The sequence below is a fragment of the Oenanthe melanoleuca genome, chromosome 20 (genome assembly GCF_029582105.1).
Source record: "Oenanthe melanoleuca isolate GR-GAL-2019-014 chromosome 20, OMel1.0, whole genome shotgun sequence".
NCBI lineage: Eukaryota > Metazoa > Chordata > Aves > Passeriformes > Muscicapidae > Oenanthe > Oenanthe melanoleuca.
Window position 1 is genome coordinate 8,862,970 of NC_079353.1, and position 70,893 is coordinate 8,933,862.

The 70,893-nt window shown below is 49.0% G+C and overlaps 2 protein-coding genes across 2 annotated transcripts; one reads left to right on the forward strand and one right to left on the reverse strand.

Moving 5' to 3' along the window:
* Positions 1-22,036: 22,036 nt before the first annotated feature.
* Positions 22,037-39,248, forward strand: PKIG (cAMP-dependent protein kinase inhibitor gamma). The gene is made up of 4 exons (XM_056507805.1): positions 22,037-22,508; positions 28,033-28,100; positions 36,916-37,091; positions 38,324-39,248. The coding sequence occupies exons 3-4, from the start codon at positions 36,941-36,943 to the stop codon at positions 38,401-38,403; spliced, it is 231 nt and encodes a 76-aa protein (XP_056363780.1). The 5' UTR covers positions 22,037-22,508; positions 28,033-28,100; positions 36,916-36,940; the 3' UTR covers positions 38,404-39,248.
* Positions 39,249-40,833: 1,585 nt separating this feature from the next.
* On the reverse strand, positions 40,834-59,990 carry ADA (adenosine deaminase). The gene is made up of 11 exons (XM_056507783.1): positions 59,890-59,990; positions 53,053-53,114; positions 49,888-50,010; positions 49,629-49,772; positions 48,736-48,851; positions 46,387-46,511; positions 44,701-44,772; positions 44,320-44,421; positions 43,526-43,593; positions 43,003-43,132; positions 40,834-42,621 (listed from the first exon to the last, which is right to left on the reverse strand). The coding sequence occupies exons 1-11, from the start codon at positions 59,923-59,925 to the stop codon at positions 42,520-42,522; spliced, it is 1,080 nt and encodes a 359-aa protein (XP_056363758.1). The 5' UTR covers positions 59,926-59,990; the 3' UTR covers positions 40,834-42,519.
* Positions 59,991-70,893: the final 10,903 nt, after the last annotated feature.

Here is a 70,893-nt window from a genome sequence, read left to right on the forward strand (position 1 = left end):
TCCCAGTTTCCTAGTATCATTTGGAGGAAGTGTTTCTGACTCCAAATGTAGCCAGGGTTCAAAGTGTTTGCAGCTTTATTCTGGGAGAAATCATGACGCCTTTGCGAAGTTTAGCATGCAGAAGCCCAGTGTCAGGCCCAGGGCCCTCGACACGAACCGGGGCCTATTTCTCTGTGCAATGAAGCTCACTTCACCGCGTTTGGAATGTGTCTTTAGAGGAGGCTTTTGACACACTAAGATAATCTGGGTTCGAAAGGGTGGCATGCTTAATCTGGGATAAATCCAGATCCATAGGGAAATTAAGCAAGCAGTACCAGAGTCTCAGGCACAGTGTCCTGGACACAAATAATTGCCTGTTTCTCGGTGAAATTAAGTTCATTTCACTACTTTTGTAATGTCTATTCAGAGGAGGTGTTTGGCCCTTAATGAACAGCCAGGGTTCAAAGTGGTGACATTTTTAGTATGGGAGAAATGCTGTTCAATATGGAAATTTTGCAGGCAGAAGCCCAGTCTCAGGCACAGGGCCCTAGACACAAACAGGTTCTTTTTCCCTTTGAAAAGAAAGACACCCTCCCTGTTTCCTAATATCATTTGGAGGAAGTGTTTCTGACTCCAAATATAGCCAGAGTTCAAAGTGGTTGCAGCTTTAGTCTGGGAGAAATACTGATCTGTTCTGAAATTAAGCAGGTAGAATCCCAATGTCAGGTACAGGGCCCTGGACACAAACTGGGGCCTATTTCTCTGTGAAATGAAGCTCATTTCACCATGTTTGTAATGTCTATTTAGAGGATGCTTTTGGCACAGTAAGAAAAGCCGGGGTTTAAAAGGGGTGGCGATCTTTAGTTTGGGAGAAATCCAGATCGATAGGGAAATCAAGCAAGCAGAACCTCCGCCTCTGGCACAGGGTCCTGCACACAAATAATAGCCTGTTTCGCTGTGAAATGAAGTTCACTTCACTACTTTTATAATGTCTATTTAGAGGAGGTGTTTAGCCCTCAATGAACAGCCGCGGTTCATAGTGGTTACATTATTAGTATGGGAGAAATGCTGTTCAATATGGAAATTTAGCAGGCAGAAGCCCAGTCTCAGGCACAGGGCCCTAGACACAAACAGGGGCTTTTTCCCTTTGAAAAGAAACACACCCTCCCAGTTTCCTAGTATCATTTGGAGGAAGTGTTTCTGACTCCAAATGTAGCCAGGGTTCAATGTTGTGACAATTTTAGTCTGGGAAAAATCTTGATCCATAGGGAAATTCAGCAGGCACAAGCCGAGTCTCAGGCACAGGGCCCTGGAGACAACCATAGGCCTAATTCTTTGTGAAATACCGCTCACTTCTACACTTTTGTGATGTCTATTTAGAGGAGGCTTTTGACACACTACGAAAAGTCAGGATTCTATGGGGTGGCATCTTTCTTGGAGAAATCCAGATGCATAGGGAAATTTAGAAAGGAGAAGCCGATTCTCTGGCACAGGGCCCTGGACACAAATTATTTTGTGTTTGTCTGTGAAATGAAGTTCACTTCACTACTTTTGTAATGTCTGTTTAGAGGAGGTGTTTGGCACTCAATGAACAGCCAGGCTTCAAAGTGGTGACATTTTTAGTCTGGGAGAAATGCTGTTCAGTAAGGAAATTTAGCAGGCAGAAGCCCTGTCTCAGGCTCAGGGCCCTAGACACAAACAGGGGCATTTTTCATTTGAAAAGAAACATACCCTACCAGTTTTCTAATACCTTTCAGATGAAGTGTGTGTGACTTCAAATATAGCCAGGGTTCAAAGTGGTTGCAGCTTTAGTCTGGGAGACTTCGTGATCTGTTCAGAAATTGAGCATGTAGAAGCCCAGTGTCAGGCGCAGGGCCCTGGACAAAATCTGGGGCCTATTTTTCTGTGCAATGAAAGTCACTTCACCACTTTTGTAAAGGCTTTTGGCACACTATGAAAAGCCAGGGTGCAAAGGGGTGGCATGCTTTGGTCTGGGAGAAATCCCGATCCATAGGGAAATTAAGCAAGCAGAGCCTGACTCTCCAGCACACAGCCCTGGGCACAAATAATGTTGTGTTTCTCTATAAAATATAGCTCACTTCAATACTTTTGTAATGTCTGTTTAGAGGAGGTGTTTGGCCCTCAAGGAACAGCCAGGGTTCAAAGTGGTGACATCTTTAGTCTGGTAGAAATGCTATTCAATATGGAAATTTAGCAGGCAGAAACCCAGTCTCAGGCACAGGGCCCTAGACACAAACAGGGGCTTTTTCCCTTTGAAAAGAAACACACCCTCCCAGTTTCCTAATATCATTTGGAGGGAGTGTTTCTGAATGCTGTTCAATAAGGAAATTTAGCAGGCAGAAGCCCTGTCCTGGTTTGCAGGACAGATGTCTGCCAAGAAAGGCAGAAATTTTCCTTTGAAACAGAGACCTGAATTCCACTCCCCCCCAAATATTATAAACGTTTGAATTAAGGACTCTGAGGCAGAGACAAGGGGGTAGGAATAACAGCTCTTTTACTAATATATCTAACTGTACCAGCAGAAACAACAGCAGTTGTTAAAATTACTAACAGAACAGAACAGATAACTCGGTTCCAGTCCTTTCTTTAGCTGTGGGCACGCTCTCTCTCGGCGGGAGTGGAGGCGGGAAGGGGCGGCCGCGGCCGCGCCGGTCTCGGGTGGGAACGGGCTGGAGCGGGCAGCTCCTCGCTCACTGTTGGGTTCTGGTGGTCAGCTGTGTCCGCAGAGACTGGAGGCTGTAGCAGGGCAGATGCAGGGCAGGTGATGGCAGAGGGTCTGGCTCTCCTGCCTTTTTGCTGCGTGGCTCCAAGACTGAGAGGATCCTCCTCCCCGCCCCCGGAAACACAAGTCCCCTCCGGAAGCATGAGAGCCCCTCTCCAAGCCGATCCCACCCACCCCTTTTGTCCAGAGTCATCAAAGATCCGCGGTGTAACCGGCAGCTCCATTGGCATGACAATGGGAAAAATTCTTTAAATTGACACAGCAATAGGAAAAACATGCAACCCCCAACAAGCCCAGTCTCAGGTGCAGGGTCCTAGACATAAACAGGGGCTTTTTCCCTTTGAATAGAAACAGACATTCCTAGGTTCATATTAATTTTTGGAGGAAGTGTTTGTGACACCAAATGTAGCCAGGGTTCTAAGTGGTGGCATCTCCGGTCTCGTAGAAATCCTGATCTATTCAGAAATTTAGCAGGCAGAAGCCGAGTCTCAGGCACAGGGCCCTGGACACAAATAATGGCCTATTTCTCTGTGAAAAGATGATCACTTCACTAGTTTTGTAATGTCCATTAGCAGAAGCCTTTTCGCAGTCAATGAACAGTTAGGGTTGTAAGTGGTGCCATTTTTAGCCTGGCAGAAATCCTGATCCATAGGGAAAATTAGCATGCAGAAGCCCAGTCTCAGACACAGGGCCCTGGACAAAAACAGGGGCCTATTTCTCTCTGAAATACAGCTCACATCGCCCCTTTTGGAATGTCAGTTTAGAGGAGGCTTTTTACACTCAAGGAACACCCAGGGATCAAAGTAGTCGCATCTCTAGTCTGGGCTAAATCCTGGTCCGTTTTGGAAATTTAGCAGGCAGTAGTTGAGTCTTAGGCACAAGGCCCTGGTAATAAACAGGGGCCTATTTATGGGTGAAATATTGATTGCTTCACCACTTTTTTAATGTGTATTTAGAGAAGGCTTTTGGCACTTAATGAACAGATAGGGTTCTAAGTGGTGGCATCTTCAATCTGGGAGAAATGCTGTTCAATATTGAAATTTAGCAGGCAGAAACCCAGACTCATGCCCAGGGCCCTGGACCCAAATAATTGCCTGTTTTTCTGGGAAATGAAGCTCACTTGACTACTTTTGTAATGGCTATTTTAAGGAAGTGTTTGGCACTGGCTAAAGAGCCAGGGTTCAAAGTGGCAGCACCTTTCTTCAGGAGAAATCCTGATCCTTAGGGAAATTTAGCAGACAGAAGCCCACTCTCAGGCCCAGGGCCCCAGACACAATCAGGGGCCTATTTCTTTGTGAAATAAAGCTCACTTCTCCCTTTTTATAATGTCTATTTTGAGGAGGCTTTTGGCACACTATGAACAGCTAGGGTTCAAAGTGGTTGCAGCTTTAGTCTGGGAGAAATCCCAATCCGATCTGATATTCAGCAGGCAGAAGCCCAGTCTCTGGCATATAGCCCTGGACAAAAACTAGAAACCCTTTGCCCTTTGAAAAGAAACCCACCCTCCAAGTTTTCTGATACCTTTTGGAGGATGTGTTTGTGACTCCTAATGCAACCAGGATTCTAAGTGGTGGCATCTTTAGTCTGGGAGAAATCCTGATCCATATGGAAATTCAGCAGGCAGAAGCCACATCTCAGGCACAGGGCCCTGGACACAAATAGGGGCCTATATATATACCTCACCACTTTTGTAATGTGTATTTAGAGGAGATTTTGGCAACCAATTAACAGCTAGGGTTCTAAGTGGTGGCATCTCAAGTCTGGGAGAAATTCTGGTCCATTAGGAAAATTTAACATGTCGAAGCCCAGACTTAGACCCAGGGCCCTGGACAAAAACTGGGGCTTAATTTTCTGTGAAATATAGGCCATTTCTCTGCTTTTATAATGTCTGTTTAGAAGAGGTGTTGGGAATTCAATGAACAGCCTGAATTCTACGTGGTGACAACTTTAGTCTGGGAGAAATCCTGATCCATAAGGAAGTTTAGATGGCAGAAGTCCAGTCTCAGGCACAGAGCCCTGGACAAAAACAGACGCCTTTTTCCCTTCAAAAAGGAATCACACCCGCCCAGTTTCCTAATGCCTTTTGTAGGAAGTGTTTGTGATTCCAAATGTAGACAGGGTTCTAAGTGGTTGCAGCTCAAGTCTGGGAGAAATCCTGATCCATCCGGAAATTTAACAGGCAGAAGCCCAATATCCCTCCCAGGACCCTGGACACAAACAGGGGCCCTTTTCCCTTTGAAAAGAAACACGCATTCCCAGTTTCCTAATACCTTTTGGAGGAAGAGTTGTGACTCTAAATTAAGCCAGGGTTCTAAATGGTGGCATCTTTAGTCTGGGAGAAAGTATTTAGAAGAAAAGTGCACATGCTAGGCGTGTTTTGGCAGTAGCAAAAAGCTACCAGCGGTAGACGACACTTTACCTCCGTTAGAGAGAAATCGCCACAGGATACAAAGTGCGAACAAGGAAGCCGCAGAGCATCGGTGTGCCCTGCTCAGAGTACCGGTTGTCAGTGACTAGAGGCCGGATCAGCCTCAGTTAGCTTTGCTACGACATATCTATTCGTCATGCATCCTTCTGTGGTACATATCCGTGATGCAGAGAACTCATTTCTATGTGGAGTGCAAAGTGAGAACTGCTATGTGGTGCACACGCTTTCTCCTTAGCTTTAGGTACACTGCAGTGCTCTTAACTATGCATGTTTGAAAGAGTGCATAGTACGCTTACAAGAAGCAGGGCATTCTTGTATGGTACAGAGGGTTTAGAAGAAAAGTGCACGTGCCAGGCGTGTTTTGGCAGTAGCATAACCTACCAGCAGTGTGCTGTGAGAGTGGTTGACAACACTTCACCTCGGTTAGAGAGAAATCGCCGCAGAATACAAAGTACAAACAAGCATGTTAATCATCACTGGACTCCAAGCCGAGGACAAGGCTGTCTATTTTTGTGGTGCCTTGGACAGCAGCAGCTATGCTGCGCAGGGTCCATGGCACAGCCCCATGCGTGTGAGGACATGGAGGTGGTGGGATTGCACCATAACCTTGGCTCCTCCCCCTCTGCAGTCCTCACCCACAGCTCAGGCTCCATGGCCAGAGTCTCTGTGCCTGGAGGTACCTGGGCCGCATTGCCCTGACCAGGCTGATCTGTGCTTCTGGGATACTTACTGATGCCCATTTTCTTCCCTCTCTTCTCTCCCTCTCCAGGTTCCCTGGTCCAGGCAGTGCTGACTCAGCCATCTGAGGTGTGAGCCAACGTGGATGACACCGTCAGGTTCACCTGCTCCGGGGGTAGCAGCAGCAGCAATGACTATGCCTGGCTCCAGCAGAAGGTCCCTGGCAGTACCCCTGTCACTGTGATCTATGGTAATAGCAACAGGCCCTTGGGCATCCCTTCGCAGTTCTCTGGATCCAAGTCTGGCTCCACGGGCACATTAACCATCACTGATGTCCAAGCTGAGGACGAGTCTGTCTGTTTCTGTGGTGGCTATGACAGCAGCAGTGGCAGCTATGGTGTGAGGTAACAGTGAGCAACAGACAGTGACAGAGACTCAAAAAACAGGGGAAATATTTTACTCCATTTCCCTCCTGGTCATGGCGTAGCTGTGTTCCCCACAGCCTCTTAGTACTTCTGGCCATGTCCTCTTGTGCTGCCAAAGCTGCTTATGTGCAGCCATTCAGCAGTGGGATGGGCACTGCTCCACAAAAGTGCCTGTGACCATGTCCATATCTGATGGTTTGATTCCCTGAAACCTTGTCCAGGCAGGTCTGTGTACCTGGGACACTGACTGAACTCTTTTCCCCTCTCTCTTCTCCCTCTTCAGGTTCCCTGGTCCAGGCAGCACCACTGAGTCAGCCGTCCTCAATGTCAGCCAATGTGGGAGACACCATCAGGATCACCTGCTCTGAAGGCAATCCCAAAAAATACTTTGCCTGGTATCAGCTGATGACAAGAGACCCTCAGGCATCCCTTCGCAATTCTCCGGATCCACATCCGGCACCACAGCCACATTGACCATCACTGGGGTTCAAGCCGAGGACGAGGCTTTCTATTTCTGTGGTGGCCAGGACAGCAGCAGCTATGCTGATGAAGTGACAGAGAAATTAAAAGCGTAGATTTTCAGTCCTCGTGGCCAAGCAGAGTTGTGGATGTGGGACAGGAGCAGGTTTATGTCTCCTCTGCATGAACATGGCTATGAGTACTATTTTTTGTCCTAGAGAATACGAGGTGATTTTGTGGCTGGGGACCACTGTCCTCATCCCTACAAAACTCATGGTATAGCTGCGTTCCCCACCTCACTGCTTCTTGCTACTGATAACCATGTCCTCCTATATCTGCCAGAGCTGCCTCCCTGCTGAAATGCCTTGGCCTGGGCTCTACTCCTCAGATATGATTTGTGACTGTGGCAGGGTCCATGCTCCTCTGCCTGTGGCGGGGTCCATGCTCCTCTGACTGTGGCATTTCCTGTAACCTTGCTCCCCACACAGGTCTGTTCTCCTGGGGCACTGACTGACCCCCTCTCCTCCCCTCTCTCCTCTCCCTCTCTAGGTTCCCTGGTCCAGGCAGCAACAGTGACTCAGCCATCCTCGGTGTGAGACAACATGGGAGACACGGTCAGGATCACCTGCTCCTGTAGTAGCTATGGCAGCTATGGTTGGTACCAGCAGAAGGTCCCTGGCAGTGCCCCTGTCACTGTGACCTGTGCCAGCAGCAGCACACCTTCGGGCATCCCTTCGCAATTCTCCGGATCCTTGTCCGGCTCCACGGCCACGTTAACCATCACTGGGATCCAAGCCGAGGACGAGGCTGTCTATTTCTGTGGTAGTGAGGACAGCAGCAGTGGCAGTTGGAATGGTAATACAGAGATACGTGGAAATGAGGTACAGAGGAATTAAAAATGGAGATTGTCTGCCCTCTCTCAGGGTGAGCAGGGCTGTGGGCTCGAAGCAGCTTCATGTCCCCCTTCTGGAGGTCATTGGCTGTGAATGGCCTCCTGCTGGCCCCATGCTGTGCACGAGGCGACCCTGGGGCTGTGCAGTGCCTTGCATGGCCCTGTCGTCAGCCCCACAAACTCATTCTGCTGCCAGCCACGTCCTCTTGCTCTGCCAGGACTCTTCATGGGGCCATGGCCTTGGGCTCAGGCCTTGGGCTCTGTCTGAGGCAGTGATCCCTCTGTTCCATCAGGACCTTCTGGCACAGGAGCCCTGTCCTGCAGGTCAGAGAGGGCTGTCCTTGGGCACAGATGGACACCTCTCTTCTCCCCTCTCCCTCTCCACATTCCCTGGTTAGAGAGAAATTGCTGCAGGATACAAAGCGCGAACAAGGAAGCCGCAGAGCACTGGAGTGCCCTGCTCAGCATACCGGTTGTCAGTGACTAGAGGTATGAAGCAGGATCAATGACAGCTTGCTTTGCTACGACATACCTATTTGTCATGCAGACTTCTGAGGTACATAACCGTTATGCAGAAAACTCATTTCTATGTGGAGTGCAAGTGGGAACTACTGTGTGGTGTGCACGCTTTATCCTTAGCTTTAGGTACACTGCAGTGCTCTTCGCTATCCTCCCCACAAAAGGAGCAAATGAAGTGGATGAGACTTGGCTGTGATGATGTAACAGCACAAGGATTTGACTAAAGTTTGCACAGAGGTTTGGGAAAGCAAGTTGCTTTGGTTTTAATTGGCAGTGGTGTTGTAAAATATCTCAGAACTGACCAGCTGGGATTACAGGATATTTTCTGGCTGTAGCAGTTCCAGGTATTGCACATCAGTTTACACACTGTCAGACCCTTCGCTGTCCAAAAAAACTGCCTCCAGCACAGAAAGCCACTAATAATCAGAATGACAGCTTTGCTGCCATCTAAAATTGCCAAAAAATGACAAAGAGTATCCAGTAAACCTGCCACTTATTTTCCACAGCAGTTTTAACACTCAGAATATATGAACACTATGTTAACACTATAATCTCTTGCAATCAGCCTTATTCATGAGGACACACACGTTTCTTTCAGAAAAAGGTCACTCCATAAATCATTGAAACTGTGCTTCTTTCAGATAATAGATGAGCCTTTATTGCTAATGTATTTTTATTACCCTTCTGGTTGCACCAGCTGAATCTCTAAGAAAGCTTTTGCCATAACCCTGCTCCTTCACTGTTTGTTCCAATGAATATATGCAGAATAAAGGCACAATCACATATTTTGTGTTCCCGGTAATCCTGGGCAAATAATTCAAATATATTGCAACATTGTGTATATTAGTAATGCTGTGATGAAACTCGTCTAAATCTTGAACCTGCAAGTGTTTTCTTCTCAGGAAATTTATGAGACAAATAGTTTTGGTGAGTACTGGTGATCCTCCACTGAATTATGCTGGGCAGAGACAAAGGATACAGATAAAAAGCTTTTTCCTTCCTTCCACTGTCCACGTAACAAGAGATTTCCAAGAGTTCATTTTACTTCCCAGCATAAATCCCCTCTGATTCTGCATCACATCACCTAAACTCCTACATGTTTAACAGGAGATAAGAATGAAGTCAGCCTAGGAACTGTCAGCTCTGGGAAAAAGACACGATATGGCAGGGGGTTATCCTGGTATATACAAAAATACCCTGCTCTGATTTGTTAATCAGCTCTGACAGCAGAATGAAATGGTACATCCCTTGTGTATCTATACATTACATCCCATACATGTGACTTGAAATGCCTAGAATAAGCCTCTCGGAATTAGGTAATATTTAAAGGAAATGTGTCAGATTTAGTAATTTGAAAGCAGTTCTCTGCAGTTCCTTTGTGCAATTGAGCTCATAAAAAAAAATGTCACTCAAGCTTGTGCGTTAGTGATATTCTTGTTAGTTTCAAGAGTCTCCTTTCTATGATAACAAAAACGCAGAATTTTTCCTGATGATCCCCTGCGTATTTGAGGGTTCCTACTTTTCATGGGCTGTGTTTTCACAGGTAATAGATCACACAGGCACATTGTAATAGGATAATCCTTTGACCATCCAGAATCTTTTGGTCAGGCTATGGGAACTGCAAATTGGAATGGCTGTGCCAAACTGTCTGTAAAAATTAAAAAAATTATAATCAGATATTGTCTGTGTTTCTACAGTAACATTGGCTTGACTCATATGCAGGTCTAAACATCTTACTGTGCTCTGGCCTGCATAAACTTCCAAATTTAGATGTATTGGTATCACCTTTCTAATACTCCTAATTATTGGATTTCTCTAAAGTGTTTAGATTTAAGATACACTTATATCTGTGCTTTGATTTGAGCACTAGAGCATAAAGAATTGCAGTTTTCTTGGGACAACTCTTTTTCCAGCTGTTTAGTCCAGAATTTGAGTTGAGTTTTGCCTAACCATGCAGATTTAAACCAGTGCTTTGAGAACAGCTGTCAAAGTCCTCATCCATGAGGAGGTAAGTCATGAAATAATGGGCAAAGAACTGCTATGGCTGGCACCACCAGCGGGTTTAATTAGTCTTTAAACAATCAGAGTTGACAACTTCTACAAAATCACGATGTACCAGCAGGGTAGGAAGTTCTGCCAAGTATAAATATTGTTAAATTTTTGAATGACTTTCGCTGGTGTGTGATCTCACTGTGTGCTGTGCTGTGTGTGCAGAGGCTCACTTAGCACTGCTTTCAAGGCCAGCTCTGTGCTGCCATTGTCATTCCCTGGGGACACACAGGTGAGGGGTGCCAGTGGCCTTGCTCATCTCTGCACACAGCCTGGCTTCACACTCAAAACCTCTTGATGTGACACCATGAAAAATCAACCCAGTCCATGCCCTCGAGTTGCCAAATACACAGGCTGATTTCTCTGCAGTCCTTTGCTCATGATTTTATAAATCTCTTCTTCCCTTGACAGCATGCTTTGTATGCCTGCCTCTGCACTTCTTAGGCTCTCTATTTTCCTATCATCTCATGGATACGTGAGTCATCTTATTTGTGATCTGCTGAGCTGAGTGAGACATAGTAGAGTTGTGTGATTCAAGGCCATTAGTAAAGCAGCTAAAACTTGCATAATATATTCTTCTGTGTCTAAATCCCTGAGAGATTGAGTAACTGTTTTCTTTTTCACCCCAAGTGATTATGCAAGTGGATGAGTCACTGCTGTTATGATAGAGGAATTGTAATCTCTCTGTCTTTCCTGTTCTGTTTGGCCAGAAATTTATTTTATAGGACACCTTTGTTCAATCTCCTCTAAGTCTTTATATGTCACCAGAGACCTTTTCACTCTCTTCAGCTCACTTAAGATCATGTGCTCTGGTCTGGAAACTGCATTAAGTTAGGTTATTGTTGAAACAGATGGAGAAAAATGTTCACCTTAATCTAATACCCTGGAATGATATTACTGAGCTATTTAATCTCATTATTTATGGAAGCATTAGTGAAACTGAAATGTATTGAAAGGTATTTAAATACAATTAAATAAAATCTTACATAAAAAAACCCCATAACAATAACACAAATAGAGATAGATTGGAGGGAGTATTTTGCACAAAAGATCTGCAGTGACATCTGTGAATGAACCATGGAAGGCACTAGCAACAGATGGCTGGTAAAAAGGAGGAGGGAGTGAACAGTTTCATGCTAGATGAATGTGGCACCCTGCAAACAGCACAGGGTGCTGACAGAGGGCCTCCAGGGGTGCGGGATCTGACCCAGATGGGGCTGACACTGTTGGCTCAGCCCCAACCCAGTGCTGATGTGAGCTGTTTGTCCCAGGAGGAGCCTTGGAGCCAGAGGCATTGCTGGAGCTGGCACCTTCCCCCATCCCAGCTCAGCAGAGCCGGCACCAACCCCTGCTCCCCTGGCAGAACTGAGCTGGGCTCACCTGTGCTGCTGGACCACCTCAGGCTGTAACAGGGCATTGAGCACCATGTTTTATGTAGCCACTTCAAGAATGGGCACCCACAAAGCAAGCCAATCTTCTACTTCAGAATTGCCAGAGCACACTTATAAATGTTGCAGAGTTTATAGTTTCAAATGGTTTCATGCCTTTTCCTTGCTTGATATATTATCTTTTCATTAAGGCAGGGTTTATTTCCCCTGTCTCTGTGATCCCATCTCTCCCCTGGGAGCCTGCACTGAAATCCAGCTGGCCAGCCTTTGTGCATCAGCAGAACAGCTTCTAGTGAAACAACAGTGGGAGGAAAACTCAGGAATTTCTTGATTTAATCCTGCCTTGAGCAGTGAGGAGTTGTGTGACTTTAGGTGAGCCTCAGGACTATGTGAGTCAATATGTAATGTGACAAAATGAGCATATACCAGAGTCATGGCAGTTCATTAATCTTTAAATGCAGCTTGAAATCCAATGAGTGCCTGACCCATTTTTTCCCTTGCACTAAAAAGAGCAATACAGAATCATACTGGCCATGATAATTTCTCTTAGCTGGAGATTTTTTTTTTCCCCTTCTTTTCCATTGTCCCTCCCACTGCTGCTTTCCAAGATACTCTGAAGCCAGTGAAATAGTTCTTTCTCATAAATCTTTTAAATCATTTAAATCCTCCCAGTGTACCAGCTGACATTTCAGATGTTGCATTTTTGCATTTGTGCCAGGAAGTTTTGAGTGTGTTACAGTTGCTTATGTTGTTATAATTTTTTAAAGAAGGCAAAACAGTTCCTTCCTCTTGTGTCTCCAGCAGAAACTGTTTCTCCTTGAGAAAGGAGTTCACATGATCATATGTATGCGTCAGATAAATCCCTTCCCACGTTTGATATTTGCTAAGTTGAATGATTGTTATTCCAAAACCATAGCTGGGATGGTTGTGAGATTTAACATCTCCAGAGCAGTTTTTTCTTCTATTCACAAGCTTTAAAGAAATAGTCTAAAACCTAAAACTTAGAAAGACTCAGTAGCCAAACACTCTCAGTTGTGTTATCTTCACAAATATTATTCCCTGTTTGTTTGTTTAAAGTTGGCCAAGAGTTCCAGAAATACTTTTAAGATTACCAAAATGGGCATCCAGCTCAGAAAGGAACTCTGTATTTAGAAACTCTGAAATACTACTGGGGGGGTGGCTGTGCTGTTAACTCTTTTCTGGTTGTTCTGAACTTCCGTGGCATTGGGGAATGAGTCATAACATTCTTCTTCTTTATCTGTTTTTCCCATCCTAGATGATTTAGAAGAAGAAGTCTGCTGGGGAAGTCTAATAATACAATGCCATGCTAGTCACATCTCTGGGTTCAACAGGTTTGTTGCCCGAGAGAGGGTAAATCAAGCAGTTTGCAGAAGGCAGTGCAGGGCAGGAGCTGACAAGGCTCAGCATTCACAGCATCTGCGTGCACTGCGGGCAGAAACTGCCACAGCTTTAATCCTGGAAGGGAAGGAAGAGGAAGAACTGAAGGCTGAGTGTTTGTTTATCAGGGCATCTTACAACCAGCTTCCTCCTGCAGAGCACACTTGAGGAAACGGCGCTGCAGATGCATACAGTCAGTTTGAAGTGCACGTTAAGTGTGTCGTGTTCCTGTGAAGCCGAGCACATCCATAGGAAACAAAAGCAGGTCACTGTGCTCAGCGTGACATACACAGGTGCTTCAGTGGCACAAGCAGAGTGATTTCCCCCTGTTATAAATACTAGTTCACTTCTGAATTTGTTGACTCCACAGGACCACTTAAAATTTGTAATTAAAAGGTGTGCTGGTATAACTGTATTTCCTACTTTGTTTTCCCAGGCTTGTGCAGAACCCAATGCCTGGACAGGCCCACAGTACAATTCTCGTGGATATTTTCTTTTCAAAGCTGTTTTATTTCAAACATGTATTTTGTATCATTACTGTCTTCAAAAAATTTGATGCAAAATCCATCAAAGCAATGCCCCTGTGTGTTTCAGTGTATGCCACACTACCAGTGGGTTCTGGCTGAGAAACAGTCCTTGCAAGAGCTGAGTTCTCCATGCAGCCAGTGAAGGTGGACAGACAGGATGAATTGCTCTCTGATACCTGATCTACCACCGTTCCCTTAGTCCTGGCCTCTATTTACTGTCACGGTGCTTTGATGTCTTATTTTTAGATGAGCTTTTGTGGTTTTAAAATTAAAGTCTGATTATAGCTGGGTATTAATTTTAGTGAAAAAAAATAAATGTGGAAAACCTGACACATGCTGGTCAGCAAGAAACATGCTGGGCACTGGGAATCTCAGCTCAATTACCTGTCTCTAGGGTTTCAAATTTACTTAGTGTTTTATGGTTAGGCAGAATCTGATGTGAAGATGTTGCTTAACAGAAGAGTCATTATTTACCATTAATAAAACTGATACCGTGACAAATTCCTTATGGCATAGATGTGCTATCATATCTTGGCAATGGTAGCAGAAGAAATTTTTCTGCCTGGCTTGCAGGCTTGTCTTCATTGTAAAAAGAAAAATAATGAGGCTGCAATTACCCAGCTTGGAACTAAACGAACCCAACTGAAAGTGCTGAATGATTAAAGATGACTCCTATCTGCTTCCCAATTGTGGCTTTTTTGGATACCATCACTGACAGTGCCAGCTCCTGGCCCTCCCTGGGCTGGATCCATGGCCAGCAGGCACAGCTCAGTTGTTTGGACTGTGGTGCTGTCCCAGTTTGAAGCATCGTGGAACAAATAGTGGTAAATATTCCACAAGCCTTGCCAAAAATGACCTGCTTACACGAGGAAGTCAGCATGCAGCAAATTGGGATGAAATTCAGAGCACACAAACCTCTCCATGTTGTTTCTCGGAGTAAAGAAGCCCATCATGTAGTGGTTTACTCTAAAACAGTAATTATTTTGCATGTGGGATCACACACTTCTCCCTCCAACATCCAACATTTTAATATCAAATCTATCAGGTTTCTCTAATTTTGCATCTTAATAGATTTAAGAGTTTGGTTTTTTCTCTTGTACAAATAAAGATGGGAAAAGCAGGTCTGTTATTATACTAATTCTAGTTCTCAGTTTCATACAATATCTTGTTAACCAGTAACACAACAACTACCAGACTTACTTCCCAAGTTGGTTTAGATACTGAAAAGCTGGTGACTTCTTGTCTTCAGGACAGAAATGGTGTGTTTGGTGGAGCTCTTGGAGAGATGGGAATGAACTTCCCTTGCAATGAAGAGGCATAAAAGAATGTTTCCAGGTGCCCAGCTGGCTATGTTCTTGTTCAACTCATCCTTGAAGAGAGCTGATTTAATTATATTATTAATGATAATTTACAGTTCCTGGAGACTTGGATAAATAATAACCAAAAGGCCTCTTAGCCACAATAAAGCGGATTTTCCCTCCTGGCTGCTCAGTTTGAGCTCTTGCTCCTACAGGAAAGCAGGTAGTGGAGCCCACACCTCTTGTCTGATCTGCAAGATCTCGTGCTGGTTGCCATAGAGGTGGAGAGCTGAGGCCCTTTTCTGAAACAATTCTGCACTGCAAATGTCTGTTGGGTACCACGACCCCCCTGTCAGCAGCTCGGTCCCTGGAGCTGGACACATGCAGGTGCCCAGCGTGTTGTAGGGGCTTCTCCCTGGAATCCTGCCTGTGCAGGATGGGCAGCACATCAAAGGGGGTTCAAACAGAGAAATGTATCTGTCCATACAGAAATAACAGCACAACTGTCATACTGATGGCTTGCTGCATACCTGGCAGGTCACATCACTGCCACAACCATTGCGGGAGTGAGGAGACATTGGGCACCACAGCAATTTGGGCAAAGGCTGCTTTGGGTGGTGACTGGCATTTACTTCTCACTCAGAGGGCAAGAAACCAGCCCAAACACAGACTTTTAGGTCAAATACACCTGAAAGTTTTTGGCCCAAGACAGCCTGGATGGTGGCTTTTATTAAAGGGTCTTGTGCAAGACTTTCCTGTGAGATACCCAACTTGGGACTGTGTGGAGCTAAGGTTTTAACATATAGCTCAAGAAAGCTGATGTCTATTTAAATACTATTGATAGATTATTCTTGCAATGGATAATCTGAATAAAGACCCTTGATACTTTATCAGGCCAAGCTTTGTAAACCTTGAAAACAATTGCTTGAGAGACGTTATAAAAAGAAATTATTTAATCTACAAAAGTGAGTGGCAACAAGGGTCTCTTTGAAAACGTTTATCTCTGTCTCCAAAAAGCCATAATCCTGCATAAAAGTGAAAATTTTACACCTGTCCAAGAAAACCCAGCCCAACTATGGGAGAAAGTAAGACTCTGAAACAAATATAGTGAACTAAGAGAGTAAGAACACTTTGAAAACTGTAAATCCTGGAATAACCATTAGGGAATAGCCATGTCATTAACAGCAGTACATAAAATACCTCTCAAAGCAGCAGGAAGTGAGACTGGCCATGATTAGGTGAGGAAGGTCTGTCTGCTGGCACAGACCCATGAGAGCATCGGGCCATCCATCTGTGATGGCCATGGAGGAGCTGCCAGTAGCAGAGCAGACAAGGTTAATGTTCTGGGCTGGGTGAAACTCTGTCTCTGCAGCACTTATGTAGCTGTCTGTCCTTCCACCAGTCACCTGCCAAAAGGAGATGATCATACAAGTACCTCTTTTACTTTCTCTGTCTTGGCTATTTAAAGGAATAAGTTTTCTGACTGTTTCAGTAGGGATGAGCAGGGATCTCAGATTGAGACACTGCTGTATCTGAGAACTGCTGGCTCTGCCTCCTGGCAAATCCTATGCCCCACAGCACCCTGCATTCATCCCAGGAGCCAGCACTCTCCTCTGCCCACAGCTGGTAAGGAAGAACAAGGTTCCCTCAGCCACTGTGTCCACCCTGGGGTGGCAGAGCCCTTCTCTGGGGCACTCAGTATTCAGGACAGCCCTGTTACCACGTCTTACACCTCCCTGTGCCAGCCACTGCACACCTGGGCTGCACCTGAAACCCAGGGCTTGTTGCCAGTGTGGTGCTGGGAGCAGAGGGCTGTGTGCAGGGCCTGGGTGAAATGCTCCCAGGTCACCAGGCAAATCCTGTTTTTATTTCATGTACACTGTTGGCACAAACAGAATATTTTGTCCTCTAACCAGAACACAGAGCTCTTCTCATGGAGCACCCTGACTTCCTGCTGCTCTCAAAGTCACAGTGATGCTGCACCTTCTGACTTCAGGGTCTGTGGCCTTGGCAAGAGCTAGAGTAGATAAATGGGACCATGTCTAAGGGCATGGATACACAGGACACAGAAGCAGCCTTGCTGGGCTCATCCTGGCTGGTGCAGTGGTCAGCTGCTTCACAAGAAGGCATCTGGTTACACAAACTCCTTTAATCAACCAACATGGAAAGCAAGGAAACTTGCTGAATTTTTTCCTAACTATAGGTAGAGTGTATATGGTGAAGCCTGAAGATTGCAGTCCTCTGAGTCACACAGAGGATTAATAACACGAGTTGAATCCCTCACTATTCCAGAGCAGGAGTCTTCTTTGGAGACTTTGTGGAATAAAGTCATATAAAAGCCTATTTAGCTGAGAGCACAAGTTAGAATCAAAATATTTACTTGTCTGCCGCACATGGGCAACAGGAATCCTTGTCTGCTTGCCAACCACCGGAGAACAATCAGCTGCTGGCTGGGTGGCTCTGGCATGTATTAAACACTGACAGAGATGACTGGTTCTTATTTATCAGCAAACCCCTTTGCTCTTCAAAAGGGGTTGGCACAGCTGCCAACCCAGCCTGCTCCTTGATTTCTTCCAGCTACACTCTCTGTCACTATCAGAGAGACAAAGGGAAGAAGTACCTGTTTGTGGACCTCAGGGCATGCCCTGCTTCCCTGCCAGTAACACCTGAGCAGTCAGTCATGATCAGCTTAACCAATACCTCTCTTGCTATACCTTCTCATCCTGACAATAATTTTTAGCTTTTTCTGTAGATCTGACCCTTCCTAGCAAGCAGGATGAACCTATTTAATTAATACTTGTATTTCTTCCCTGCTCTGAACACATCCTGAGCCAACAGAGACGTTATTCACACTGTGTCCCAGACAAGAAAGCTTTTACCACAAGGGATGATTTTCTGATGAAGCATGTGCTGGATGTGTGACCTTTGTGGGTTTACGCTGGAGAAGCTTCTGGAGTCCTTTAGACAAACAAACCCCTTAGCAAGCAGGATTTATGCGTGTTTTGTAGCCTTTGTGCCCAGAACCAGCTGCGGCTCTTGCTCCTATCAGCAGCAGGTAAAGTGCTTCTTACAGAGAGTGTTTGAGGGACTTTGGAAGGGGCTATGGGACCCCTTGGGAAACACGTGGTGTAGGCAGTCTGTCACTGCCCGGGGACTCTGGCTTGCCATGAGATCCGAGCTGGAGATCTGCTTGTATTTATGCAGCTGCAAAGAGGTAATTGTCAAGTGACTTATTTTGCAAGAGCCTTTGGACAGAAGGGATTTTGCCAAAATGAAGGATGAGAGGGTGCATGTCCATGATGGGCTTCCAGCAAAACCTTGGAACTAGGCTTTTGGAACTATTAAACACAAAATTCATTTATTTTCTAAACTGAAGACATTCCCTAGGGAAAAATTAGAAAAAAAAAAAAAAAAAAGTTTCGGCTGAGACTCCCACGTATCTAGTAGGAGCAATCCTTTTTGGAGGTGTTTGCCACAGAGGCAGAGGAGATAAGGTCAGCGGAAAGAAGTGGCCAGGAAGGGGGGAAGGAACGAACTCATGGAGTGAAATTGCCCAGAAGCAAAGCTCAGCCACTCACTTTGCAATGAAAAGCTTTATCATCTCTGCACAGATTAGTGCAACTAAAAATAGCTTCAGCTCAAAGTAAACAGTTTTCTGAGTGTGCTCTGCCCTGCTGGAATGCCAGCCCCACACAGAGCCACCATGGCAGCAGCCACAGATATGTCCCCACGGTCCCAGTGCCCAGAGGGGCTCCCCACATCCCTGCTCAGACCCTCAACCCTGCCCGTTAATAGGGGTGATCCTGGAGGGGGGAGGGGTCACTAATGAGTTTAGCCTCATTACAAGATTTTCTGTGTTTCACTTATTGAACCCTTCTGATGAGCAACTTCTATAAAAACAAAATGGGTCTGAACACTGGGTAATTCATTCAGACATCCCAACACCCACTCTCTCTTCCCGAATCAACAGCAAGCAGTGTCCCTCCCTTGACAGCAAAAAGAGTGGCTTGTCACTAAAGCTGCTTTTACGTGTTGATTTCTCTTCTCGTGAATCTCCAAGTGAAGCTGTTATTTGATGGCTTAAGATATCCACTCCTGCCTTGGGGAACCCAGCACATCAGTGAAATATGTTCTGTAGGGGGCTTATGGATCAAAAAAAGTTTAAGTATTTATTTTATTGGAGGAAGTCTGCAAAAAAAAAACAGGTTGTCCCATTTTTTTCCATGCGTATCTTGTGTCATTCCACATTTCCTTGCAATCTTGATGACATCAAGTGACATGGAGACCTCAGTGCCTGGGAAATGCAGTGGGAAGTTGCTCTTAGTGAGGAGGCTGTGTGCTACATCAGCACTGCTCCAGCCCTGGCAGCACGGGCTGTCTGGGGAAGAGAGGCTTAGGCTGCACAAACATTGGGGTCAGAGGCAGGTCAGACCCTTGTGAAGTGACAGCCTGTCTCCTTGGACTCCAGAGCTCCTCAGTGGCCTTTGTGCTGGTGGTTTTCCTTGCTGGGGCAGGCAGCGTGCAGTCCAGCACGGCAGTGCTGCTTCAGGGCTGTGCTTCTTTACACTGCACCCTTTGGGATACTCTCACCTCATCTGGACATTTGCCCTCTGAGATTGCTTTGGTTATGCCCCTCTGCCAGCTAAAGTTGACAGTCAGCCTGCAGGGCAGTGTCTGTGCTTTCCCATCCCATGTGGCACCAGAGTAGCCAAGGTGGCACCCAGAGCAAGGGCTGTCAGCCAGCACAAGACATCCTTTCCCTGGATCATTGCTCTCTGCATCCCACTCTGTGGCACAGAATTAAAAAATTCACAGTTCACTGCAGACCAACTGCAAGGTCAAAAGCAGCAGAGCCAAACCTCCAGTTGTCCACAGTGGTAATGGCATCACCATCGATTTTGGGCTATGCAGTACAGCACAGTACGAGGCAGATGGAGTCAACAGCCTCACCAAAGACAAACGTGTGAGTAAAGCAGGAGCCACTAAAGGCTGATTGTGGCTGCAGCTGAGTCAGTGAGCTCAAGGTTGTGACACCGTGCGTCACACAGGGCAAGCCACGCCAGGCAGCTCTAACCTCTGCCCATCACCTCCAGATCAATGTCTTATGGTGGAGAGAGCAACAGGAAAAGATAGTGAGCATGAGCATCAGGAGTTATTGGAAAATGTCAGCCTTTCCTTAAGAACAGGAAGACTGAACACATTGAAAGCCATGCATTTTTATCCTAATGCATTAAGATTTCAGGCAAATTTTTTGGCATCTTGGGCCTGCCACCCCTTCTCCCACTTGTGAAAAAAAAATACAGTCTGTAGAAAAACTAAAACTGCATTTTATTATTTTTTTACTTAAAAAGAGTTTTAATGGAAAATGTTTGACTAGTCGGTGTAGGGGATGGTGTTAGATGAAAAAGCCACTGTAAGGACACACAAGTGTGTGCAGAAAAGGATGGACTTTGTGGTAGATGCTTGGGGGGGGCCTGTTTCCAGGACCACACACGCAGGACTGGGAGCTTTGAGCAAGACAAGATGTGTCTTAATCTAGAAGTACATACACTGAGCTCCTGGCTTTCCAAAGGACTTGGCTGCTGCCATTGTTCATTGTTGCCTGTTCTGTAATGGCGTGGACCACATTCTGCCAGGGAAATGCCTGGGTAACTGGTGTAGCACTTGCATCCTTACCAGACTCAGCCTCCAAACCCTGCGGTCCAAGTGAAGCTCTAACCTTCTGGATCCCTTTCAAATGTGTGCTGGAGTAAAGGGAAAACTGCAGCCTTGGCCAGACCAGCACAGGCAGTCTCCTGAGGCTGTGCTGGCCCTTGGCACAGCAGAGCCCTCCTCCCTCCCTGGCATCTCATGAAGACAGGCAGGGCATTGTGGTGAATCCCTTACTGCTACTTTTGGGTAAGAGCAGCAATGTGTGTCTCAAAACGACTGGAGAGAGATGAGTTCTGCCAGGTAATGCATCTCAGGAAATCAAGTGGGCTTCCTGGGGCTGCTTTTGAACTAAAACTGAATTGAGTCAGGAGGCTGTACAAGGTAGGTTTAGGGATGCACTGAGCATGGGTGTGTTTTGCTCTATCAAGGTCCACTGCCCTTCATCTGTGCCTCAGCATTGTCATCAGGGTGTTTCCTGTGCTGCCTGCTGCTGTTGTTGGTGGTTTTATCTCTTCCTCTGATCCTGTGGGTATCTTTCACAGCAACCACTACGTTTTTGGGCACACACAAATTCTGGCTGGAGGTGGTGATGGCAGCAGAGGTGGAGAAGGTCGAAGTGTGCAGGGTGGTGCTGGGGTGGGAGGAGAGGAGGGTGCTCTTCTCCTGGCACTGAGTGGCTCTGGGTCCCATCTGTCATGGGAAAGCTGCAGGAATGCAGAGATGCCACTTCTGTGCCTGTCTGGTGCTCAGCAAGACAGTGGGTTGGGAAAGTGTTCCTGGCTCACACCACTCACTTTGCATGCAACCTGAAACAAAAACTTGCCTAGCTCGAGTGGGGATTGGATCCATTCCTTGGCAAACACCCTTTGTGCTCCCCAGTTGAGTTGCAAGGACCTGAGTGCTCTTACAGCAGGAATGAAGCAAATCTTTCACTCTTTCAGCAAAGCTATTAGCACTAATGAGCCCTGTTGTAGCAGAGATCAGGCAGGAGCAGGCAGCACTATGCACATTCCTGTGTGCTCACACACCTTCCCTCCATGCTGCTGGGGCCAGGCAGTAGCTTAGGCCCAGAGGACTGCAGCCACTTTGAGTGTTTGGTTTCAGCCACCCAGTCTGCAAGGCTGATGGGACACCAGGAGGTGATGCCGGCTAGAAGGACCTTCCTCAGTCCATGTGGTGCTGAGAACATCCAAAATTTCCTCTTCTTCCCTAGTGACCTTGAGCTCACTGAGAGCTCCCAGGGTGTGCTTCACAAAGGCAGGTTTTAAATGGGGAACTGCACCTTCCCTCTTAAATCCAGGTGCTAACACCAGCTGACTCTGCATTTCACCCCCAAATACAGCTGGCACACAGGGGCAGATGTGCTGAAGTACTCCTGGTTTTTACTCCATGGGAGTCAGTGGAGCAAGAAGTGTTCCAAAACAACACACGGGTTTTTCTTGGGAGGTACTTTGACAGCGCTCTACAGCTGGTACGATAGCTCAGGCTGCACGGAGTGTGATGGTGTGTGTGCCAGGCCCGGTGGAGAGGATAAAGGGTGGGATGCGGGTGGGATGCAGGTGGGACGTGCATCCAAGCAATATGCCAGAGAAACCTGGGGAGCAGCAGGCAGGAAGGAGCGCCGGGCAGCAGAAACCCCAGCGCATCGAAGGGAGGATGCTCGGGCACACGCAGCTGCCAGGGGATGGGGTTACAACCCGAAGCTAAACAAAGATCCCTGTGAAAAGGAAACGGATCCCTCCTGCCGACTGTAAGGTAGGAGCCGAGCGGGAGCGGCTTGACATCATCGGGCAGAGCATTGGATTACAGCAGGCAGGGACTGACTCGAGGAGAGAACACGCCCCTTGGCCCCACAAGTGCAACTTCATTTAGCAGCTCCCAGGAGAAGGAAACTGCAAGTCGGAAAGTGGCTGCGAGGCTGCAGGCCGGCTTGGCTGCTGGCCACGGCGGGCAGGGACGGCAGGAGGGGGACTCCAGCCTGGGCTCCTCGCTGGCAGGAGGGTGTTATCCAGCCTGGGCTCCTCTTTGGCGGGACACGGCGCTCGGGAGAGGAGGAGCGGCAGCAGCGGAGCTGTAAGTAGAGCTGCGCTCGCCGCGGTGGGGGCGAGGGGCTGGTGGTGACAGGGACACCTGCAGCCAGGAGCTCCTGTGCTGCCCACGGCCTCGCCACCAGACAGGGCTTTGTTCGGAGACACGGTGAACTTTTACCCACCCGGCTGCCGACAGCGAGGGGTTTGCTGCCGGCAAACCGTGGGCTGGAAAAGCAGAGCTGCATGCCGGTTTGTGTGCTGGTGGGAGAAGCCGCTCGCAGGCTCGGCAGGGAGGTGGCTGTGCTCGCTCGGGATATAATGCGCTTCAGCACCCACCGAGAAGGGGTAGCAGGGACAGCAGACTCAGAGGATAGAAATCACAGAGCACCGTGGATCAGTGACCCCCGTGGGGATTTCCGGCCTCATTTCCAGCATGTGGCCGTTTATTCTGAGCGCTTTGCCGGAGGGAATCCCTTCCAGCACGGGAGTGGGACAGGCACCGGGGACAGGCGCCCGGGACAGGCACCCGGCGGTCCAGTAGTGCGGGGCCGGGCTGGGAATCCATCCCTCGGGATGGCAGAGCCAGGCTGGGAATCCATTCCTCGGGATGGCAGAGCAGGGTTGGGAATCCATCCCTCGGGATGGCAAAGAGAGGCTGGGAATCCATCCCTCGGGATGGCAGAGCTGTACGGCTGCCCGGGACTCCCCTCGGAACTGTGGACACCAGCAGAGCTTTGTGGCAGTGGGAGCAGGCTCGGAGACTTGCTGGCATCCGGCTTCCAATGAAATGTTTGAAAATGCAAACACTTCGGATAAAAAAAAAGAACTGCTGTGTGGTGGTATTCTCAGGAGGCTTTGCAAATTCCTCCACCTCGAAGTTGTGTGTCTTACCTCTCTCTGGATCCCTCTAAGCAGCTGTAGTGAGCTTAGTGGGGAGATTTCACACGCATGTAATGCCTTGGCCCCTAAGGCGAGTTAGGGAAATTTCCTTTTGCTTGGAAGGAATAAATGGTTTTGCAGATCAAGAGCCAAGTATAGCTGTGAACCCAGAGGCAATGCCCTGGGTGCCTGTTCTGGTGACTCAAACCAGGCGGAGGCCAAGTCGGGGTCAATGAGCACGGGGCTGCTGCTGCATGATTTGTGGGGTGGGTACGGCTCCATTGGGTGGCTGAGACTCTGATTGTGACAGTCCCTCGAGCTCTGGGCTGTTTGCTTGGCATGGCTGGCTTAGTTCCTGTGGGGCAGCACTTGACTCTTGGCTGAAAAGAGCCACCCTGCTAATGTGTGGCCACCCAGCTAAGAAATTGCCACCTTTCAGCTCTTGTGAGGGATGGTGTCTATGAAAGAAGGATCTGTGAAGAGATCCTCAATGGCCGAATTTGTTTATAATGCAGATGTAGGCTAAATAGTGATTTATGAACATGGATGTACCAATACAACTTAATGTACCTTGGGCACAGAACACAGCATTGAGTCCTTCAGACAGAGTTCCACAGGGATATGAGCACCCCATGCCATCATTTTGGGGGACACTTTCTACAGAGCAGATGACTCAGATGCCTCAGAGAACTGGATACAATTAGCTACAGTACATAGGCAGCTTGGTCACAAAGAGATGAAGCCCAGGAATGTTCACAGCTGTGCATCTTCCAACCACCTGGTACTTCTGTACCCAGTGGCTGATTCTGAAGGGTGTACAGGCTCATGATGAGCTAGGGTGGGAAGCTTTGCTTTTTTGCTCTCATTTCAAAAAGGAATCAATGTATTTTTGATCCCACTCAGAGGAATACCCACAGGCACACAACCTTGCCACTCAAAATAACTATGGAAGACATTTTCCAAGCTGCTAACATTTCCTGATCTCCCACATTTCAGAGCCAGTTCCTGCAGCACACTGCTGTGCATTAATGCCTCCAGCTTGTCTGGGCACCCAAGCACCAGCATCATTCCTGTTTTACATGGGCCTCACACAAAGCAGATGATTTCCCTGGGCTCACACGTCTGTGGCAGAATGAGGGGCGAATCCACAAAGCCATAAGGAACAGCAGAAGCTTCTACCTGGCTTTTTCGTTTGCCTGTGTCACCCTGTTCTGATCACTCCCATTTTTCACACTCCAATTGTTTCTCCACACCCTTAGGGGTTTCTTTAATGTCATCAAAGCTGTTTATATGGACTGAACCAGAAAATAAATTTTCCATCACAACATCCATTTCAGAGAGGATAAGAGGAGAAGAAGCCCACTGCTTCTGGCTGTCTTTTGCTCACGACTAGGAAAAGAAAAGTCATAAGGGAAGCACAGCCAGCACCAGCCAGGGAGAAGGGAAGGTTCATGTATTCCATGGGCCTTGTCCCAGGCTCCTCATGGTGGCTGTTAGAGAGGTTGGGATCGCTCCAGATCTTGCCTGGAACCTGCAGCACAAGCAGGAAGAGCAGCAGTTGGACAATGAACTGCCCTGGGCCCCGCTTCAAAACTCTCACTCTCTTCAAGCCTAAGGGAGCATGTACTTTGCACCACTCATTTCTGGTTTCCACAGCAAGTTCCCCAGCACTTCCCTTCCCAGGAGAGCCCAGAGAGGCCAGGTGCTCTTTGCACAGCTCCTCCATGCAGGCACATTGCTGCTCACAAGCCCTGCCTGGGGAACTCCCCGGCGGGCTCCGAAATGCCATTTCTGTTGATACTTGCAGTGATGTAATAAGCCAAACATATCCCCACCAGAGCATCACCAACTTTACTGGAGTTACTGGAACCACAAAGGGTAATTAATATGTGGTGCTCATTGCCATGAGATACCCGTGGAACAAAGAGCTCCTAAGGCATTTGAATGGATATCAGGGCAGTTATCTGGGTAACAAAACAATCCTGGCTATGATTAAGAGGATATTGCATTGTAAGCATTGTAACACCTTCTGGCTCAGAGTCATTAGGGACTTATGAAAAGCATTCCATGACAATTAGAGGTTTTCTTGTAGCTCTGAAGCTGAGGATGCCAGCTGCTGCTGGAGACAGGGCACTAAATGAGGCAGTCTGGCTGCTCTGGGAGGACCAGGCTGCTGCCCTGATCAGCCGTGCATGCAGCCTGTTGTTTACCCAGCAGCCAAGAGACACAAGAACAACCTCTCTGCTGCCATCACCTTGCTTGAAACCAGGATTTCCTCTCTGGATCAAAGCAGCACCACAACAGCTGTTGTGTAGAACAGTCTTGAATTCTGCCAAAAAAACATTCTGGGGTGTGTTTATTTGGAACATACTTTCATTTTGAAGCAATGCTGAGAGAGCTAAGGTTGTTTCACTTGTTTGCTCCTTTTGGGTAACAGCTGATCACCATGGAGGGAATCTGAACTTCAAACACATGCAATCGTGCACGTTGAATAGGACAAGAGAAAATGGTCTTAAGTTGCAACCAGGGAAGGTTTAGGTTAAATATTGGGAAAAATTTCTTCACCCAAAAGGGTTGTCAAACACTGAAACAGGCTGCCTAGGGAAGCGGTGGAGTCACTGTCCCTGGAGATGTTAAAAAAGATGTGTGGATGTGGTGCTTGGGGACATGGCTTAGTGATGGACTTGTTGACCTTAAAGATCTTTTTCAATCTAAGTTATTCTATATTTCTATGCTGATGCCCTTGTAATTTATTCCTGATAGGGTATGGATGCTTATCTAGACAATGAACATTTGCAGTAGGGTCCCAAAATAATCCATGGTACCTTGATGTGTTCCAGGACTAAACTACCAAAAAAAGTCACTGCAGCCCATCCTTAGGTAGCACCAATCCACGTGCCACTATTAAAGTTCCAAACAGCCCGGCCTTTGTGCTGAGGGGCCTCTGGAGCTCTGCCCATCACCCTGGGAGCAGCAGGACCAGGTGAGCCAGAAGAAGATGAGCCTTTGTAGATGGAGCAGGAGGGTCAGCTTCAAATCTGCAGAATCCAGATGCCCAAGCAAGGGCTATAGGGACATCTAGGTGGAGCAGGGTTTACCAGCTGCTGAAGAGTTTTTGTCTCCAAAGCTAGCTGTTTTTTGAGAGAGAAAATGGGGGTTTCCCATCATGTCCCATCACAAACAGGGCTACTCAGTGATAACTTCTACTTCAGAGCATCATTGCTCCAGTTTACTTTAAGCCTCTCTTGGCAGAGGCCCACGTGTTTTGAGATATTTTGCAACACTGCTGAAGTGCTGGAGGTTTAACTGTTTGGGCAGAGTAACCCACAAGCCAGGGCAGAAAGGCAAAGGAGGAGAATAAAAACTCGTGAATTTCCAAAGTTGTGTTTCTTCCTTCCTGCTTTTGTTTGTTTGTTTGGTGCCCGAAAAGGGCAATGCGTATTCCCAGAGTTGTGGGAATACTGTTTCTTTTCCGGTCCACTGTTTCCAGTAAGCACTTTGCTATAAATGGGGTTTAGACAAACAAAAGTTTATTGTTAAATTCCTGTGTCTTTGTTTAGCTCCTGTCATGATAATAATTAGCATTTTCCACTTCTGCAAGCCTGTCATCTGCAGAGCTGAAAGTGCTTTAAAATATTTGAAACATCCAACAGTGGGAGGGAGTATTAATAGCTCCATTTAACAGATGGGCAAACTGACACATAAAAGTAGCAAGTGCCCTGTCCTTGAAGCAGGGCCAGAGCCAGCAAGTAGTCAGCTCCAACTACAAAGTTTTGAAAGTGGGTCAAAAAAATAAAGAGAAAGGCTGTAGATCTGTCCCAGTTTGGAAAATGGTGGGAAATATTTTCTGTTGCAGTGATACTCAGCCCAGATGGACCAGACAGATGAATTGCTAGATGAGCTACTGCTTATATGGTTAAATGGCTCATCCCTTGATTTCTGTCCTGCTAACATTTGTCCCTGGGACAAAGGGAAAAACACAGTCCATGATGTTCCAAAATAGTCAGAAAGCTGAAACAGCTGCTAAAATAAGCAAGTCTCCTGTTGGCTGAGCTCTGCAGGTCAGGGAATTGCAAAGCACCCACAGATGTTGAGACCACAGAGGAAATGTCTTTGAGCAGGGCTTGGGGACAGCAGGAGGAGGCTCAGCTGTGCACAGACAGCAGAGCTCCAAGGAGCTGGACACAGACCCAGCAAAGCAACCAGAACCAGATTAAACTTGCCCTTTCACCTCGGAGAGGCTGATATGGGAGTTTCACTTCTTTAAAGGGCAGCAGAGCTGCAAACCAATATTCATTTATAGTCTGGAGACAGCTGCTGGTCCCTGCAGCGCAGGTCAGGACATGAGATGTCTCAGTTCTCCCAGCACCTGAAGGAGGGCAAAGAAAGAAGCAAAACCAAAGAGGACTCCTCTGTGCAGCCCAGCTGGACTTTCCATGTGCTTTAACACAGCAGTCCAAGTCTATTAGCACAAACCCTCCTGAGGAGGACACAACATCCCACAGCCCCTAGGCTGGTGTCTCCACCAAGCCAGGCTCCATCTGAGTCTGCTGGGCAGAGCCCTGCCAGCCCCTGCCACCCCTCTGCTATCCTGGTCATACAGTGGGAACAGCAGCTGAGCTTTATGCTTCCCAAAACAAGCACAGATAATGTTTTCTTATTTTCTTTCTTTTTTTCTTCTTCCCCAGAAGCTGTTGTCCTGCTCTGCATGAAGTGTGTTTGAAGTCATGTCCAGAAGGAAAGTCATCTAAATCAGGTAGGGACTCCCACTATGGCTGATAAAGCTTTTACTCACAGGGAAATATTACAAACAGAAATGGGTTTTTTCCTTCCTGTAGCATTGAGTCACTTGACCTCCCTCTGAATTACTAGATGCTAGAAAGCTTCTAAGAGGAAAAAAGTACTAACAATTCCACCATAATGACTTTTCTGCTGTAGTATCCACACCTCACAGCCATGTCCTTGTACCAAGCCACATTGCAGCTCTGACTGCAAGCAGCCACAGTGCCAGTTGTGCTCTGTGGCCTCTCCCTGCCAGTAGTGGGGATGTGCTGTGCAAATCCTGCTAAAGTCTTTACATGTGTGTAATGTTGTGAGTTCTGTTGTATGTGTAGTGTCAGCCCAGCAAGATCCAGGAACCCCCAAAGCCCAACCTTTCATGGTTCCTGCACAAATGGCAAGTTCTCTCTGTGGCTTTACCTGTGGCTCCTGCACTCAGAGCATCCCCTCTGTCCTTAGATTATGTCACTGCTTTCCCTTGTTCCTGTGCTAGGTGTCCCTTGCTCAGAGCTCCCAGGGTTGTTTTGTGTGGATCTCAGGAGTGGTGCACACCGACATCCCTCCTCTTGCAGGTCTCTCAGAGCAGCTCATCTCTTGCATACAGCAGTTTCCCTCTGCTTGCTGGAGACACCCATGTCCTTCTATGTCCAGGACACTTCAGCAGACCATGAAATAGTTAGCAATTGATTTTATTAGGAGCTTTCCCTTTCCTGAGACTACAGCTAGCAATCACTGAGCATCCCCAGGACAGTGCTACAGCCACGTCTGGACCACCACTTCAGCTCAGGTTTAGATGTCACAGCCCTGGGGACGTAGGCAGAAGGATTTACCCTGCCTGCAGGAAGGATCAGGAGCTGCTGTCACCTGACGCAGCTATAAGGAAATGTTTCATCTGTCACAGAAATCTTCAGCAAAGGAGATGTGCAAGCCTGCAGAGCTTTCTCTGCCCAGACAGGGGTCCCAGCAGGGTGACACAGCCAAAGGGGGTCCTTCAGGTAATCCTTCAGATTCCATCAGGTAACAGAAGCCATGGAGCTTCTGCCAGCCTGTTCTGAACCCCAACACCTCCCTCTGCTGTTGCATGGCAAACACCAATAGCATCTTCCCAGCCACCAAAGACAGATCTCCCCCACCCCCTTTCACAGCAGCACTGCCCCTGCCCCAGGCTGAGGTCCCAGCGGTGGAGCAGACACACAGGGCAGCCCACTCCAGGGAGCAGAGCTAAGCCTGTCTTAGCTAATCAGCTCCATTCTGTACTGACACTCTTAAGAGGTGCCCTGGTTATTTTTAGGCACCACTGGGAGCTGCCAGGGCTCTTGCACCCCAGGAGGCTTCACAGCCTTTCTCTGAGTCCCTCACACTGCTCTGAGTCAGGATGACTCGGTGCTGGATGCAAATTCCTGTGGGATTGTGCAAGCCTCGCTAAGGCAGAGCCAAGGCAGGTGGCTCTCAGCTTCAGGCAACCTGTGCTGAGCAGAGCTTCCCCAGGCAGCAGCAGCCAAACCTGCCCAGTTAGAGCCCCCACAGCTCCTCTCCCAAGCTCAGCTCCCCTCACCAAGCAAGCACTGCTTTCACACAGCAGCAGAGCTCAGCTCCTCAGATGACAAAGAAAAGTTGAAATAAACAGCTCCGTGGTGTTTTATGCATAAAAATAAGGATTCATCCTTGCATGCCTCTGTCCTTGTAGAGGCATCTCACTCAACCCAGAAACAGAGCTACACCACCAAAAGCTTTGCCTTCCTCTTACGTGACAAGGGCAGCTGTGCTAGAAAACAGCCCCAGCTGCATCTCCTCCACACTTTTTTGACTTCTCCTTACCCAGGGAAGCTGCAAGGTATTGGGGAGCTTCCCAATACCTGAGAGAATCCCTGGGCCAGGAATTCAAGTGGGGTTTTAGAAGGTGATGCTCACTCAGAGCTCGGTGCCTCTGTGTGATCAGAAGAGCTGTGGGACTACTGGGGATTCTCCAGCATTTGGGGTGGAATCCAGCTGGGACTTTTCTTCATGAACAGTCTGGAGGGAGGCAGGGAACCCAGGCCTGGAGGGGATCCCCACTGCTCAGGAATTCACCCCATGGCTTGGTGTGATCCTCACAAGCAGGGAGGATCCATGGGATGTGCCTGCCCCAGCAGCTCTGGGACTGTAGCTGAAGGGTCACTGGTCTGTGGTTTGTCTGCTTTGTAACTTCAGGCACTAGCACATCTTCCATACAGTTTTTTGTGTAAAAATACGTTGACACATAAAGGCAAATAAATAAGAAGTTGTGAGAAAATAAAAGTAATGGAGAAGGTACTCTTCAGCCCCAGATTCCTTAGAACTTTGAAAGTGTCCCTGCAGGGGACAGAGGGTCCTGTGGGTGCTCATGGCTGCTCTGAGTGAACATGAAGGATTTGTTTCTCTTCTCTCCTCTCTGCCAAGCAAAAGCCACAGAACTGTGTCCATCCAGTGCCAGCTTACCCTGAGGGGGTGAAAAGGGGCAGTGAGAAAGGTGCCAGCATGCCTTATCCCACTATCACCCATCCCTCAGAGGGACAGATGGGGGCAAGCCAGAGTGCCCAGATTCATTGGCACCTTGAAGCTGAGAGATGGGAAAAACAAGCTCGACCTGGGAACAAAACAAAAATATAACTGCTGTCACGGCAACTGTCTCCAGATGCACAAAGAGACCAATTATTTCCATTAATCAACTTAGCTAGAAGCTGCAGAAGAGGCTTAAGCTGCATCAAGGCTGGGTAGTGAGGGGAGGGTGGAGCAGAGGGGCTCCATCAAACAGTGATTCTTCCAGTGGTGGAGGATTTTTGGAACAGATTCTCAGCACCTGTATCTTGTGGAGACTAACAGAGGGGTGCTGCCTGCTCCAGGCAGGGGGATGCAGGCTGTGAGCACTGCTGGGCACTGGGCTGCCTTCCTGCCAGATGGATGGATGGATGGATGGATGGATGGATGGATGGATGGATTGATGGACAGACAGACAGACAGGCAGCTCTCTCCCACCATCACCCATACATCCTGATGCTAACAGGGGGCCACTAGGGCTGAGCATTGCTCTCCTGCCTCCCTCAAGCTCCCCCTCTCCCCTGGGGATCAGAGCAGAGCATACAAGGACTTGCCCTATCCCCATGGCAATGGTCAGTTGTGATTTTGAAATCTGTCTGGACCATTTCTTACATAATTTGGGAGCCAGGCAGTGGCTGTGAGGATGTGGAGCAGCAGGAGGTACCTTGGGAGAGGGGGGACTCTGCAGTGGGGGGTGTGCTGAAGGCCAGGAGGGAGGGGAAAGGAGTTTGGGGAGCTCAGGAGAGCTAAATACAAAGTTTGTGAAGTCAAAGGAGTTAGTCTAAGCCTAATCTTAAACATGGGGTTTAGCAATTGGTTATCAGTTCTACAGGCATTAAATGATCTTTATACTGCAAAACCAGGCCAAATGAAAAGAAGGGATCTATTTGTGAACACTGAACCTCTGCTGTATCTGCTCTCCTCCTAAAGGAATTAAAATTATCCAGCAAGTCCTAGAGATTGCTAGAAGCTCTGTTCCTGCAAAACCATTGCAGTGCCTGGAGCAGTTGTGATGTCTGTTCTGGCTGAATTTATCATATTTAGTATAAGAGCCTGAGGGTGCAGAGTTATTACAAGGAATCCCACAGCAAAAGCCTTCCATAAATATGGATGTGCTGGACCCAACTTGATGTCTCTTCATCACTGAAATCTGGTGAGGTTTTCTGTGCTGTTCTTGAAGCCATTCAGCAGGGGATGGGCACTCAGTGCTCCTGCCTCTTCTTACCAAACCAGGACACTCAGAGCTCAGCAGCTTGGAGCACACCAGTTCTGGCCAGTAAGAGCTATCACCACCTCATTGTGGAGAGCACAGAGCCAACAGGAAAACAGGGGAGCTCTGTGTCTGCTGCAGACCCTGTCACCAGCCTCACACAGCTTGTTGCAGCCAGACTTGGCTCCCAACAGGAGCATCTTCATCCTCAGCTGTATCTTCAGCTCAGTTTCTGGCCAAGGATCTGAGCTCTAGTGCATGGGGGTCATGAGACATAACAAGGCCTTTACAGCACAATCACAAAATATCCCAATAACGCCATTACAGAGCCCTTCTTCTTTGATGTACAGCCCCTCATGCATGTTCCCAGACAAGACCCAGTGGAAAATTTGCTGGAATTCCAGCTGGACATTGTTAGACGGTTGGTGGAAACCCCCTGACCTCAAGTGCTGGCTTCAGCCCTACGGGATATTTTTTTTCTCCTCGCTGGATGTGACTCTCCCAGCAGGAAACCTCACAGCAAACCCACAGGGAGCACAGAAATCCCGGTGCTTCTGTCTTTGTGCTCTACCAGGCCCCCCTCTTTAGTAAACCACCCTACACTGCAAATATTTTAAAAGCCCAGCATGGCTGTTGAGTATGTTTTGCTGTTGTTATGGATCCAGTCCCAGCAGGAGAGGTCTAATAATAGTCCCTGTACCCTGGAATGAAAGGGCAAGGGGCACTGCACAATGTGGAGAACTCCAAGGCGACTGCACTGCTTCAGGCTTGGTGGTGGGATATGATGCTTGAGCAGAAAAGGCAGTCAGATACCCCCATTCCTAAGTAGAACTTTGGAATTTCACCCCAGAAACATGGCAAGGCTTTGTTTAACTTCAGGGCTTTGCAACTCCAGAAGTTTGGAGAGTGTTAAATCCACTGGTTAAATCACCAAGCAGGAGGGACAGCATGTCCTGGGCTGGGCTGTGGGATGAGAGAACCATCTCCAACCAAAACCTGCAGCTCTTGGTCCCACCTGCCACTGGCACTGGACAGCATGAGGCCAAAGCTGGGCTGCAGCTCCTTGAACAGGATTGCCAGGGCTCCTGAGGCTGGGAACTGCCTTCAGCAGGCACAGGGAGGGCTGAGGCACAGGGCTCAGGGACAGCACAGAGGGCAGGGCAGCACTGTGCTGGCTGCCTGCAGGGACAAAGATGTCCAAGCAGGGCCTTAAGCTGCCTCATGGATCTGTGCACAGAACAAGGTGAGGAGGAGAACACTGAGGAAGGTGAGAGGTTAAGGGGCAGAGCAGGAGGCACAAAGCAGGCAGGGGGGAATAGTTGAGTTCAGCCCAACCTGCTGATAGCCAGCACCAGCACCCAAAAACAGTCCTTCCTAGCCATTAAGAGTTTAACCTAGACAAGGGACAGATGCAATGTTGTGTGAAGGGTTTCCTTGAAACTGGAGTGTGACTGTAGCATCCACCCAATCCCAGGGATCAGCCCTGGACACTGGCTGGGATGGCAGAGCTGGGGCAGAGCCCTGTGCTCAGGGAGCCCTGCCAGGCATGCCCAGGTCACTTCTCTGCCACTCTGAGGTTGTTTGCAGTAACTCTTAGCTGTATTCCTAGGGATCCGTGCTGTGAAGCAGGCAAGGCGGACACTGTAATTAAATGCAGGCTCGTCAGTGGAACCAAATGGGACATGGAGCTGAGCCAAAAAAAAAAAGCTTCAGTTTATTCTACCAAAAAGCAGAGGAAATATTTAACTCTTTAACTTCATAGCACCCACCTTCCAAGTGAGCAAAACACACCCCCAGAATGAGTAGGACTGGTTTAGCTGCAGCCCCAGAGTGGAGCCAGCTGCTCTGTCAGCTGCTGGGTGATTTCCCTGGAAAATGCCAGCAAGCCCAGTTAAAATCCAGCAGCAAAACCACTCAGGAAGCCAAATCCCCACCAGCAAAGCCAAGACTATTACAACTCGGATTTTTTAGTACTCACAAGACACTACAGAAAAATAAGTCCAAACCAAACAGCAGGCTTGGCAGATGCAGGGACAGGAGCATAGGCAGCTCTGGCGACATACCTTTGTCAGTGGCAGTCTGTCTGGGGTTTCTTCACTTGTTGCCAGCTGCCCTGGGACAGGCAGCACCTTGTCCCCATGGCAGAGGGGACACAGCTCCCTCCAAGCAGCAAACTTTAGAAGAATATACAACAGGCAGCAGATCCCAGCTCCCCTGCCCCATCCCTGCGGGCTGGCACGCTGTGCTGGGGGCACAGGGACTGCTCCTGTTACCATCAACAGCAGAGAGGAAAGGGAGGGCAGGAAGGACCCTCTGGGGACAAGCTGAATCACCTCGGTGAAGCACCCTGGAAACCTTCACATTGTACGCGTGTGCTGTGGGATTATTCCTGCAAAGCCTGGGAATAGCAGGAATCATCCTGTAAGTCACAGGAGAATGAAAAACCAAAAGTCGGGAGCCAGCAGGTGATGCACCTCCCTTTGCACCCCCTGTGACTGCCCACAGTGACACACTTTGGTTCCACTGAACTCTCTAGGCAAAAGGGAATGTAGTTCCTTTGCAGTCCCTAAAATATGTTAAAAGCAGTTACTGAGTGAAATCCCACAGAACTGTGAGTTCTGCACCTGGAAGTATGGAAATGCTGTTTGAAAAATCAGGTTTTCCTATCACAATCGAGGCAACTGCTCCCATCACCCTCTCAGCCCAACAACCTCCCAGAGGAGGAGGCTGGAATCTCTCTGCCAGCGGAGAGGGATCTGCCTGCAAGGTTTTTGAGAGCCACCCACTTTGAAAATCCCGGAGGAATTGCTCAAATATGAAAGGTTTGCTGTGAAACCTGCCTGTCTCCAGCTCTTTGCATGGAGAACTGAAGGCAGGAACACCCCCAGGCACAGAAATAAATAAATCACAGGCGCCATCTCCCGGCCACACAGTGGGAACCAGACTTGCACACTTGCTGCCCTCTGTTTTAATCTGGATCCCATCCTTTTCCCCTGTGAGGTGAAACAATTATTTGGCACAGCACTGCCACTGCCACTGGCAGCTACACCAATGGACACCGGGAAAATGCTGCATCTCAGGGCTGGCTCCTACTCAGTTTAGGGAAAGCTGGTGGTCTTGCCCCTGGTACAAGGAGCATGTCAGCTCTGGAAAGGCCTCAGTGGTTGGAGATGGACCTGGTTTGTCTGGCTGGCTTCTAGGGAAGCTTCCCGAGTCCCTGTGACATCAGCTGCTGAAGGTCAGCAGTGTCTGGGCTTCAGTGGCCTGGGAGAACTTGTCTGGAAATGATGGATTTCTGAGGATGCTTGTCCTGTCCTGGGGAAGAGGCACTTTGCACGTTGAGCTCATCCAGAGTAGGTGCCTTATCCTGGGAAGGGCACACCAGGGATGGAAGGAGGGAAGATGAGGAAATACATCTGAGGCATCTCTTCCTGGGGCAAGGGATGCAGCTTTTCCCAGGGCCCATTTAACAGCAGCCAGATGGATACCAAGTCTGTAGAGGAGGCAGGTGTTCACAAGAATTGTTAGGTTTGGGGAAACAAGATCTCCTGCAAGATCTGGGTGGGCCAAGCCCCATATCCCACCAGTGAGCTGGTGCCACTCCCTGAGCTGGCATCTGCACTAGGAGAGGAGTCCCTGGGGCTACAAAACATGCTGGGTTTCTGTGGGTTTTTGGTTACTGCACCCTACTCAGTTCAGGAGCAGAGAGAATCGAACCTCTTTTATGCAGTTACAGCATCTTCACCTGCATATTCTTTCTACTGCCATAATATCAGAGATTGAAGTGAGGAGTGTGACTCCTGTTCAGGCTGGTGCCTGAATCTTCCAGCATATTTCTCTGGCAGGAAAATCAATATCAAGCAGGATTCGTAAAGGAAGCTGAGGAAACTCCTCTGTGGGTCATTAACTTCAAGGCACAAAAGCGAGTTAATGTGCATTAAATGTGCATGAATTTGTTTTCACTGCACACGAGCATTTCTAATCGGGACCTGCTCCAAGCTCTGCCAGCAATCAGCAGGGCTTGAGGCACATTTTATAGTGATGAGAATCACAGATAAGACAGCAATTAATCTCTTGGTTCCATGCAGAAAAACAAAGTGCCAAACAGAGTATACAGGAGCAGGAACTGAGAACTCCAGGTTTCCTGAGCAGGGGCAGTGTGTGCTTGCCAGCTCTGTGCCCAGGAGCCAGGATGCCCACAACACCATCCCCGGGTCCCTGCACTCTGTGTGCTGGGCAAGTGCTGGCAAGGGCAGCCAACAGCCAAAATGAAAACCCAGCAACTTAAGGATTCATCAGCTGAACTCAGAGCTGGCTCACAGCAGAGCTCACATGTGACAAGTGGCTGCTCTGGGCCTTTCTTCGTGCTGAGCACTTGGCATTGGCACAAGTCTGGAGTGAAGGGATCCAAATGTCTCAGAGAAGGGCTGATTTTCACATGGTAAAGTGTTTATCTCACAGCAGCCCAGCCCAGCTTCTCCAGTGACATCCAACAGCCAGCGGAGACCAGTACTGCTCCAAGCCCTGTACCTGTAGAATATTCCCTATTCCCCAACTTCCCAATGGGGATCCACCATTTCCCATTACAAATTCAGTTTGGATCACCACCCCATCCCCCAAGCAGTGAGCCAAATTTGGCTTGTGTTCAAAGCTCCAGTGGCATTTTGAGGAAGAACTAGGGCTTTCTCTGTAATGCTTTTTCTTTAGAGAAAAGCTGCTGCAGGCGACCTTGTGCTTCCAAAGGGGAAGGCTGGAAACTCAGAGGAGAGCCAAATACTGTGTCTGCCTTTGCAGAACACCTGGGATGGATCCTTCCTGCCTACCTACCCTCACCTGGCACAGTGGGTCACCCAGCATGGTGGGTCTCCCTACATTGCCCCATATGAGAGAGGTGGTAGCTGACATTTCAGTGCCTGCTGTCAGAGGAACTGGAGCAGAGTTCCAGGGACTGGAATGTTACCCCACAGAGTAACCTAACCTGGAGCATCCTGGGCCTCACAGCTGTGTTTCTGTGTTTTCTCTGCAGCATTTTGCAAGTGAATAGAGATGCAATGGAGGTAGAGTCCAGCACCTACACCGATTTCATTTCCTGTGACCGGGCTGGCCGGAGGAACGCTGTCCATGACATCCAGCATGAGGCCACCACCATCAGCATGCGCAAGCTGACTGAGGACATGGGGGAGCTGGCTGTGCAGGGAGCAGGTGAGCTGCCACAGACACAGCACAGAGCCCAGCAGCTCCTGGCACAGGCTGGGAGGGCAGGCACAGAATGGCAGCACAAGTGGCCAGTCCACTGCTGGCCAGTGTCCCCAGCAGCATCACGCTGATACTCAGCAGGAGCATCCCATTCCTCACTGCTTCAGTCAGTGCCTTCATGCTCATGGGGGCTCAGAGAATGAGTGGGGAGAGAGTGGGAGACTCTCCAGGTCCAGGGGTGCTTGCAGTGAGCAAGATCCCTGGTTCCTGGCACAGGAACACTGCACGCTCCAGCCTGGTGCTTAAATAAGGCATGCACTGACCAAGAACCTTCTCAGAGCAAGTTACACATCAGTTATACCTTAGGCTTTATAAAAATCATGTATTGGGCAGGCTGTGGTTTATCTTTTCTTTTTTTTTTTTTTTTACGTGGTTGTAAAAAAAAAAATAAACCTTTGAATAGTTTTGCAGTATTTTAAATAACAACAGAAATAATTTTCACACCAGCAACCATCTCCAAATCCTCCCCTTCAGCCCAAATGTGGCAGCAGTATCATCCTGCTCAGTGTCTGCTGGGCAGCTGGCTGCAATGAGCCTGAATCCTCTGTCCAAACCTGCCATTCTCATTTCACTAAAAAGCAACACAACACAGACTATCATTGCAGAAGGGAAACTCAGTTTTTCCCCTTGCTTTCCTAATCCTCAACCTGCAACTATAAGAACACTTTAAAATACATTCATTACGCCAACTGTACTTCTTTCAGCACAACCATACCAGCATGTGTCCATCCATAGTAAGCACAAATTGGAGCTGCTCCACCAGAGAGCAGCCTAGGCAGCTTCCAGGCTGTAAGGAAGACAGTTCTGAGCACATTAAAGTTGTGTGAGTGCACATCCCTACCTTGAGGCTCCCTCCCAGCATTGCTAGACGTGTTGAGAAGTGTACTCCAGCATTGTGAAGGGAGAACTCTTAATCATAGGATCATAGAAAATGGCTTGGTTTGGAAGGGACCTTAAAGACCACCTTCCATGGGCAGAAACACCTTCCACTACACCTCCCAGCCTGGCCTTGAACACTCCTATGGGTGGGGCCAAGTATCTGGTCACAGGAAGGGAGTGGTAGATCTTCAGGTGAAAATCTTTCATCTTTCTGTATTAAATCAGCTATAGTAATCACTGATGGCTTGTGTCCTCAGCAGAGTGTAACTGTGCTTTCTTCCCAATCCTTCCTTCTGCAGAAAGCCAAAGAGATGCCAGTTCTTCTGACAATGATCCTGGAGCAAGACCAAAGGGGCAAGAAAGCAGCCCCTCCCCATAAGAGCAAAAAGGGGGGTGGGATGGGCAGAAGGAGGGCCTTGCTGTGAGCATTAAACAAGAATTTGTTGAATCTGTGGACAAAAGCCAACCTGGAACAGCAAGTTGTCTGTTAATGCCTCTGCTGGAACCATGCTTGTGGGGAGAGACACAAAACACTTGCAAGGACTGGCACCTCCAAAAGACTTCTGCTCCCATCCCTACTGGTTTAGAGCAACACTGCCGTGGTTGTAGTGATATGAACCATTCTCAAGATGCCTTAGCTGAAATTTTCTCTTAGGGGAAAAAACAGTTTCAGTAATAATAGACACGCCAGATTTTCCTGTCCAAGGTACCTTCCTCCTTTGCAGATTTAGACTATTATTTATTGTTTCCATAGATTAGAAATTTAGGTTGTTGGTTTTTCTAAGCCTCACCCTCATCTGCATCCTAGACCTGGCCTCTGGATTGTCCACATGGCCCCTCATCAGGTTGGGCAGTGGGGAAAGGACCCAACCTGTCCAGCTGCCCTCATGTCAACACTACTCACCTGTGCTGCTGCTGCTGCTTAGCATCAGAAAAGGACCAAAGCACAGCTCTGTGGGGATGAGCCCCACCTGGAGACACAGCAGCGCCAGCCACAGGCATCTTTTTTTCGGGTTTTAACACTTCAAGATGTTGTTAAGGGGAGGGGAGAAACATTTTGATGGTTTGACTGTTGACATTCAGGCTTAACTTTGCAAGCTGTTAGCTGAGATGATCTCTGGTAGGATCTCACACTCTTCTCTCTTTAAGGAGACATGTTTTGTGTTAAAGATGGTTTGATAAAACTACATAAGGTGTTGGAATAAATGACACAGCCTTCAAGTACTGAAGGTGTTTTTTTTCTGCCTGGATGTTTCTTCTTCCTTTGTTTTGCCTTTAGCTGTGGGGTGGTTTTGTAGGGAGACAGAGCTGTGCAAGAAGAGTGCCCTGAACTGGGTCTGTGAAACCCCATGGGTTTGCAGCACATGGATGGAGGCAGATGTGGTTGGGCAGAGATTATAAGTAAGTCTGCCCCCACTTTCCCAGGTTTACTGGGAAAGCCCAGGCTCCAGCAGGATTGGTGCCAGGGGGAAGAGGTGTTTTCCCTCTGCAGCACAGCACTACAGGAACATTGCTGGTGTTCCACTGGTCCCAGTGGAGTAGTCTGACTGGGACTGACCACCAGCACAGGGACAGGGCAGAGCTGGCCTAGGAAACTCTCCACTGGGGACACAAGAGCAAGCATTTCCCTAACAGCCTAGGGAAGAGCTGAATGTTACAAGTTTTAGATTTTTCAGCCAAAGGCCATAAATCAGCAGAGAAGTGGCTGCCACACAGAGGGAGAATTGTCTGTGAGAAGCAATGGCCAGGGGGTGAGCACAGAGGTGTCCACAGCTCCAGCCCCCACAGGGAACAAGGATTTGGCAGCAGGCAGTGGCAGTGGCTGCTGCTTTGGCAAAGGGCTCCTGGACTGGCTGGGTGTCATTGCAGAGCCATGCCCAGGCAGCAGCCAAGAGTGGGCTCCCACTTCCTGTGCCTGGGGCAAACCAGCAGGTAGCTCCTGGAGCTGGCTGACTGCACTGCTGTGTCTTTGAGCCCTGTTTCCAGCTCTCCTTAGCACAGAGCAGTGATTTTGGCTCATGCTGACACACACACAGAGCTGAAAGGCAGTGCAGAAGGAACTGAGCACCACACAAAACTTCCAACAGTCAAATGTGGGCTAATCTTAGCTCTCCCTGGTGAGAAAATATCTGTTTCAGAATTATATTTAGGCAGAGGAGCAAGGACCTGTTGGCCAGCTTCTCTCAGATGGGTGAGAGGCATCAGGTTCCCCCTGCAAGTGACAGCCAGCTCAGCCACTGTCACTGCCTGTGCTGCAAGAGGCACTGCTTTAATCCAGCCACATTCTCATCTGCAGGGCTGCTGAACACAGGGATGCTCTGAGCCCTTTTCAGCTGAATGTGACCATGCCAGACCTGTCAAAGTCTAACCAAGCACTAAATGACCTAAAAACCTTTGGGCAAACATTCCCCCGCCCACACTGGTGGTGCAGCCCAGCAGCCCAGACTGCCCGTCTTTGGATCTGAGCATCAACCAACTGTGCAAAACCCAGGAGGACAGGGAAAAAAAAGTGATAAACACCTGGAAAGTGAGAGTAGCCTGTGATGGCATTGCTGCTCTAGCAGTGGTACACACCCCTCAGATTACTGAAGGGAAAAGGACAGGGGAGATTGGAATAGATAAATCTATAAATCCAACTTGGCTGTTTGGCAAGGGAGCACGCTTCCCTCTGGTTGCCAAAGTGCTCCAACCTGGCAACAGGAAAAGGCAGCAATCAAGTTATCAAAGCCCCATCACACCTATCTACCAGGGGTTGAGGACCACAGGCCACAGTCCCTAACAGCCACCCCTGAACAGAAAGGCACAAGGATTTCTCTTTTAATATAAATTTGTTATTTTATTAAACAGGATTATCAATCAACTGTCCAAGAATCCAAACAAATAACCCTTCTTCAGAAACAATTGTTGGAGAAAAATTACCCAAAAAAGGCCTGTTTCTTTCTGCAATCATGTCCCTAAAATTGATACTTTATCTTTTGCTTTATAGAAGTAAGGAAATCACTCTCATCTTCATTTATCTATCTATGTGTATATATGCACCACGTTCTTCACATATGAGCATTTTATTCTGAAGACCAATTTGGAAGCCCAGGAAGAATGGAAATACTCCCAGCACACCATCTCTGCTAGCTGAGAACTGGACCAGTCCATGGTCTGCCCGTGGCAATGGTGACCACGGCCCCTTGTCAAAGGCAACTTTTTGGTACAGTATCTTTGGAGTGAGCATCTTGGCAGAGCCCTGGGATGCTAAAGCACACCACACACTCAGGTAAGAAAACAATGGTCACTTCTCTGGATGCCCAGCTCTATTGCTAATTGAGTAAAAACACTATAATGCCATAAAATCACAAAGGAATTTTTGGTGAGTTTCTCTGTATAAATTCTCCACCAAACTGAAGATCTGACTTCTAGCCAGTGTCGTAATTGAGTGAAAGAAGCAGTCAGATGGGACCTGAGTCAATGTGTGACATTGGGTCCAAGTTCATTTACTTATTCAGCCTTAAGAGGGCCTAATGATTATGTCAGATTAGAAAGAGGGCAGAATTGTTAAACCAGGCAATCAATCACGTTTTTTCCAAGTCCTAAACAAAGGCAAGAGGAAGATCAAACTGCAGTTCACAGGAGTTCTCAAGATGAGTAAAAAAGAGGGAAAAATCACAGAAGGCAGATTTTGGTGGTAAAAAAAGTGGTAAAATTATGTTCCAATTTCCTATGCATGTGTGAGCATGGTCATGGCCAGCAGTGAGCAGAGCTGGGGCCTGAGCCCAAGGTGTGCACTTCTGCAGCAGTGACACTGAGAGGCCTCATACATGGGAGTTCTTGTCCAAGAAAGGATGTGAAAAAAAAATTGTATTTTGTTTTAAATACCCTTCAGACCTTTGAATGGGCAAGGGCACCAGCTTGCAGCTTGTTCTTGTTCCAGTCTTGTTAGTACAAGACTAATCCTGGGTAAATAAAGCTGTGTCCAAACCCTCCCAGCCACAGGGACAAGAATAAAGCCTCTGTGTCTGAAAAGTACTGAAAAGTACCTGCCAGTACTAGCACACCTCTTCCCTGGAAAGGTGAAGATTAAACCAGGCCACAGCCAGAGTTGAAAGTGGTTATTTCAGCACTGCAGGCAAGGGCCAGGCAGGTCAGTGGGACAGGACAGGTAAAACAGGGAAAGAGGGAGGGGGAAAAAAAACGTAGGGGAGGTTTTTCTGTTTGCATTTGCAGTATGGAAACACCAGCAGATGGAGAAGAGAGTCAGAGCAGCAGGCAGATCCAGTCTGCTTGCACAACAGCAGAATAGGAAGCTGGATATCCATTCAGGACAGAATTTGTGGGGTACAAGTAGGTGTATGTGATAGTCTGATTCTGATGAGCACTGTAAGGGTCAACACAGGGCTGCCAGGGCTAGAGACTGACTGGGCACCCCCTGCCAGTGCTCCCACTGGCACAGACCACAGGCACTGGTGAGGAAGGGCCCTGCTCCTCGCTGGCTCCCAGGGACGGGTCACGATGCGTTGGGGACCATCCCATAGGCGTTGTACAGCTGGTTCAGCAGCTCCTGCTTCTCCTTCTCAGGTAAGAAGCTGGACTGGGCTGCATTGATGTTCTGAGGAGGCAGAGGGGGAACACAGGGACATTAAGGCACATCAGACATGAACACACAGTTGTGCACATCCCAGCACCTGGCTCTGAGCAGTAGCAGTGTAACGTTTCCACTCTCAGATTCATTTCCAAGGCCTTATTTTATGCCAACTGCTCTGGTCCATCACTAGCAGCAGTCCCAGGAGACCAGCACAAAGCAAAGGTCTTTAAATACTCTAGGATTTTTGGAATATGTTCTTTGAGCCTGGACCTACTTTCCTGCTTACAAGGTCAGAGCAGAATTTTCTGGTTTACATTAAAAACTCTTCAGCTTATAAAGAAAAAACAGCAGGTTGTTCTGGGTGCACTGAGACACCAGCAGAGCACCCAGCCAAGACTGACTTACAACTCTCTTGAACTCCTCTTCAGTGAATCCCATGTGTTCCTTCACAATGCCATAGTCCTTGTCAATGGTGGAGTTGAAGATGAGGGGGTCATCCGTGTTCAGAGAATAGTTGGCACGATCCTTCTTAAACCTGTAAGGAAATCAGGTTGAACTGGTGAGCAGAACACTGGGTGTGATAGTGTGCAGTTCTCAGGGTGAAATGCAGCAAAAGCAAAGACCTTGGGACTGTCTCTGCAGCTGGCATTGCTGGAGAAAAGCACAAGGCTCAGCTTTTCCCCCCATGCCAGGAGTTGCTGGGGTGCAGCACCTCACACCCCACAGCTCAGAGCACAGCAGGAGGGGCAGGACAGCCTCCCCAGGGGACCCCCACACCCCTACAGCTGCACCAGGCTCTCCTGTGCCAAAGGACATGGATGAGCCAAGCTGTCATACATAATTAGATGTGCCTTAGTACAGCAATAAAGCAGCTATAATCAACCCAAATCCTGGTTATTTGAGATTTCACATAATTGACAGGTCTTACTGTATCACAGGGTGTTTGGTGAAGTCCGGAGAACATGCTCCAGTGAGATAACTGGACCAAGGGCAGACCTGTTTGGGGGAGTTAAGCATGAGAACCAGAATCAACTACACGGATCTAAACCCCAGCTGTGCACACAGACAGCTCAGCACACTGGTAAAACCAGATTAGAGCTTTGTTCACAGCTGCCCCTCAGCACTACCCTGACAGAGCAGTGCATGTCCTGGATATGGATGCAAGAGGCCCACAGCCCACACAACAGTGACAGGGGCCAGGGGGATGCTGCCCATGGCCAGTCAATCACCAGCCCTGTGCCAATCACAGTTACAAACCCACTTGTATTAAGTACACATTCCCTCTGTTACTTGGATGTGTCTATTCTGGGGAAAAGCAAAATAAATCCTTACATATACTCTAACATCCAGGCATTTCCAACCAGGCTTGCTCTGATACAGCAGCCTGATTTCTGGAAGGAGGAGCCTTTAGGCTTCAGATGTATAAATCAGTGAATATACCCTCCAGAACTTATCCTTGGGCACACAAGGATCTGTTTTTTCTGCTACGTCCCTCCCTGTGCACTCCAGTGCTCCCAGCAGCACATCCCAGTAACAGACATGTTTGTTCCCGGCATTTTCCCTGTGGCACTCTGGGCATCTGGGTTAAACACAATATCACTGTACATGTGGTCAGCACTTGGGTGTCAGGTTCTGTCCTGCCTGCAGCACAGTTTGAGTGAGGGCTGTTTTCCACTCAGACAGCAGCTCCCTGGTGGTCACACTCCCACCACACATCCTTACCTCAAAATGCATCTTTATCTTCAGCAGCTCCTTGTAGAGCTCAGGGTCCTCCACCACATGATATCCATGGCCAACACGCTCAGCCTTCAGGACATAAACTGCCTAGAGAGCACAGGAAAATCCCTCAGAGCCTGCAAGCACAGCCCAGGCCCTGCCTGCCCAGAGACCCCCAACCCACTGCAGGTACAACCCACACCACCAAACACCACACACATCAAACCCAGCTGGCTCCTGGATGTCCTTCTGCAGCCACCTGCTCAGATCTGTGCCCATGTCCCCAGTGCTCACTTCGCTATGGATGTAGGGACTTGGAGCCTCTCTCCTGGTACAGGACACATCACATACCTCTCCCTCTCTGCCCTGAGTCAGAACTCCTCCTACCTCTTTGACCATGGCAGCAGGGCCAGCCTCCCCAGCATGGACAGTGCGATGAATGCCAGATCTCACAGCTTCCTGCAAAACAAGGGAGAAGTGTTCCTGTCCCTGTTCCTGTCCCACCACCTGCAGCAAGATCAGCAAGCTCTGGGGCTGGCACTGCCCTCAGGGGCACAGCAAGGCTCCTGTGCCAAGAGCCCACAGATCACAAGCCTTGCACTCCAAGGGCTGCAAGAGCTCGCTAATGTCACATACAGAGACACTTAGAAATCCTGGTTATTTTCTACTGGAGCCCAGCCAGGCTCTTCACGGGCTTTTCATGCTAGGTGAGTTCACTGCTGCCTCCTCTCCAGACAGCAGCAAGCTCTGAGCTCTTCTTCCTCCACCCACCTGCCTTTCTGCATGAAACTTGCAGCAGTTCCATGCTTTGGAACTACATTTTTGGCCAGCTGCAGCCACGTGGGAGGATGTGGAAGCACTCCAAGGCAGAGATGAAGAAATGCTCTGACACTGAGCACCTCCCTCCTGCAAGGGGCTGGGGGTGGAGGCAGCCCAGCCAAAAGGACCCTGTGAGTGCAGCTTTGTGTGCAGCTCCATGATCATCCCCAAAATTTTTTTGCCAGGGGGTGGCCATAGGCCATCTGGGCTTTGGGAAGCCTGGAGGGAAGCCTGGCTTTGCTGGAGAAGGGCCACACAGCTGGCAGCAGCAGGCAGGCTGCAAGCCCCATCTTGCAGCAGATGTTCTTCACAGACAGCCCTTCAGGGATTTGCACTCTGGGGAGTTTTTCAGTTACTTAATACAGATGGGAGGGGGGCTTGCTTCTGCATCTCAGAGCCTGAGTGAGCCCCTGGCACAGAGAACAAGATGCATCCTTCAGACAGAGGAGGCTTGACCTGGGTACTGCTGGCCCCACCAGGGCAGGATGAGACTGCCTTCCATCTGTTAATGAACCCCTGTTCCCATACCATTGTTTATAACCCCCCTGTTCATTCAGCACAGCAGTGAACAAGGCTGGCCTTGTATCAGCTCCCACTGACGGGGTGAAGACCCTAAGGAAGCCCCATGTACTTTCAGACATGAGCACTGCTTGCAAACCACCACCCTTTTTGTCAGTGATTGTGCACAACCTCCTCCCCCACAGATAGTGGGCACTAACAACCCCAAATTTCCACCAGCAAAGAGGAGAGAGCCTTTCCCTTCCCTTGGAGCCACTGCAAAGGCTGAGCTTTGGTGAGAGCCTGGGATCAGGCTCCTGAAGCCATTCCAGTGTTTGCATTGGAGATGAACAGATAAAAGCCCTGCAAATGTGCAGCTTCCCCTCTGCTCCTCAGTGATCTCTGCCAGACTGGAAAGGCCAGTCTCTCCCACCCTTGGCTGTGGCTTCACCAGCCCCAGGAGCCATCAGCAGTAGGGTGGGGGTTGGTTTGGGCTCCATGTCACTCATGTCACACTCAGTGCTGCAAAGTAGCATGCCAAACCCCAGCTCTAAGGCCATGTTTTAGCAATGATGCCTGCCATTAATCATTTAGGAAATATAAACAAATACTTTTGCTATTTAACTGAATGCTTTTAATAGTGCAACGAATTTTTAAGCTGTCTCAGCTGTTTGCAGTTTGAAAAGAGTCCCTTCGCACACATCCCCTGAATATAAATTTTTCTTGTAATTTCTTTTTAAAACTTTATCCACAAACCTCATAAGCCTTCTTATGATCAGAGTAATCCTCCACCTTCAGGGTCTCATCTCCAGCCAGGTCAACAGCCACCACAGAGTCATTTTGATATTTCTTGCAGAGCTCCACCACCTCTGGAGACCAGCCTGGAAGAAGCAGCACCAGGATTCAGGAGGAAGCATTCCTAAGGGTCACACCTTCAGCATTTTTCTAAACAAATCCTAGTCCTATAACTAGAAATCTAGAGGCATTTTCTTTAGTCTTTCCCAAAATCTGATGCTCAAAAAGAAAGCGAGCAAACTCCTAGAAAGGTCTGTCATGTCTGAGATCTTCAGGTAAGTAAAAGCTGTCAACTGATCAGTCTGGTGTCAATGAAAGGGAAATCAAATGCATTCACCAGCTGGAAAACTGCTCTCATCATGTTTTTCTGCTCACTTCAAGCAGGGGGGAAAATTAATTAAATAACTTCCAAGCAGTGGTGACTGCTGCAGTTGGCTTGAGGTCAGATGAAGTGACTGCCCTGGGGCTGTAATAAGGTATGTTAGAGAAATCCCACAACTCCTGAACTTTCACCCCTTCCCTGGCTGGGCAAGGTGAGGGCAAAGGCAACAACTGTCCCACCAGATGACCTCTGTCAAGGAGGAGATTGGGCTGGAGGGGTCTCTGCCTGCCCGCTGTAGGGCATCCTTGACTCTCCCAAGGATTCTACTCCAAGTGGGAAGGAGATGAAGTTTTATCTATTTGCCATCAGTGAGAAAGAGATCAACAAGTGGCCAACATTTGCTTCAGAGCTCTCCCTGATCAGGACAGATAAGCTCTGAGAAAGAAACTGCATCTACCAGCTCACAAAGCACTTAACCTTAGCAGAAAGGCCAAGAAACAGAGATAAACAGTAGTGTTAATAATTAACAGGCACCTGCTGTGTGCAGACAATCCCCAAATCATATGAACACACCAGGATAATGTGTGGAACTTCATCATCTATTTTTTTCCCCACCATTTTCCAACTTGCTGGGTTAAAGTCATTATTTAATTAACACATTTAATATGAGTTAGTTCTGGCTGGTATCTCTGCCTTTCTCTCAACAGTTCATTAATTACAGGGTTGCTTCTCATTGTGCAGCACATCCTGAATGCACTGCTAAAGGCTCTCTATCAAGCACATCATTGGCTCTGGCTATCAGCTGGTGCCCTGGCACACAGGTATGAGAATGCCACCTCTGCTGGTTACACAACAATCCCTCCTGCAGTGAAGTGCAGGCTGCACACACCCTTGGATGCTCCTGCCACCTCCTGCCTTTACCACCTGTGCCCTGGCAGGGGCTGTAACTGCATAACAGTGTGACTGTGCCTTACAGATCTCCAGTTTCTACAAAGAAAAACATTTTCTCCCCAAGAAACCAGAAATGTAAGGATCAAGTTTTCAAAGTATTGTTTGGTGTTGACTGTGCAGGCAGGAAAAATAAAAACCCACTCTCAAATCTACTAGCTTGCAAGAATATAATTTTTCACATTTCTAGACACAAATTAATTATGTACTCACTAGGAAAAGCTTTTCCACCATCTACCCTACCCTACTAAACCTACATGAAACTGGTGTGAGATATGAAGATACTCAGAATAAAATCTTCACATAAAATAGCTACTGCCACACAGCCTCGCTCTGGCTGCATCCTTCCTTAGAGAAAGATGCTTGCAAAGCTCAGCAGCTCATTGAAATGCTGGAAATTGGGTTTTCTTCCAATTCTGGATCACAGCACTGTTACCAACAAAGTTTTTCATCAGAACTGCTGATTTTATAAAAAAATATTTTTATATATGTGCCTTAAATATATCTGGCTTGTGTTTTCAGCTTAAGCCAGCAGAGACTGGCTGGTGGCAGAAGATTGTCTGGCTGCCCATGACCCAGGCTAAGGAAGGAGCATCCTGCTGTAGGAGCATGAGCAGGGAAGTGTGAGATGTTATGCCTAGTCCTCCTTCCATGACTGTTTGCTCTCAGACCTCCAGTCACTTGTGGCAGATGCAAGTGCTCACCGTGCCAATGGCTTTTACGGGCCCAAGGTGAGCTCTGGCCATTAGGCAGGGAGCAGAGATCAGAGCTCCCCCAGCAGAGGACATAAGAGCTCCTTTTGTCCCTCTAGCAAGACCTTTCAGATGCTGGTTGCACCCATAGACCTCCTCCTGCATCCAGCAGACCTTTCCCTCCAGTGAAAGGAGCAGAAGAGCCCCAGAATCTCCTCAGCACTGCCTGGTCCTGTATCAGACCCCCAGACTGGGGCTCTCCCCACACTCCTGCAGGGCCCCAGACCCAGGACCACCCCCCACATGTCACGGAAGGGACAGAGCAGCAGGGGAGCTGCAATACATTACTTGGCATATGGCGCATGCAGCATAGAATAGACCTGGCTTTGATGTGGAAATCCCTTTCTCCATCCTTCAGTCCCTGATTTACGAGCTGAACCACTTCATCTGGAGTGAGGTCTCCCCTGCAGGAAAGAAAAGCCATCAGCAAGAGGCCAGACACTTGCCACGGAGGCACGCAGGAGCCACAGGTCCAGCCCAGCATCTCCTGGGAGCACAGGCTGCCCCAGGTTCCACTTGCCCAATGAGACCACCCAGAGCCCCAGAGCACCTTTTACACCCATGCTATGGACATATTCACCAGATATCAGGCACTGAAGCAGGCATAGATGACACTAAGATGTAGAAAGGCCTTGGGGAACTGGGTGCCCACTCTGCCTGAGCAGAGGAACCCCCTCTTTGCCAGAGTATCTCATTAGGGCACACAATTCTCTGCAGCCAGGCAGGGGCAAGCCCAGGGCTCAGCACCCACCACAGGGAGGGGCCCCAGAGCCCAGCACATATCACAGAGGGATGACATGAAAGGAAGGGATGTGACCACCAGGCCTCTCCAACACCAGCCACCACCTCTGCCAGCTCAAATTCCCATTCTGTGATCAGGCACTCAGTCCATATGTGGACATTTCTTTCCCTCTCACAGCCAGAAAGCTTGGTAGCTGCTCTGCACATGCAGAACTCGGTGCCTAGAACAAGGACATTAAACCCTGCAGCACACAGAGGTATTTAAGATGAAAAACTCTATGATGGCAGGGAGAGGATGGAAGCATGCTGGCTCTCACTGTATGCAGAAAAGAGCTTTGTTACAGCAGCCTTTGAACACACAGCAGCTGATTGGCATGGGGATGCCTTCTCCATGCCCAAGCAGCCTCCCAGCAGCTCCCCAGCACAGCAGGATCACTCACTCAGCTTGCCCCCAGGGGATGGGAGCCACACCAGAGTTGGCCAGGAGGTGAGGGCTGTACCGGACTTCCACGTAGGCAACTCCTTCCTTTGCTTTGGTTTCCACAAACTCGTAGGCAATTCTCTTCACTGCCTCACGGTCACCCCTGCAGGGATGGCAGTGGGGCTTGTCACCCTCAGGGCCACCAGGGACCTCCAAGGCTGAGCCAAGGGATCCTGCCAAGGGTTGAGGGGGAAAAAGCAAAAAAAGCAGGTACTCACGCGATGGCAGGCATGTAGTAACTAAATTTCTCCAGAAACTTGGGAAGTGTCAGTGGTGTGTCATAGCTGACGTACTTTAAGAGCTCCTCAACAGTATCCCCAGGGAGAGGGATGCCTCTTTTCCTGGAAACAAAGGCACATTTTACTGACAGGGAAGGCTATCACATTTTTTAATCAGCCCATTTTATACACCAATTACATCCAAAGCTGGCAGCATCAACCACCATTTCCTCACAGGAAAGATACAGCACACACTGTCCTTCCAAAATCCCCTCAAGGATGGAGCCCTGAATCTCAGCAGAGAGGAAGGAGATCCAAAACACAGGCAAAGCACAAACAAACCAAAATACAAGCCCAGGCTGACCCAGCAGGAACACAGCCAGGGCACATTTTAAGCTTAAGGAGTTCATCTAAAGGGGCTCTGGATTATTTCTTGGCACCTCCTAGACCTAGCAGCAATATTGCCAAAATTCTTTAGAAAAGTTAATTTCCACTTATGCAGGCTCAAAGGATTAAAAAATCAAGGAGATGCTCCACGGCCTGGGATCACCCAGGCAGTGTGTTGTGGCTCATGGGTTTTGTGCCAGCAGCTCCTGCTTCCTGAGCCCAACATCCTGGTGGCATCTTCTGGGACAGCAACACCTCCCACAACTGCTCCCAGTGAAGGGACAGACAGGCTAATGCCCACATAAATCCTTCCAGGAGGGAAGAGGCTATCTTCCCCAGGAGCAGCTGGAATACCAAGTGGGTGAAGGTGTTCCTGGTGTGGCAACAACCAAGATCAAGGGGGCTGCCAACCAAGGGTGCTGCAGCTTCCTGGGGCCTCTGGTACCCTGCACAAGCCAAAACAAATTTGGAATAATAACCAGACATTTGTTTTTAATCCTCTTTCCTGCCACAGTGAATTACAGCTAACTGATGGAAGAACTCTGCTAACACAGACAGAACACCACAGCTTTAGTGCTGTGATGCCAGCAGCCATCCCGAAGAGCCATGCAGGGACACAGTCCAAAGGACCTCACTCCTGGGCTTGGTAAACGCTGCTCCTTCCCCACTCAGCCAGGAAGGGAAGCAGCCCCACGCTCAGCCCTCACATGAAATCTGCACAGATTAGGTTGCTGGCACTCAGCAGGGAACACTGATCTCTGCCAAGGCATCAGTTTTCCTCCCTGCCTTGCCCTTTCCATGGCACTGACACACCAGTCTCTGCTCCAGGAGCCGACCTGTACCTTTCTCCACCTGCCCAGGGGAAGTTTCCTACAAAGCCCCTTCCCTGACCTCTTCCATGTGCTTCCTGAGGCAGTGCCTTCGTGCAGGCACCAGTGGGAGTGCTCTGGGATGATCCCCACTGGAATCATCTCTGGATAAGAAGATCTAATGGGTCATGCCAGTGTGGTTTTTGGAGTTGCTGCTGCCCCATCCAATCCTCCTTGTAGGTAGGATTCTTCTTGAAGCAAAGTGGCCAGAGGGGAACATTTGTCCTCTCTGCCACCTCAGAGTCCTTCCCAGACTCCCTCCATACACAGGAAGCACCATGCACACTGTCCCACCACAGAAAGGGTACCTCTCCTGGAGACACCTACTCCCCATGAGGGGCCTGTCACAGCTCTGAGCCCTCTGGCTGAGCAGGAATGATGCCAAGACTGATCCAGACCTGACAGAATTAGAGACAAAGTTTCTAAAAACAGCTGAGTTCAGCACTACCCAAGGAGGCCTGTGCATCCCAGCAGCTTGGAGTTCCGTGTACATGGTCAAACACCACCTAGTAAAATTATTTCCAGCTCTTTACCTTTAAAAACAGACCACAAGCAGCTTTCTGTACCCAGGATGAGGTTATTAAGGCACTGCCCCAATATTTTATTTTTTTTGGTGTGTGAGTGCAAATTTCAGAGCCCATGAATAGAACAGCCTTGCTCCACCCGAGGGCTGGCAGCTCAGGGGAATGCCAGGGTTGTTTAAAACTAAGATGGAACTCAGCACTCACTCAGGCAATGAAGATTTCTACCCCAAGAAAAGATCCTGGCACAGGATCCCCAGCCAGCCAGTGCCTCCTGGGTTTCTCCTACAATTCTTCTAGGGGACTACACTGGCATTTCCCATTTGCAGGCAGAGGGACCCAGCAGAGCCCCAGGGAGTCAGCACCAACTCTTCTGCTTATTTGGACCTGTATTCCAGCCCTGCAGCCCACCAGCAGGAACCCTGAGATCACCACGCCAGCACCCAGCAAAAAATGAGATGGACACCTTACCATCCCAAATGGGATGGACAGCCCTGACTCACTCTCCTTTCTCTGACCACACAGCACAAAGTATGGCCAGGCCCTGCAGAAAAACCTACTCCAGAAAGAATATTTCCCCCTAGGACTGCACTGCCTTGGAATCTGCTGGGGTCACAGGATACCGGAACCACTTTCCATCCTCCTCAGAACTGATTTGCTCCCCAAAATACAGAGCCGTTTCCCAAAATCCTTACACTTGCTGCCTTCTTGATCTGAGGGTATCAGTGACATGGAAGAAATCTTGTTTGTTCTGCTTACAAATGTGGAGCCAGGCCCTCCACACAGGTTAATCATTCACCCCATGCTTCCCACACAATCCACACTGAGGGAAGATGCATGTGGGCTCTGTCAAGGAAACAACCTCTCTCCAAGTCACTGCCAAGTGCTTCCCTGAGTCACCCCACAGCAGTGTGACTCCTCACTGCTGGCACCAGCCTGGGACTCAAATGCCCATGGCAGCAGGGTACCCAGCTGGCTTCTCCTCCCAAACCATGCAACAACACCTCCCAAGACAACACTGCAGCCTGCTGTCATTCCACTTGGTTTAGCTATCAGGAATGTGGAAAAAGAAATGAGAATACAGCACCTCTGCTGTGTGCTGGGTACACTTCAGAGGCAGGCAGCTCTTTATGAGACATCTTCTGGACTTTTCTCATGGTGGCTCCTCTGAGCTTGCCCAGCTCACAAACCCACCTCAGCCACATTCCTGCTACCTGGGAAGCCCCACTGTTTTGGGGTGTTCTCAGTGTCCTCACACTGTGCAGAGAAGAACCAGCACCAGGCAGGTTTGCTGCCTGCAGGAGCTCCTCTGTCACAGATCTGGAGAAGCAGAAGGGAGGATGCCTTTGTACTGCAGCTCCCAGAGCTTCCTTTCCCCCACAACTCACTTGCCAAAGTACAAGATGGTCTCTGGTCTGATGGCTCCATCCAGGTGGACGTGAAGCTCTACCTGCAATTAGAGAAATGGGTTAGGAATTTTTGAGCTGCAACAATAATTCAGAAAGAAGTAACTGGTGCTTAGATGGTATAAATGTAGACAATACACAGACAAAGTCATTACAAGGAGGAACATAAACATTTTTTAATATGATCATCATAAAGGTTATTACTCAAGACCTAAATATTGTCTAAATATTTTGTTATGGCTGCTGCAGCTCACACATTTAATGAATCTTTAGACATTTATCCTGTTTCCAGTAATTTTTAAGAACCACTCTATCCTTATTTAGATTTCAGGAAGAGTGAAAAAAGCTAATGCCAAACACTTTCACTTTCCAGCTTGCTTCCTCCTTGAAATCACAGGCAGCCAAACACTAATTAATTTGCTAAGAGTCATTACACGAAAATTTGACTTCACTTCCAAGAATCAGTTCCTGACAGGTTGTTAATTACATGGTATTACCAGAGTTTACAGGCTGTCTAATCCTGCACAAGGGGTCAGTCCCAAGTCACAAAAGGTGCTGTAAAAAATAATAATAAGTTGCCCCATAGAGGCAACAAGGTTTCAATATAAAATGCTTAAATTTTTAGTCATTAAAAACGGGACAGTAACTCAGGTCTTTTCATTCTGAAGCTCTATTTCCCCAATATTGCTGAAAGATTGGATTTTGGAGACAGAGACCCAGAAAAGCAAAAGCAGACTTTTTCCATTAGCTAGCTGGGGCTTTTGGAGAATATGACAAATGTGATCTGGAAGTCGAACTGGGAAGGAAAATATTAACTGTAAAATGTTTCAGCTAGATATCCATCTTTCCAGAACTGTTTTAAGTAACAGAATAGCCTACAAAATACATATTTGGTTTTACTGTATTTTTAAATGAAATTGTAGATTAGAAACTTAAAACACAAGGTTCTTTTTAGTTATAACATCGTGGACATTTAGTTGTAACATCTATGCACTTCCCTGCAGAGATGACAGCTGCAGGGTGCCAAGGGTAGGAATGGAGTAGGATTCAGAAGAGGACTGGATATTTTCACAGATAACTAAACTACCCAGGGTTACTAATTAAAACCCACAAAATCTCTGGTGTCTGGGTAAGTATCAAACAGTAACTACGAGGAGCTGGGAGAAAATTGAGTAAGCAGTGCCTGCAAGTGTCCAAGAGCAGGTGACATGAGCTCCTGGCACAGTGCTGGCAGTGCCCATCTCTGGGCACCCAAAATGCAGGTGGGGCAGGCTCAGGATAGATCAAACTGCTGGTGGCAACCAGCTGGCCCAGGGGCCATGAATACACCCACAGACATCACTGATAGCAGACTATAAAAACATATCCCTGCCACTTCTCCTACCCTTAAGATACAATCTGAATCTACAAAGAGGAAGATTTAGTAAGGGCAAAACCTGATCTTTCCCCCCTCCTTGAGTTATGCAATCCTGCTTATGAGGACTAAGTGTCCTGCAAAACAGCAGATAAAATAACAGAATGCAAACATGGTCTGCATTGCCAGATGTGGATGCCTGGCACGTTTTCCACTCTTGAGCTCCAGTTCCTATTTCAAAACCATGCAAGATCCACTTCTTGAGGTATTCAACAGCCCTTATGACTTTCTGATGGAGTTACAGGCTTGAAATTTGTTCACATTGTCTTAAAGCAACCTGAACTTATTGAGGTCTTCTCCCTCAACCACTTTTCAAGTGCTTCCTGAAAGAACGTCTCAACATGGTATTTCCATCAATGAGAAAGCAGATTCCGTGGCATCCTTCATCTATGAAAGTCACCTCCTCCTACCACTTCTGCAGGCAAGATGCTAAAGCAGCAAGTTCCTCTCCAATATCAGCAATAAGCTCTTTGTCCCCTGCCAGCCTTTTTTGGGGTCTGGAGACACTTAAACCAAGTGCTGAGAAACCCTTGTGCAATGCTGTTCAACCCAAAAAGTTTTGGGTTTCCTCCAAGCCCAGCGCTTCAGGGCAGAGTTTTCTGCAGCTGGAAACTAATCTATGCTATTTAGATGGCCAGAGGACATTCAAGAGAAGATGCAAAGGTGTGCCTACAGGGCTCCAGACAAGGATGCAATCGGCAGAGGCACAGCACACCTGCCCTGGGCACCCTGCATGCAAACCCTGAGAGCTTCAAGGTCCGTGGGAGGCTACTCACTGCAGATTACATTTCAGCTCTCTTCCTGCCTGTTTGTTTCGAGTAAACAAAGCACAAGTCCTTTCCAGATACAAATGGGTGACACGACCTTGCCTTAAGCCAAGGAAAGTAGCCAGATAAGGATGAAAGAATTTTCTCTGAACTGTGGCTCCAGGGGACGATGCCTGAGCAAAGAGAAATTAGGTGAATGCAGAAGCCCAGTGCTTCTTCCAGAGCTTTCTGCTCCTTAGTACACACACTGCTCCATGTGCATGTGGTCTCCCACCCCAAACCCTCTGATGTATTTGTAGGGAAAGCACAAGTACACATCTTGTATTGGGATCTCAACACCTGGTGAAGAATCTGAACAGCACCAGGCTGCACCAGCACTGGACAGGAGCCTTCAACCATTGCAGGACCACTAATCATAGAATCACAGAAAGATTTGGGTTGGAAAGGAGCTTAGAGGTCATCTAGTTCCAACCCCCTGCCATGGGCAGGGATGCCACCCACTAGACCAGATCGGTAACTTCCCTTCTGGATGTGGCATCACCTGTTCTGATGAAGAACAAGAGAGCAGCAGAACTTTCCAATGCTTTCCTGAGGAAGGAGCTTTGTTTTTCTCCCCGGTAGAGTGACTAGCTTTGTGCAGGAACCCTTCAGTCCCTCCTGCACCTCCACTGACCACCCACCAGCACATCAAAGACCCAGAGTGTAATGCAAGAAAACTTGCAGTTTCACTCTAGACTTGTTGAAGCCAGTGGAATGGGTTCAAAGAGTGTTCAAAAGGTGTAAATTGTGCATTCTCAGCACAGATAGCCCCCAGCAAGGCCATCAGAGCAAACCCAGCGATTTCCACTTTTATGCAGAAAGAAGTTTTAGCTCAACCATGGCACATGACTCATTAGTGCAGATATCAGCAAGTTGGTTCAGATTTTTAAAAAGGAGAAGTTTTAAGGGCTCTGGCTTGACTTCTCTGGAAATATTGTAATGTTTTGAGACGTAATAAGCTTCAAAAATAAATTCAAACACAAAATTAAGGTACTCAAACAAGTATGTTCCATTCCAAGATCAAGTCTGATTATTTTTAGTGAAATTAAGGGGAAAAAGTTAACCATTCAAAGTATTTTCATCCACAGTCAACCCAACTCAATTTCTCTATTATGGTTTGATCAGTGGACCATGGCAGAGCAGTTATGTGCTCAGGTTGCCCATTGTATGGCATAAAAAGAACCATTTAAGCTAAGGCACTTGAAGGATTTTCTGTATTAGGTGGTTTTAGGGTCTTTTTTACAAATGCATGCAATGACCAAAGTCAGTCTGCCCCTTTTATTGTGGGGTTTCCAGCAGACGTTAATAGATAATCAAGCAGCTGATAAAATTGCATCATTTTGAAACCCTTAACAGTGACTTTGCCCAGGATTATTTAACAGCCTCTTAAAAGGGGATAATTTAGGTTCATTCTATTAATCTCAATGACTGAAAAACAGGGTAATTACAGCTGTAATTTGCCAATTATTAGAAAAGCGTGGCAAATCACTGCAGAAAACAATTAAATGTGTTCCCTGAAGACTGGTTTTATGGAAGTGTGCTGTTAGAAACAGAGTTCCTCATCCTAAATTCATCTCAAACACTCAGCAAGAGGTGAGAGTGGCTCAAGAGAGTTGTGAAGTGGAAGTAGCACAGCATTATCCTCAAACCTGAGGACACCACAAATGCATTTGGGAGATGTATCTGTCACACGCTTTAAGGGGTGAGCCTTTAAAAGAGAAACGTGGGAGAATACAAGCCCCACAGTGCTCCACTGCAGGAAATATTTGTGCTTTCTAAGCATCTGAATAATGATTCATGGCTTTGGTGGCTGAGGAAGAGGAGGATGCTCCAGTGCTGAGCAGCCTTTAGTGCCACCTTCCTGGCACCAACTACCCAACCTCCACTGACCTCAGTATGAGACTCCTGGTGACATTAATGGGTGATGGTGGCTGTGTGACATCACAGTGGATGGTTCCCATTGGGTGGCAGGGCCATGAGCCCACCAGCCCACCAGAGACCTCACACTCACACCTGGCTGGAGCAAGGCACTGCTTCAGAGCAATAAACAGTCCTGGCACTTTGTGCAGCACCAACACAACCTCTTACTTACCATGTTTGACAGGTGCATCTGGGAAGGCTATCCAAGAGCATCCCTGTACCCCATTATTAAAGAAATGGGAACACAAGGTACCACTGTGTAATGGCTTGAGCTGAGCACAGTCTCAGCAGCACCAAGCCAGGGGTCAGGCTGTGCACAAGAAATGGACAAGCCAAATCCAACATCATCCCCCACACACCATCGTGTACTTTCAGTCCCTCAAGAGGCAGGGAGAGTCTGCAGTGCTCCAGGGAGTGGGGCCACTCAAACCCCCCGGGTACAGCCAGCACAGGCACCTCTGGCACCACCCAGGCTGGGTGAGAGGCTGCCACACACTGTGTGCCTCACACACACTGCCCCAAGTCACCTGATTGTTATTTTGCAAATGAGCCACTGGAGAGAGTGTGCCTGACCCCAGAAACCCCTGCTCCCATTCTGCTCTCCTCAACACAGCTCAAGGCACATGGGAGCTGCAGGAGAAGACAGCCACACGTCCTGAGACCCCCCCAGGCTGGGGCTGGCCTGCTAGAAGAGGGCAGTGAGCAATGACACGGTGCTCTGGTTGAGGAACAGAAAGAGTGAGGGTTGATACCAAAGGAACATCAGCCTTTTCTGTTATTTTATGGCCTACAATAAGAGGGTTCAAAGTTGTCCTCTCTCAGCTCCCTGTTCATCACTGCAGTCACTGGGAGTCAGCGAGTTCCTGAAAAACACAGAGGCAGCCATGGCCCCACATTCAGCTGGGGCTGAAGCTGCTCCAGTTACCAGAAACATCTCTGAAACACAAAACTCATCGTTCCCAATGGCAGAGGATCCAGAGGAATGAATAGCGCTCATTAACTGACTTCAGGCCCATTTTTTTTCTCCAAGCCTGACTTAGCAGGTTCACAGGACTGAAAGAGACCCCTGAGTCAGGAAAATCAGTCTCATAATTGCCAATAGCCAGACAACAGAAGCCTGATCTTAGCAGCCAAACCCTGCAGTTTTTCCTAGGTCTTTCTCTTTGGTATCCCAGTCTCCCACACACTGGAAAAGTGGAACACAAATGAAAGAAGAACTTAAGTTGCTTCTCTCGGCTAAAAGTTTAAAACCACCAGTGAAGCATCGCTATCTCCCAAAACTGAAGTGGACTTAAAAAGGCTTTAACCATTAGCAGTTGTCAATGCTCCCTGGATTTTGGTATCAAGGTTTGCCTGCTATTGCATGGATCACCTTCCTATCAAGGGAACCACAGAGATGGAATGAAACATGAATCAGACCTGTGCACACCACCCTTTCCAAGTATGTGAGACTTTCCTGGTGCAAACTCAACTGAGAAATAAATGGTTTGCGAGTGGGAGAGGATGCAAACAGCAGCAAAACCCCCCAATCCTTTCGTGTTTTTTGAGACAGTCTTCTCTGGAAAAGCCACAAGCAGCTGCCACCACTTACGTTCTCCCTGAGCAGCACTACAACTCTCACATCACTTTTCTTGGTCTCCTCTGCCTTGCCTCCTACTTTCCCACAAGAGCCCAACCTGGCAGACCTGCTCCCTATGCAGCAGCTTACCCAGACCACAGCCTGAGAGCTGAGCCATCCTGCAGCACAGGCAGTGCTCTTCCATCAGATACAGGACTCTGGCTAACCACAGCTGTTTCATCTTCTTCCTCCTCTATTTTACAATCTAATAACATATTACCATATGATCCTACTACAGATGTAGGTAGCATACAGGGCATGGAGAAAGTGAAAGGCTGGTGCCCACTGTCAGAGCAATCCAAAGTGGTGTCATGGGTATCTGAGGAATAACTGAACTAAATGCGTAAAAGAAAAAGAAAAAGAAAAAGAAAAAGAAAAAGAAAAAGAAAAACAAAAAAACCCCAACAAACCAAGCACAACCAAAACCAACAAAATCAACCCCCGAAACAAAATAAAAAACACAAGAGGAAACATCTGTTTTAGCAGACTACGCTTGCCCCTTCCCCAACCAGGCCATCTGCGAATCCCCAGCCCGGTAGAGCCGGGTCCCCCGCCGGGCGCTGGGATGAGCCGGGACCCGCATCGCTCCGGTAGAGAGATGTGCGGGACAGCCCGTGCTGGTCCCGGTTCCTGTCCCTGCGGGGAGCAGTGGGCCACGGCAGCCGGAGGACACATCCCCAACGAACCGTGCCCCAGCTCCCACCCGGCTGCAGCCCCGGCGTGCGGGAAGCAGGTGCGGCTGCTCGGCTCCGGGGCACGACCGGAGCAGGCACGGCACCTCCGCCCCGGGCACGGCTCTTTAGCCCCAGGCATGGCTCCTCCGCCCCTGGCACAGTTCCCCAACCCCGGGCACGGCTCCCCAACCCCGGGCACGGCTCCCCAACCCCGGGCACGGCACCTCAGCCCCGGGCACGGCTCTTTAGCCCCAGGCACGGCTCCTCCGCCCCTGTCACAGCTCCCCAACCCCGGGCGCGGCTCCCCAACCCCGGGCACGGCACCTCAGCCCCGGGCACGGTAGCTCGGTGCCGGTACACCGGGGCCCTGCAGCGGTGCCAGCTCACCTTGGGTCCCCCGAAGATCCTCTGTGCCCGCTCCATGCCGCCGTTGCCGCCGCTCTGCCGCCGCCACTCCGCGCCCGCCCCGCCGGCCCCGCTCTGCCGCCGGCCCCGGCCCGCTCCGCCCCGCCCCGCCCCGCCCCGCGCACACGGCACTCGGCCCTCGGCCATCGGCATACAGCGCTGCAGGATGGGGACACGCTGGAGTCCATTGCATTGCTCCCCTCAGCCTGGGCAGGGACACCTGCCGGTATCCCAGGCTGCTCCAAACCGCAGTGTCCAGCCGGGCCTTGGACACTTCCAGGGCAGCAACAGCTTCTCTGGGCACCCGTGCCACCCTCAGCACACTCATAGGGAAGAACTCGCACTAAACCCACCCTTCCTGCAATACCACTCGCGTTTCCTTCAGGAGCTGAGGGCACGGGTGGACCTGCTCCTCCAACGATAACACTGGCAGAAAATAGAACAGGAAAAAATGGTAGCTCGGCCTGAAGAACAGGAAAGCGATCTCCACCTTGATTGCAGTCTTAAGCCAATTCAACAATGTTTGTTGTAACCTTTCCTGTACTCAAATCTGTTGCTCAGTGACTCACTTTATTTTGTGTGATGGCTTTTGGTCCGTCATACACCTACTTGCAGTTCCTGTAAACTCACACTCAGCTTTTCATTTCTTATTTTCAGTGGCCTGGCCGTGTTTTATGCTGCTCCTCTGCCTCTTGCTTTCCACTCTGTTGGAGATGTACATAGCAGCCCACATCTTTGAAGACAGTGAGGCAGAAAGTCACAGAACCACAAAATGGCTGGGTACCTCTGGAGATGATTTAGTCCAGCCTGTCTGCTAATACAGTTTCACCTAGAGCAGGTTGCACAGGGTCACATCCAGGGCATTGTTGAGTATCTCCAGAAAAAGAGACTTTCAGAGAAGTTCTGCCTGCTCCTCTCTGCGTGGATTCTCTGATACTGGGGAGAGCAGAGTCACTCCAGTCCTAGCATCCCCATCTAGCTAAAGGCAAATTTGTCGAATGGAACCTTCCCTAGATTGACCCTTGGGGAACAACCCTGGGGCCCATATGCAGCCCTGGCTGAGATGAGATCTGAGCTTCACAGAAGGCACTGACCAGGCAGCTGGTATTTCCAAAATCACTGCAGAGACAAGGATCACAGTTTAATTCTTCATGACGGGAGTTCACCTGCCCAGGTGAGGCCATCCCCAGACCACAGGCCAGGTCTGCAGGGAGCATTGCAGACTAAAGTCACTATATCAGTGGAAAATACTATTGTTACTTGCTCTCGTGTGTAAGCAGAGGAAGCATTCGGGGCTGTAGTTGTGAACACTACCACAAATGGTTGCAAAATAAAGCTTCCTCATCTCCTTCCCCAGCTGTGTTTACTCCAGATGGACACTGTTTGTGGAAGCTGGCAGCAGGGGATTAGCTATGCAGAGCTCTGCTTGTAGTGATGGGGAAGGCTGGGTGCTCCTCCAGCCCTGTGCTGTCACAGCCAAGTGACAACTGACAGCCCAGGAAGCGAGCAGCCCATAAAGGAGGGGCTGCAAGCTGGAGCTGGCACTGCTTAGTGAGCGCAGGACATGCTACAGGCTCACTGCTCCATGGGGAAATGTCACCAGCCTCCACTGTCACTCGTCCCCAGCTTTGCCATGAGAGCTGTGATGGAATTTCTGCTCCAAAGCCAAGTAGGCATTGAGAAAACAGTAGTTTTTCAGCTCAGATCCAAGGTCATTTGGGTATGTGCACTGCAGTGGAGCCTATGGGAGTAGCCCAGGGCTTGGCTGGTGTGGAAGGTTCATCAATATGTTCTCTTTTGTTAAATACAACCTTTCAGGGATGCCCTGGCTGCATCCATGCTGAACAGGCAAAGCACATTAGTCACAGCTAACAGGCAAAAATATTATTTACAAAATAGTGACTGGCAGGAGAAAGTAATCATTAGCTGCCAAGTATGGGGCCAGCACCACTCAGGGCTTCCAGGAGACTGTGGGATGGAGCAGCACTAACCAGGCTTATGGAAAACAAGCAGGAATAAACAGCATATATTTTAAAATCGTTTCAAGCTCCCAAAGCTTTGAAAGTTCTGAATTTGGGAAACACATCCCTCTCCTCTCTGGGTGTGCGTAGATGGTCTGGGCACAAACAAAATGGTCCAGGCAGGGTACAAATTGGCCACTGGGTGTAAAATTGGACAAGGGGATTCCTGGCTCACATGGACCATTTCACCTGCATATCATGGCTTTTTTTATCAGCCGCCTGAAAACCATCTATTTTACCTAGATAATGACTTACATCATCACATATTTGAGGTCTGATTTCTGGTTCAAAGCAATTACAACATAAATGGCCCCAGTGTGAATAGATAGTGCTTTCCAAGGATCTTTTATGGGCACAGCCCTGCTCGGTGTGTCACGTACACTGTGAGGACAGAGGTCAATTAGATCATTTATCTGAGATTAGAGGAAATTACAAGGTATAAAAAATAGCTGGTGGGTAATTTACTGCTGGGAGGAGAGTTGATAACAAAGGTCAGAAAGGCAAATGGATTTGAACTGGCCCCATCGGCTGGAAATGGTGCAGTAAGGGCTTTTTGATGGTTTTTTTTTTCCTGCTTAGCAAATACACGTGTGCTGCAGACTCAGCTCTTTCCAGGAGTGTCAGCACAGTGCATTCATTGGACACAAGTATGTTGCAGAGCCTTAGAAACACGGCTTGGGCTGATTTTAATTGACCTGACCCTGATCCACTTTATCCATCTTTACCACTGGCTTAATCAGGTACAATAGCTGCTGTGCTGTTGGTATTCAATCTGTGTTTCCCTAGGAGAACACCACATCTCTCTGCAGCCAGAAGGCTCAAAAAGAAAAAAACCTGTCTTTTATGGTGAATTCCCACTTGGTAAACCAGAGGGGCATGAACAGGGCCCTGTCTGGAAAAGCACAAGGATGCTCTGGGGCCATCCTGGAGGAAGGCAACTGCTCCTCTGCACATTTGTCTGGTCCCTGAGGCTGTTTATCTTTTGTATTTTTAGGGAAAATTCCAGGCAGCAAAGTAGGGGTAAAACTGATCTTGGAAGCTATTCCAATGCTTATTTCCCAGGAGCTATATTTAAACCTGTTCCCTTTCTCTTGCCCCTAGAAGTTAATACCAGCTGTGTATCAGGGTTCCTGACACCTGCGAGCAGCTTTTTCCAAAAATAATAACAAGTGTGTTTATGCTGAGCTTAGATCTTAAAAAAGGCACTTTTATATTTTGGTTTGGGTCTTTTTGATTGGTTTTTTTTGGTTTTTTTTGGTTGTGTTTATTTATTTACTTTTTTTTACCAGATACCAGTATCTCACTACAGCCCATTCTAAGCGGCTAATGGAGGAAAATATGTTTAGATTCATTAATTCTGTCAGTATAAATGCCACTCTCATGTATAAATATGACATAATGCTGTATTGGTTGACTTTGCCAGATGAGACATTCTCAGCCCTAACATCCATTGCTTCTGCAAAATTGCTTTGTTTTTGAGACAAAGCTTTCACTTATCTCAGCAATTCCCATTTAATTTCTACAGCTTCCCTGCAGGGCAGGGAAAACCTCTGCCTCTAGGTGAGCCATCACTGGAGTCACTGGTGGGAACTCAGCTGTGTCCCATTTGGCTCCTGCTGGGGATCATGGGACTCTGTGGTCAATGGGAAAGGCAAAAGCCCTGCTGAGGATCCACCCTGCTCCTCAAAGAGATTTCCCTTCCCCTCTGCTCTCAAAGGAGCTGGAAGCAGACACAACACTGGCCTCCAAAAGCAGAAGCAGATCCTGCATTACTCCCTGGTCCAGGCAGGGTTTCTCCCAGCTCTCCATCAGCCAGGAGTGGGTGCTGGGCTTTTCCTAAGGATATTCATGCACCTGCAGGGCCAAGAGCATCAGAGGAAACAGAGACGTACACCAAGCAGCCCCTCAGAGGGCTGATGACAGACACTGCAGAGGCACCATTGGCTGGGGAGCTGCTGTCTGGCACTGCTCACAAGGAAACCACAGCCTTCACACCCCTAAAACAACACCAGCCTGGAAATAGAAGGAACCGCAGCAGAAACCCCCTGAGACACACCCCAGGGAGCAGATGAGGCTACCCTGTAAACAGGTTGCATTTTCCCATTTTTGGGGCATTTTTGAGCAGCACAGAAATTCACACCCAGCTGATGACATGCCCAGCATGGGCACAGCCCAGCAGGCAGCCACTGGCAGAGCCCCGTGGGCTGCTGCAAGCCTGCTGCACTGATCCCCTAACCAGATTAGGTCTGTAACACAGATGCCAAATTTGCACCCAGCATCGTGTATTTCAACCATGTATTTCTGAGCATCTCTGGGAGAATAGGCTACCTGAAATGAGCTAGGGAGGAGATGGACTGCTCCAGACCCCACGAACCAAGTATGCTACCCCCCAAGATTGGTATAAACACAGCTTTGAAAATAACAAAGCAGAGAGAAGGCAGAGATATGCAGTCAGTGCTTTGGGCTGTGGGAAAGAGCAGTGGTCTGAGTCTGGCAGTGTTTCAGACTTGGAAATGTCTCCAAGGCCCACCCTGGAAGCTGTGGGATGTCTAAGGATAAAGGCAGCTCCACTCTCACACAGCAATTTGGATCTCAGGTGAGAGGAGCACACAGTCCCTGCAGTGCAGAGCAGCCTCACCTCAGCAGGGCACTACCCTGCCCTCTGCTCTAGCTGCTTTGTCAGCCTTTGTCACTGTTAAATCCAGTGCTCAAGTTGGACAACAAGGGTATAATCATCACAAATGGAAGCAGGGCTCACCTTGCCGGATAGCCCAGCTCCTTCTGGGCTCTTGGGCTATGGCTGCCCTTGGATTTCTCTTGTGAGTAAAGACAAGGAGCCACCTCCACCCTATGGAAAGATGTGGCCCTTTCCTCTTGTGCCAGTGCTGTCAAGAGGAGCTGAGAGAAATCTGAACCAGCCACAGCAACTAAGACAAAAACCTCACTGGTGTGACCTCTGCCAAGGATAGACCAACGTCATTTTATGCCAAGATCATCCTGAGGACACCAGGAGATAAGGGGGTGGTGTATACAAGGCGTCTCTGGCCAAGTGCACCCACCACCTTCACCACAATGGATGAAGCCTCAGGAAAAGGCTTTGTTGCTAGGGAATTACTGAACCTGCTGCTTCTTGCAAGATTGGAGCCTCCTTACTTATGGTGGGATGACAAGAGGTTCCCCCTCCTGCCTGACCCCCGCCATGCAGGACAGGGGACCCTTCTGGTGCCTGCACACCAGGGGACTCCAGCCCAGGCACACACCAGTCCCTCCCTGTCCTGACCCCAATTTTCACAAAGAGAAGCCCAGGGATGAGAGCAGCACGAGAGCCAGACGTGTTCCAGCATATCGCAGAGGGTTCCTGCACCTCACTGAGCAGGTCCCAGTGCAGCTCAGCCTGATTTCCAGCAATCAGGACGTGTTCCTTGAAACAATAAACACATCCCTAACCAAGGCTGGGTGCTGCAGAGCTGTGTACTAGCAATGCAGCTCTGCCACCCTGTTTGCCAAGGTCACTGCCCTCCTTGTAAACACCACACACCAACAGAGACAAGATTTGCACCCAGATTCACCCCAGTCTGGCACAACAAACTCCTCCTAAGGGTTTTTAGCACCATATCAAAAGGTTCAGCTCTCCTGCAGATCAAAACCTCCACAGGAACATCACTGCTGTGTCCAGGCTGTGGCTGGAACATGACCCCAGAACTCTGACCTTCCTGCCCTCTTCCACAGAGCTGGAATAGCCCTTCTGGCCTGGCCTTGAGCACACTGAGCCCACAGCACAGCCTATTGCTCTGGGACCTGTTGGGGAGGGATGGAGGGAAGCGTTCCAGAGCGCATTTCCCCCCACACCCCTTCCTGCAGCACTTGTCTCGAGGGAATTCCACCAGGAGCAAGATGCCCTGCTCCAGCAGGTAGGGCAATAGAGATGCAGCTCCCAGGCTGAGCAAAAGCCCAGCTGTGGCCAGCTAACACATGTCTTTATTCAAGTCCACTTTTTGAATGAGGACCAAGGGACACATGGGCTGACACCTCTGATTTTGTCTCTGCAAGGCAGGCCCAGGGGAGCCAAGGCTTGTGCAGTTTTTCACGTATGCAAAGCTGTACAGCCCCAAACCTACAGTGCCCCTGAGCCCTTCCCTCCATTAACCAGAGCTGTATGAGGAGCAGGTCTCCATCCTCACAGGCAACTCACAGCCACATCCAGTGAAGGAGCTACGTCAGATGTCACACCACATTCCATGGCCAAGTGCTGCCCAGGAGTCACAGAGTCACCAGGCAGAGTGGCAGGGATCCGAAAGGAAGCCTCTGGCCAGGGTGCTGTCTGCACGGCCAGCAGCTGTGACCAGCAGGACAAGCTTCTCTGGCCCCAGAAGAGACTCTGATGCCCGGGGTTTAGCAGCACATGTCACACTGTGGAGGGCTGAGCTGTTCTCCAGCCCTCAGGGTAAGCAGGTAATTGGATTATCAGCCAGACACTGCCACCAGGGCCACTGAAGGACAGAGGGGAGCTGAGGACAACATTTCTCAGGTCTGTGGTGCCACAGGTCAGCACCATCCCATCTTCACTGGAATGACACAAAGAAAAAGAGAGGGAAAATTCTTTAAGCAAATCCGACCTTCTTAGAGATAGTTCAACTGGGATGGAGCACCAGGAAACAGAAATGATCAGCATAATATTGCCCCCCTCAGACTCTTTCTAGTATCACAGCCTCAGCCCAGGCTGCTGCCACAGCAGGAAACTCCAGATATCCCCAGCTAAAAGCAGAGCACATCCCCTGCCCAGGGGAATTTGAGAGCCTCCAGTTGAATGAAATGCCACTTCTCACCTCCCCAGAGGATGCCCAGACAGCACCTTCTGGAGTCTGGTTTGTTGGGTTGTGGATTCCAACACACCCCAAGGATCCACAGGATCAGCTCTGTGCTTCCTCAGGGATTTTAGCTAAGTTCTCAGCCCTTCGACACACACTCATTTTGGGTGGGACTAGGGAGGAGAGGGGGGCAGCAGGGCTGGTCAGCTGCCGCCAGGATGCAGGAGACACAGCTCACAGGTGGGGAGGTGCTCTCTGTGGAGTCCCTCAGTACTGGGGAAAGGAAGGCATTTCATCCGCTCTAAACCCCACCAGACTAGGGATTCAATGCTGGGTTATTCCACGGTTACAGGCTCTGATCAAGCCATGCTCAGGCTGTAACACAGCAGTGCCAGAGCTGAAGGGGGCCCCTGATCTTCCCAGCAGCACTCATAAACCAGGGCTAAAGAGTCCATCATTGCCCCATAGCTTCATCTCCAGCCCAGACCAGGCGAGATCTTTGTGTCTGTGCCCAAACCCAGATGCTGGGCCAGAGAAAGGAGCAGCAGGGACCCAGAACTGGCAGCCAGGTCCAACCAAGAGCACAGATAATGAGGCAACATCAGTGATGGGGCAGGTCCCAGGCCAAGCTAGGAAGTCAGTCTGACCCTCAGGGCTGGGATCAGGTCCAGCAGCACCAGCAGGTCCAGAGCAATGGTGCAGGGGTGACACCAAGCCAGGAAAACAGTCAGCAGATGGAAGCCAGGACAAAAGGACCCATGGCCAGGCACCACAGTGGCTGTACTGGAACCCAGCATTGCCCCAGCACAGCCAGGAAGAGTCTGAGGCTCTGGGCTGAGCTTAAATAACCTCAGCTCCTAGGCCCATGGGCATGGAGCAGGTGAGCTGGTCAGGGCCATAAGGCCCATTAGTGTTTTCAGAGCTCTGACACTTGCAGGTCACATCCTGCAAAGCAAAGCTGTGGGGATTGTCTCCACTCTTCTGCCACTCTGACCCTGTTGAGCCCTTAAACCTGGTGGACAGCAGGGTTTGGTCCATCTCTGCTGCTGCTCCACCCTGCCTGTAGGTGGTTTTGGTACAGAAGTTGTTCTCATGCCCAGATTTAGGATGTGAAGAGCAGAGCAGTAACTTAAATTGTCCTCTCTGATCCCAAATCAAAGATGCCATCCCAGGATGTCCAGATCACTCATCCTGAAATCCCAGTGAGGGTCTGACTGATCTGGCTGATCCCAAACTGAGCACTCATATGAGTTGTTGACTCCACAAACAGGGTTCTTGCTGAGCACTACCAGAAATATCAACACTAGGAGCCACTGTAGGTAGAGAAAGGTGGGTGAAGGGGAGAAGAAGCAGAGGGAGAATACCAGGAATATCAGAGGAGAATAACCAGGTGTTCCCACATATCTCCCCAGTGCTGGCTCCTGGCAGAACTGGTGCTGCTGGGCTATACTGGAGCTCTGCATGGCAAAGGTGGCTGCAAGCCCCAGGACCAGCTGGTCACAGCCTCTGCTTCAGCAAACAATGTTTGAAGAGCACCCAGTCTTCAGTGCTTTGGGCTGGAATTTTCTGGAGCATCTGGAGATGTTTTAATTTATTTGATCCAGGGCCCTGACCTAATTAATATTCTGTAGGATCTCCTGGAGATCTTGTTTTTTTTTAGTTCTGTTTTCAAGGGTAGCAAAAGAAACTGAAAACAGATTATCGGGAATAAAACAGCTTCAACTTTTAGGCAGCTGACTCTGGTGAGGTTGGCTTAATTTCCAAGCAGGCGTGATGCAAGATTGCCTATGGAGAGTCTTTCCCCCAGTGGCAGCAGAAAGGATTTGGTTAAAAGCAGGAGGTGAATATCCAGGAGTGGTGCTGGCCCCGCTCACAGCTCCAGCACGGCTCGGGCTGGGATGGAGCCGGTGAAGCCCAGCCAGGGACACGAGGCTGCGGGGAATGTCGGGGAGCTCGGGGCAAAGCCCGCAGCTCCCGGAGAGCCCCGGCACAGCGGCCACGAGAGGGAGGCAGAGCCCGTGCGCTGCAGAATGAGGGGAAAAAGGACCGGGAATAAGGGATCGGGGATAAGAGATTCGGGATAAGGGACCTGGAATAAGGAATAAGGGACTGGGGATAAGGAATAAGAGACTGAGGATAAGGGACTGGGGCTGCAGGGTTTGGGTAAGGGACTGGGGCTGTGGGACTGGGGCCAAGGGACTGGGGCTGTGGGACTGGGGATAAGGGATTGGGGATAAGGGATTGGGGCTGCAGGACCAGAGACAAGGGAATGGGGATAAGGGACTGGCAGTAAGGGATAAGGGTTTGGGGATGAGGGACCGAGAATAGGAGACTGGGGCTGCGGAGTGTAGACTGTGGGACCAGGGGTGAGGGACTGGGGGTAAGGGATTGGGGATAAGGGACCAGAGGTGAGGGATTTGGGATAAGGGATTGGGGCTGTGGGACTGGGGAAAAGGGATTGGGGTTGCGGGATTTGGGATAAGGGATTGGGGCTGTGGGACTGGGGAAAAGGGATTGGGGTTGCGGGATTTGGGATAAGGGATTGGGGCTGTGGGACTGGGGAAAAGGGATTGGGGTTGCGGGATTTGGGATAAGGGACTGGAGCTGGGGAATTCAGGCTGTGGGATTGGAGATAAAGGATTTGGGCTCCAGGATAGGGGATAAGGGGTTGGTGCTGAGGGATTTGGGCTACGGGACTGGGGCTGTAGGCCCGGGGATAAGGAATTGGAGCTGTGGGATTGGGGCTGTGAGACAGGGAATGGGGGACTGGGGATGAGGGACAAGGGATGAGGGATTTGGGCTGTAGGATTGAGGCTGCAGGACCAGGGCTGGGGGATTGGGGCTGCGGGACCAGGTCTGTGAGGCTGCCACGCCCTGCCACAGGCAGAGCACGGGTCCAGTCCCCTGCCCCGAGGAGCCCTCAATTTGTCTGCTCGGCCTGGCCAGCTAAAGAGGCTGCACGCATGAACGCACAGGTGATGGCTAAATCCCTCCCAAGGGCTGTTTTCTCCTCCTCGGATGCTGAGGCTTTGTCTCATTCCCAGCTCACACCGAAGATGTGGGTTGTGGGTGGGATATCTTGCAGGCCAGTAGCAAGATCAGGCAGGGAAGAACACCTGGGAAATCCCTATGTGATCTGCAGATCCAGGGCTATCATCCCTGTGCATTACAAAGGGACTGTCAGACATGCTTCAAGCAGGGCAGGAGATGGGGATGGGGATGAGCTGTCAGTCAATGTGTCAATGGTTCTGGCTCAGCCCCAGTTAACACCGTGACAGATTGCACCAGGTGGGGTCAGAATCCCAGTCCCACTACAGGTTTGGTGCCCAAATGGGCCCCATAAGCACAGTCAGGAAGCCCCCAGTGAAGCCCATTATTGTCACACCCAGAATGAATGGTCCCTTTGGATGCTGCTGAGACACCACTGCTGAAAAACCTGGACACTCGCTGCCAGCAGAGACTGGGCACTGGCAGCTTCAGACATGCCTGGTAGGGAAGAGGTAGCAGAAAAACTGCAGAAGTGTGTGGACTACCAGGGGCCAGAAATATGCCAGGGCCAGGAAAGCACCTAGTGGAGGGGAGGGAAACATGGGGGGGCTTCTTGTAGTTTTTAAAATCACATCATGCCAGGTTCAAGCATAGACTGTACAGTGACATACAGGAGAACTGGCTCTTTGACACAAAAGTGGCCCAGACAATGACTCACAATAGTCAGTGACATTTTAAACATCTGATTTCCAGGTAAGAAAGAACAACCTGAGGTCAACCCTGTAAGTTGCCACGTTGTGAAAGAAAACATTCCATGCAAAAGCCAGCCTTTTGAGGGATGTTGCACAAGGGGTGGCACCTGAACACAGTGGAGACGGTCTGCTGGCACTGTCAGCATGCTCATGTGGCCACGCCAGCGCCAGCAACACTCCAGACCAATGCTTGGCTGCGTCATAGATTTCCAAGACAGACCAAAAACCCAAGGCTGCCTACCCTCCCTATTCACCAGGTCAAGAAAGAAAATGGGGATGGCAGAGGAATGTAAACCAGGCCAGAGGACTCATTCATCCTCCCGCTCCCAGCTGCAGTGCATTCCAGGCAGCCTTACTACAAGGCAGCATTTTGTGTGTGCAATCCATCCATGCGCACGCCTACCTCTCATCCTCTGC

Coding starts and splice junctions, on each gene's coding strand:
- PKIG (XM_056507805.1), top strand. CDS start 36,941: ATGGAGGTAGAGTCCAGCACCTACACCGATTTCATTTCCTGTGACCGG. Junction 37,092..38,323: donor GCTGGCTGTGCAGGGAGCAG/GTGAGCTGCCAC, acceptor TTCCTTCTGCAG/AAAGCCAAAGAGATGCCAGT.
- ADA (XM_056507783.1), bottom strand. CDS start 59,925: ATGGAGCGGGCACAGAGGATCTTCGGGGGACCCAAG. Junction 44,422..44,700: donor CTGCTGCCATGGTCAAAGAG/GTAGGAGGAGTT, acceptor TGTGCTCTCTAG/GCAGTTTATGTCCTGAAGGC. Junction 43,133..43,525: donor ACCAAACACCCTGTGATACA/GTAAGACCTGTC, acceptor ATTTCCTTACAG/GTTTAAGAAGGATCGTGCCA.